Consider the following 72,089-nt stretch of genomic DNA (forward strand, 5'->3'; position numbering starts at 1 on the left):
GCCTTGGCAGGAACTAATGGGGATCCATAATAAACCCCAGGAAGAGTAGCTGCTGCCTTGGCAGGAACTAATGGGGATCCATAATAAACCCCAGGAAGAGTAGCTGCTGCCTTGGCAGGAACTAATGGGGATCCATAATAAACCCCAGGAAGAGACTCTGCTGCCTTGGCAGCGGGAAGTAATGAGGATCCATAATAAACCCCAGGAAGAGTAGCCTGCCTGGCGGAGGAAGTAATGAGGATCCATAATAAACCCCGGGAAGAGTGAATGCTGCCTTGGCAGGAAGAATGTGAAATCCATAAAAACCCAGGAAACAGGAAGAAATGCTGCCTTGGCAGGAACTAATGGGGATCCAGTAATAAACCTCAGAAAGAGGTAGCTGCCTTGGTTGGGGAAAAATTGTGGGATCCATAATAAACCCCAGGAAGAGTAGCTGCTGCTCTTGGCAGGAACTAATGAGGATCCATAATAAACCCCAGGAAGAGTAGCTGCTGCTTATTAAGGAACTAATGGGGATCCATAATAAACCCCAGGAAGAGTAAAGCGCCTTGGCAGGAACTAATGAGGATCCATAATAAACCCCAGGAAGAGTAGCTGCTGCTTTTGGCAGGAACTAATGGGGATCCATAATAAAACCCCAGGAAGAGTAGCTGCTGCCTTGGCAGGAACTAATGGGGATCCATAATAAAACCCCAGGAAGAGTAGCTGCTGCCTTGGCAGGAACTAATGGGGATCCATAATAAACCCCAGGAAGAGTAGCTGCTGCCTTGGCAGGAAGTAATGGGGATCCATAATAAACCCCAGGAAGAGTAGCTGCTGCCTTGGCAGGAAGTAATGAGGATCCATAATAAACCCCAGGAAGAGTAGCTGCTGCCTTGGCAGGAAGTAATGAGGATCCATAATAAACCCCAGGAAGAGTAGCTGCTGCCTTGGCAGGAACTAATGGGGATCCATAATAAACCTCAGGAGGAGTAGCTGCTGCCTTGGCAGGAACTAATGGGGATCCATAATAAACCCCAGGAAGAGTAGCTGCTGCCTTGGCAGGAACTAATGAGGATCCATAATAAACCCCAGGAAGAGTAGCTGCTGCCTTGGCAGGAACTAATGGGGATCAATAATAAACCCCAGGAAGAGTAGCTGCTGCCTTGGCAGGAACTAATGGGGATCCATAATAAACCCCAGGAAGAGTAGCTGCTGCCTTGGCAGGAACTAATGGGGATCCACAATAAACCCCAGGAAGAGTAGCTGCTGCCTTGGCAGGAACTAATGGGGATCCATAATAAACCCCAGGAAGAGTAGCTGCTGCCTTGGCAGGAACTAATGGGGATCCATAATAAACCCCAGGAAGAGTAGCTGCTGCCTTGGCAGGAACTAATGAGGATCCATAATAAACCCCAGGAAGAGTAGCTGCTGCCTTGGCAGGAACTAATGGGGATCCATAATAAACCCCAGGAGAGAGTAGCTGCTGCCTTGGCAGGAACTAATGGGGATCCATAATAAACCCCAGGAAGAGTAGCTGCTGCCTTGGCAGGAACTAATGGGGATCCATAATAAACCCCAGGAAGAGTAGCTGCTGCCTTGGCAGGAAGTAATGGGGATCCATAATAAACCCCAGGAAGAGTAGCTGCTGCCTTGGCAGGAACTAATGGGGATCCATAATAAACCCCAGGAAGAGTAGCTGCTGCCTTGGCAGGAACTAATGGGGATCCATAATAAACCCCAGGAAGAGTAGCTGCTGCCTTGGCAGGAACTAATGGGGATCCATAATAAACCCCAGGAAGAGTAGCTGCTGCCTTGGCAGGAAGTAATGAGGGATCCATAATAAACCCCAGGAAGAGTAGCTGCTGCCTTGGCAGGAACTAATGGGGATCCATAATAAACCCCCAGGAAGAGTAGCTGCTGCCTTGGCAGGGAACTAATGGGGATCCATAATAAACCCCAGGAAGAGTAGCTGCTGCCTTGGCAGGAACTAATGGGGATCCATAATAAAACCCCAGGAGGAGTAGCTGCTGCCTTGGCAGGAAGTAATGGGGATCCATAATAAACCCCAGGAAGAGTAGCTGCTGCCTTGGCAGGAACTAATGGGGATCCATAATAAACCCCAGGAAGAGTAGCTGCTGCCTTGGCAGGAACTAATGAGGATCCATAATAAACCCCAGGAAGAGTAGCTGCTGCCTTGGCAGGAACTAATGGGGATCCATAATAAACCCCAGGAAGAGTAGCTGCTGCCTTGGCAGGAACTAATGGGGATCAATAATAAACCCCAGGAAGAGTAGCTGCTGCCTTGGCAGGAACTAATGAGGATCCATAATAAACCCCAGGAAGAGTAGCTGCTGCCTTGGCAGGAACTAATGGGGATCCATAATAAACCCCAGGAAGAGTAGCTGCTGCCTTGGCAGGAAGTAATGGAGGATCCATAATAAACCCCAGGAAGAGTAGCTGCTGCCTTGGCAGGAACTAATGAGGATCCATAATAAACCCCAGGAAGAGTAGCTGCTGCCTTGGCAGGAACTAATGGGGATCCATAATAAACCCCAGGAAGAGTAGTTGCTGCCTTGGCAGGAACTAATGGGGATCCATAATAAACCCCAGGAAGAGTAGCGCTGCCTTGGCAGGAACTAATGGGGATCCATAATAAACCCCAGGAAGAGTAGCTGCTGCCTTGGCAGGAACTAATGGAGGATCCATAATAAACCCCAGGAAGAGTAGCGCTGCCTTGGCAGGAACTAATGGGGATCCATAATAAACCCCAGGAAGAGTAGCTGCTGCCTTGACAGGAACTAATGGGGATCCATAATAAACCCCAGGAAGAGTAGCTGCTGCCTTGACAGGAACTAATGGGGATCCATAATAAACCTCAGAAAGAGTAGCTGCTGCCTTGGCAGGAACTAATGGGGATCCATAATAAACCCCAGGAAGAGTAGCTGCTGCCTTGGCAGGAACTAATGGGGATCCACAATAAATAATGACAAGGAATGGCATGATAACTCAAACATACTGGTACCCAGGCTAACTATGAAATGCATATTTGAGCTCTCAAGTAAGTACTCGTCAGTAACAATATAAAATAAAGAATGTTCAATAAAGGCAATAAGTAGGCAAAAAAAGAGCACAAACATTACTATGTTAATATAATAGGTAAGAAAGTGTGAGAAAAAACACTTTGTATGTATTTTCTTTTTGATGTGTACTGTGCTCTATGACTGATGAATTGCAAAAGTTTGAAAATATAAGAGTCTTACTAGCCTGGGTAGCAGTCTGTTTCTGCTGTCAAATGGAGAACAAGGAGTGGGGATGTTAGCAGAAGCAGACTAGCACCCTGGCTAGAAACTTACAGGAAACAGGTTGAAACCTCCTGGTGGGTTACAGTTGGCGCATTTCCTGTTTTGAGGCAGATGCAAATCTACACGTGACATTGTCTCCACACTCTCCGCAGTTCAAAGGTGAGTTGGAGGAGACGTTTCTGGTCACGACTCCCTCCATCTGACACCAGATCCCTGTCTCCTCACGGTCCACTACAACTAATGACATGGTATCATGCCCACAGACACACTGCCATGGTATCATGCCCACAGTGCCCACAGACACACTGCCATGGTATCATGCCCACAGTGCCCACAGACACACTGCCAGATGTCATATGAGCAGTGAAAGTCAACCTACAGGTGAGTATAAAACATACAGTTGAGCATGAAAGCCTTGTAGGATTATAACATGAAATGTTTTTACCTCTGAGCTTTAACAGGCAGATAATTCTAGATGTGATTGATAAGTAAAATGTGTGTCATTCCACTAAATGTGTTTTATTTTGTATCTTTATTTTACCAGTCTATTGAGTCTATTTTACCAGTCTGCATAGTCTATTTTACCAGTCTGTATAGTCTATTTAACCAGTCTATTGAGTCTATTTTACCAGTCTGTATAGTCTATTTTACCAGTCTGTATAGTCTATTTTACCAGTCTGTATAGTCTATTTTACCAGTCTGTTGAGTCTATTTAACCAGTCTATATCCCTTATTGAGGTCACTTGTTAAATCCACTTCAATCAGTGTAGATGAAGGGGAGGAGACGGGTTAAAGAAGGATTTTAAAGTCTCGAGACAATTGAGACATGGATTGTGTATGTGTGCCATTCAGAGGGTGAATGGGCAATAATTTCTTTTTAAATGCCTTTGAATGGGGTATTGTAGTAGGTGCCAGGAACACCAGTTTGTGTCAAGAACTGCAACGCTGCTGAGTTTTTCACGCTCAACAGTTTCCCGTGTGTATCAAGAATGGTCCACCACCCAAAGGACATCCAGCCATCTTGACACAACTGTTGGAAGCATTGGAGTCAACATGGGCCAGCATCCCTGAGGAGCGCATTCAACACCTCGAATTGAGCCTGTTCTGGGGGCAAAAGGGGAGGGGGGGGGCGCAACTCAATATTAGGAAGGTGTACCTAATGTTTGTTATACGCAGTGTTTAAATGCAGTGCCTTCATAAAACATTTTTTAAATGTTTTATAGCTGTTCACCATTTCGTGGCCCCCTTTCACCCTGCCTCAGTAGTCTGATGTCACTATGGTTTTATGAGTGTCTGCTAAAGTAACTAAATATAAATGTACAAATGGACAATTCCAAAGCATGCTGAGTATTATTCTAACGAAGAAAGATTTTGTCAAGAAGGGACATTTCAAAATGTACTTTTCGTAGCAGGTTAGGAGAATTAACACAGCAGGTTAGGAGAATTAACACAGACAGCAGGTTAGGAGAATAAACACAGCAGGTTAGGAGAATTAACACAGCAGGTTAGGAGAATTAACACAGCAGGTTAGGAGAATAAACACAGCAGGTTAGGAGAATTAACACAGCAGGTTAGGAGAATAAACACAGCAGGTTAGGAGAATTAACACAGCAGGTTAGGAGAATTAACACAGCAGGTTAGGAGAATTAACACAGCAGGTTAGGAGAATATATCCCATGTTAAGCAGTATCCCATCTAGATATGACCCTGAAACAAGGCCAATAATAATACCCAGTGTGCTTTGCAGTTCATTTTGGTACATTCATTTTCACATATACATTTACAATGTGGTAATTTAGCAGACATTCTTATCCAGAGTGACTTACAGTCAGTGCGTTCATCTTAAGGTAGATAAACAACAACATGTCATAGTCATAGCAAGTAAAAACGTTTCTGTAAACGTTACTGAGAATGTTGATGCTGTTCGGGCCGCCTACTTGCACATGGATTTCTGTATTTTAATTAAATGTCAAAATACATGTATTTTATTCGTTTATTTTGATACACTGATCTTTATTTGTAACTGTATTTTGTCATTTTTGCCCATCTCTGAGCTGTTTTTAACACAGATGAGGAAAAGCAACAAATTAAAAACAGTAAATCGACAGTAAATATACAGTACCAGTCAAAAGTTTGGACACACCTACTCATTCAAGGGTTTTCCTTTATTTTTACTATTTCCTACATTGTAGAATAATAGTGAAGACATCAAAACTATGAAATAACCCACATGGAATCATGTAGTAACCAAAAAAAAAGTGTTCAACAAATCAAAATATATTTTATATTTGAGATTCTTCAAAGTAGCCACTCTTTGCCTTGATGACAGCTTTGCACACTCTTGGCATTCTCTCAACCAGCTTCATGAGGTAGTCACATGGAATGCATTTCAATTAACAGGTGTGCCTTGTTAAAAGTTAATTTGGGGAATTTCTTTCCTTCTTAATGAGTTTGAGCCAATCAGCTGTGTTGTGACAAGATAGGGTTTTTACACAGAAGATAGCCCTATTTGGTAAAAGACCCAAGTCCATATTATGGCAAAAACAGCTCAAATTATCAAAGATAAATGACAGTGCATCATTACTTCAAGACATGTAGGTTAGTCAATCCAGAAAATGTCAAGAACTTTGAAAGTTTCTTCAAGTGCAGTCACAAAAGCCATCAAGAGCTATGATGAAACTGGCTCTCATGAGGACTGCCACAGGAAAGACCCAGAGTTACCTCTGCTGCAGAGGATAAGCTCTTTAGAGTTAACTGCACCTCAGATTGCAGCCCAGATAAATGCTTCAGAGAGTTCAATTAACAGATACATCTCAACATCAGGCTTTCACGGTGAAATTGCTGCAAAGAAACCACTACTAAAGGACACCAATAATAAGAAGAGACTTGCTTGGGCCAAGAAACACGAGCAATGGATATTAGACCGGTGGAAATCTGATGAGTCCAAACGTGATATTTTTGGTTCCAACCGCCTTGTCTTTGAGACACAGAGTAGGTGAACGGATGATCTCCGCATGTGTGATTCCCACTGTGAAGCATGGAGGAGGAGGTGTGATGGTGCTTTTCTGGTGACACTGTCTGTGATTTATTTTGAATTCAAGGCACACTTAACCAGCATGGCTACCACAGTGATACGCCATCCCATCTGGTTTTGGCTTAGTGGGACTATAATTTGTTTTTCAATAGGACAATGACCCAACACCTCCAGGCTGTGTAAGGGCTATTTGACCCAGAAGGAGAGTGATGGAGTGCTACATCAGATGACCTGGCCTCCACAATCACCCGACCTCAACCCCAAATAAGATGGTTTGGGATGAGTTGGACCACAGATTGAAGGAAAAGCAGCCTTCAAGTGCTCAGCGTATGTGGGAACTCCTTCAAGACTTTTGGAAAAGCATTCCAGGTGAAGCTGGTTGAGAGAATGCCAAGAGTCTGCAAAGCTGTAATCAAGGCAAAGAATCTCAAAGAATTTGAAGAATCTAAAATATATTTTGACTTGTTGTTAAAGGAATTTTATATCTTGATGATAATAATCAATAATCAATTCGCCTTGACTAATGCCCAAGGTTTGTAAGACAATGGGTTAAAATAATTAGGCAAGGACTCAGCTTTCTGCAAAAGGTTTCTGTAGCTTTATTCAGAGAACGTTCTGGCGTCAGGATAACAAAACAATCATTATATAGTTCTTGCTTACTTACGCACATGCATTTACACACAATCTGTTGGTGACCTGCAACCCCCATTGACTTCTCACACTGTTATCACTGCCTAGCTCAGCCTGTTCCTTTCCTTCAAGGTTAGGAACTCTTTGAAGTTTTACTCCCTTTACCATCTGCTTCTCTATCTCTCTATACTAATTGCACACACACATTTCTTTCCCTCTCCAGTGGTTCCTGGACTTTCCGGAACTAATCAGACCAATCGATCCCTACATTGATCATTACATTGATTATTCATTAAACCATGCTGTATGACTAATAATTCATCATGGTTTATTGATTCATTTACCTTTATTAGATAATTCTCTTATCACTTGTTTAACACTTTTTTGGTTACTAAATGATTCCATATGTGTTATTTGATAGTTTTGATGTCTTCACCACAAATAGTAAAAGAAAAAGAAGAAAAACCCTTGAATGAGTAGGTGTGTCCAAACTTTTGACTGGTAATATATATATATATATATATACTGAACAAAAATATAAATGCAACATGTAAAGTGTTGGTCCCATGTATCATGAGCTGTAATAAAAGATCCCAGAAATGTTCCATACGCACAAAAAAAATGTCTCTCAAATTTTGTGCACAAACTTGTTTACATCCCTGTTAGTGAGCATTTCTCCTTTGCCAAGATAATCCATCCACCTAACAGGTGTGGCATATCAAGAATTTGATTAAACAGAATGATCATTACACAGGTGCACCTTGTGCTGGGGACAATAAAAGGCCACTATAAAATGTGCCGTTTTGTCAAATAACACAATTTCACAGATGTCTCAAGTTTTGAGTGAGCGTGCAATTGGCATGCTGACTGCAGGAATGTCCACCAAAGCTGTTGCCATGAAATGTAATGTTAATGTATCGACCATAAGCTGCCTCCAACGTCGTTTTAGAGAATTTGGCATTACGTCCAACCGGCCTCACAGCCGCAGACCACATGTAACCACGCCAGTCCAGGACCTCCACATCTGGCTTCTTCACCTGTGGGATCGTCTGAGACCAGCCACCCGGACAGCTGATGAAACGGAGGAGTATTTCTGTCTGTAATAAAGCCCTTTTGTGGTGAAAGAATTATTCTGATTGGCTGGGCCAGGTTCCCAAATTGGTGGACGTATGTCCTCCCAGACCCACACATGGCTGTGCCCCTGCCCAGTCATGTGAAATCCATAGATTAGGGCCTAATTAATTAATTTAAATTGTCAAATCAAATCAAATTTTATTGGTCACATGGTTAGCAGATGTTAATGTGAGTGTAGCAAAATGCTTGTGCTTCTAGTTCCGACCATGCAGTAATATCTAACAAGTAATCTAACAATTTCACAACAACTACCTTATACATACAAGTGTAAAGCAGTGAATAAGAATATGTACATATAAATATATGGATGAGCGATGGCCGAACGGCATAGGCAAGGTGCAGTAGATGGTATTTAGTACAGTATATACATATGAGATGAGTAATGTAGGGTATGTAAACATTATATAAAGTGGCATTGTTTAAGTGACTAGTGATACATTTATTACATCTATTTATTCATTATTAAAGTGGCTAGAGATTGAGTCTGTATGCAGTATCTCCACTACTGTTCCGTCGATGTGGATAGGGGGTGCCCCCTCTGCTGTTTCCTGAAGTCCATGATCATCTCTTTGTTTTGTTGACGTTGAGTGAGAGGTTATTTTCCTGACACCACACTCCGAGGGCCCTCACCTCCTCCCTGTAGGCCGTCTCGTCGTTGTTGGTAATCAAGCCTACCACTGTAGTGTCACCTGCAAACTTGATGATTGAGTTGGAGGCGTGCATGACCACAGTCATGGGTGAACAGGGAGTACAGGAGAGGGCTGAGAACACACCCTTGTGGGGCCCCAGTGTTGAGGATCAGCGGGGTGGAGATGTTGTTTCCTACCCTCATCACCTGGGGGCGGCCTGTCAGATAGTCGTTTAGCTCAGTTACCTTAGTTTTCTTGGGAACAGGAACAATGGTGGCCCTCTTGAAGCATGTGGGAACAGCAGACTGGGATAAGGCTTGATTGAATATGTCTGTAAACACACCAGCCAGCTGTTCTGCGCATGCTCTGAGGACGCGGCTGGGGATGCCGTCTGGGCCTGCAGCCTTGCCAGGGTTAACACGTTTAAATGTTTTACTCACGTTGGTCGCGGTGAAGGAGAGCCCGCAGGTTTTGGTAGCGGGCCGTGTCACTGGCACTGTATTGTCCTCAAAGCAAGCAAAGAAGTTGTTCAGTTTGTCTGGGAGCAAGACATCAGTGTCCGCGACGGGGCTTGTTTTCTTTTTGTAGTCCGTGATTGACTGTAGACCCTGTCACATATGTCTCGTGTCTGAGCCGTTGAATTGCGACTCTACTTACATTTACATTTTTACATTTTAGTGATATAGCAGACGCTCTTATCCAGAGCGACTTACAGTAGTGAATGCATACATTTCATAAAAATTTTTTCCTGTGCTGGCCCCCCGTGGGAATCGAACCCACAACCCTGGCGTTGCAAACACCATTCTCTACCAACTGAGCTACAGGGAAGGCTACTTTGTCTCTATACTGACGCTTAGCTTGTTTGATTGCCTTGCGGAGGGAATAGCTACACTGTTTGTTTCCGGTCGCCTTTCCCTGATTAAAAGCAGTGGTTTGCACTTTCAGTTTTGCGCGAATGCTGCCATCAATCCACGGTTTCTGGTTGAGGAAGGATTTAATGGTCACCGAATCAGCGTATACATCAATGTTATTGTCCGATGCTATCCGGAACATATCCCAGTCCACGTGATCGAAGGAATCTTGAAGCGTGGAATCAGATTGGTCGGACCAGCGTTGAACAGACCTGATCATGGGCGTTTCCTCTTTTAGTTTCTGTCTATAGGCTGGGAGCAACAAAATGGAGTCGTGGTCAGATTTCCCGAAAGGAGGGCGAGGGAGGGCTCTCTATGCGTCGCGGAAATTAGAGTAGCAATGATCCAGGGTGTTGCCAGCCCTGGTCGCGCATTTTATATGCTGATAAAATTTAGGGAACCTTGTTTTCAGATTAGCCTTGTTAAAATCCCCAGCTACAATAAATGCAGCCGCAGGATATGTGGTTTCCAGTTTACATAGAGTCAAATGAAGTTCTTTCAGGGCCGTCGATGTGTCTGCTTGGGGGGGATATACACGGCTGTGATTATAATCACAACTAATTCTCTTGGTAGATAATGCGGTCGGCATTTGATAGTGAGTCAGGTGAACAAAAGGACTTGAGTTCCTGTATGTTGTTATGATCACACCACGTCTCGTTAATCATAAGGCATACACCCCCACCCTTCTTCTTACCAGAGAGATGTTTGTTTCTGTCTGCGCGATGCGAAAAGAAACCAGGTGGCTGTACCGACTCAGATAGCGTGTCTCGAGTGAGCCATGTTTCCCGTGAAACAAAGGATGTTACAATCTCTGATGTCTCTCTGGAAGGCAACCCTTGCTCGAATTGTCTACCTTGTTGTCAAGAGACTGGACATTGGCGAGTAGTATGCTCGGGAGTGGTGCGCGACGTGCCTGTCTACGGAGCCTGACCAGAAGACCGCTCCGTCTGCCCCTTCTGCAGCGCCGTTGTTTTGGGTCGCCGGCTGGGAACCGATCCATTGTCCTGGGTGGTGGACAAAACAGAGGATCCGCTTCAGGAAAGTCGTATTCCTGGTCGTAATGTTGACGTTGCTCTTATATCCAATAGTTCCTCCCGGCTGTATGTAATAAGACTTAAGATTTCCTGGGGTAACAGTGTAAGAAATAATACATTAAAAAAAAGAAATACTGCATAGTTTACCAAGAACGCGAAGCGAGGCGGCCATCTGTCGGCGCCAAACATATGAACTGTAACTCAATAAAATGGTTAATTAGTGCGTTAATATTTTTGTTCAGTTGCTGACCAGCAGATGTTACTGATGTGCATTGTGTTAAAAGCTCAGAGTAATGAACCGTTTTTCAGAACAATTTGGTGAAAGCTTCAGAAGCCTTGGTTTCCCAACACTACTGCTACTGTCTTTTCCACTGAACCAAATATATTCACAGCCACCAATATTAGCCACTAGGTGATAAACAGTGGCTCAGTTGGTAGAGCATGGTGTTTGCAACGCCAGGGTTGTGGGTTCGATTCCCACGGGGGGCCAGTACAAAAAAAATATATATAATAAATTGCATGAAATGTATGCATTCACTACTTACTGTAAGTCGCTCTGGATAGGAGTGTCTGCTGAATGACAAAAATGTAAAATGCAAAAACAGTACAGTAAATCTGTGGCTGTAGTTTGTACATTTGGAGGGAAAAATTACACATTAAACGCTCTTCGACTTCAAACCATGCGGGTTTATGTTTCTGCGTGACTTCTTTCTCACTCAAATGTCTTCTGAGGACCGAGGTAAATCAACTTCCGGGTTGGCGAACAAAAGCGGCAGTGGGGTGGAGGTAATTGTTGTGGTGGAAAGCCCTTTGAATTAAATTGATATAAGCGACATAGAGTTATTTTATGCTGGACGGGGCATAAATTAGCGCCAGGCTACGTTGACGCGACACGAGCGGTGTGGTCAGCACGTAAGCCTAAAAGGCTCTGCATGGTCAATCCAAAATCAGCAGTGGCCATACAGCATTTCCTGTGATGCGGCCTCAGAAGAAGTCAGAGCAAACATACTTTTTGGCTTTGCAGAGCTGTTGTGAAGGAAGTGAGTTTGTGTTTATACAGGAACTTCCGCCCCCCTCCGCATTGTTACAACATTTAAAGAGGTACATGGAAATGCGGTACGAAGCTTGATTTGGTCTCTGCATGCCTCCGGAGCCTACAACCACATTATCGGATGAATCTGGCTTTAACCTTAATCCTTTTCCTAACCTCATTCTAATTCATCTAACCTGCCATGTAAACAAACCATTGGTATTGCCACACCGGATCCAAAATGGAACGCAAATCAACTTTCGGCCAGCGCAAAACACGGATACACGGACGCCCGGTTGAAATGAATCGAACCCCCTCATTGGTGACCCATTGAAATGAATCGAACCCCCCTCATTGGTGACCCATTGAAATTCAAGCTAAAACACTATTTCCAGAGGTGCGTCTGCTAAAACTAATGCAATGTTCACGTGGTAGTCGGTACTAGGAAATGTCCTACATGCTAACTGGTTGTAGCTCTACACATGCTAACTGGTTGTAGCTCTACACATGCTAACTGGTTGTAGCTCTACACATGCTAACTGGTTGTAGCTCTACACATGCTAACTGGTTGTAGCTCTACACATGCCACGTTCCAACCAGTTAGCAAGTCGAAAATGTTAGTTTCATAATTCTGCATGTGGCATGACGTAGCAGCCGTGAGGCTAAAACGTTGAATAAAATCAACATCATCACTCGCAGTTGGACTCGCTGTGTACTTCCTTGTTGTGATTAAGGAATACCTGGGATAGGATAAAGTAATCCTTCTAACCCCCCCTTAAAGATTTAGATGCACTATTGTAAAGTGGTTGTTCCACTGGATATTATAAGGTGAATGCACCAATTTGTAAGTCGCTCTGGATAAGAGCGTCTGCTAAATGACTTAAATGTAAATGTAAATGATTAAATATGGTAATTAAAATGTGTCATAAAAATATGTTTAACTTTTTTTTTTTTAATCCCACGTCACCCTATTCTTGCTGCAATACCCAAATTATTTTATTTCACCTTTATTTTGACACTGAGTCAATGCACATCAAAATACAATATACACTAAACATTATACACAACAATAAATGAAAAGAAAAACAAAATCATAAAAAAAACCCCAGACATTCTTCAGTAAAAAAAAAAAGGTAGTCTGAAATACCCTAGTGGGACACTTAAAAAATAAAACACATTAGCTAATTCAGCTGCTAGAAAACATGTTAAAAGTTGTTACCGGTCCATTAATCATATTTTTTTTTAAAAGCAAAGAGAGAAAGAATTGGTTCGAGAGACCGTACACCTCTACCTTTTATAGACTTTATCTACGCCCGACAAAAGGTGGAGAAACCATAGACCTATATAATAACTGTCTTTGGGACCAGTAGACCTACTCTGACTTGGGGCTAAGGAAACACCACAGGTATTATTTTTTTCTCAGCTGGAATGGACATAATAAAACGGATAACCGTGAACATGGATTAACAGCTGTAGTTAAACACCTTGTCACAAAGCTACTTGATGACACAGAGGTGGTTGATTCTGTTCGCCCCAAGACTTTAGTGTCACACTCCTTGATGGAAACAAAATAACACTACAGCCACACTGCTATGGAGTCAGTCTCAGGTGGAAATTCATCATGAGAGGCTTTATGAATACCGGGTCCTACTGTCTTACTCTGATAGCCATGGAAGAAAAAAAAAAGAAAGTTGCTTCAAAATGATGTAATAATTTTAGGCAGACATTTTTTGTGAACCATGAGCATTGTCCTTTAACAATAACTAAATTGCTCAAATATCCTGTTTCATTCTTATCAGCAAGGACTCCTGATGCTTACCAATTCACATACTGCTCTCTTAAAAATAACAAACATACAACGAATGTACAAAAGTTTAGGAACACTCGTTCTTTCCACAACAGACGGACCAGGTGAACGCTATGATCCCTTGATGTCATTTTTTTTTGGGGGGGGAGACGTGACCAAATGCACATAGAAATGTGAGTTATAGCTCTGTCATTCTCATTGAAAGCAAGTCTAAGAAGCGGTAGATCTGTTCTATTTCTATGCTTTCCATTAAGTTTCGTACAGCTGTAAAATTTAATATTTTTGGTTATGGAAAATACATTTCCACAGTGGTTTAGATGGTTAAATGATTCTCTACACTATACTTTGTCACAAACTGAAATTAGGTGAATCATAAGACTTTTTGCAACCAGGAAATTGCAACCAGGAAATGCAACCAGGAAATGCAACCAGGAAATGGCAGAACGATTTCTGCATGGTGCATCTGCAAAATCCACTTCAATCAGTGTAGATGAAGGGGTGGAGCCCGATTCAAGAAGGATTTTTAAGCCTCGAGACAATTGAGACATGGATTGTGTATGCGTGCCATTCAAGAGGGTGAATGGGCAAGACAAAATATTTAAGTGCCTTTGAATGGGGTATGGTAGTAGGTTTGTGTCAAGAACTGCAACGCTGCTGGGTTTTTCATACTCAACAGTTTCCCGTGTGTATAAAGAATGGCCCACCACCCATAGGACATCTTGACAACTGTGAGAAGCATTGTAGTCAACATGGGCCAGCATCCCTGTGGAACACTTTCGACACCTTGTAGAGTCCATGCTCTGATGAATTGAGGCTGTTCTGAGGGGGGAAAACTCAATATTAGGAAGGTGTTCTTAATTTTTTGTACACTCAGTGTAGGTTATAGACAATGTTCTAGTACAAGTTCAGTCATTCCTTTCAACCATGATATGTTTTGCCCTTACCGGTATCAATTAGAATGGACCTTTCATCCTTGGGACTGACACATTTTATACTGTTACGTGTTCTCTCTCTCTCTCTCTCTCTCTCTAGTGAATATTCTTCATGTGTGATTTAAGGGAACTGATCTGACTAAAGCATTTGTTACAATCATTGCAGCGAAATGGTTTCTCTCCCGTGTGAACTCGTGTGTGGCGTGTCAGATCACCAGACGTTATAAAGCCTTTTTCACACACAGGGCACTTATAAGGTCTCTCACCTGTGTGACTTTTCATATGTTGTGTCAGACCTCCCTTCCAAGTGAATTGTTTGCTACAAATGTTACACAGATATGGTTTCACTCCGGTGTGAATTCGCTGGTGGCATTTTAGAAGACTTGATGTTGTACAGCATATCCCACATACAGGACACTTAAAAGGTTTCTCCCCTGTGTGAGACATCATATGACGAGACAGGCTTCTGCTATAAACAAACCGTTTGCTGCAGATGTGGCACTGATGTGATTTCTCCCCTGTGTGATTCTTCATGTGTTCTATTAGGGTTCCCTTCCAGGTGAAGGTTTTGCTACAAACCGTGCACAGAAAAGGTTTCTCTCCTGTGTGAATTCTCTGATGGATTTTTTAGCGAAGAGGCCCACCTGAAGCCTTTTCCACATACAGGACATTTATGCAGCTCTCTCTCTCTGTGAGTCTTCATATGCACCCTCAGGTAACTCATAGTTCTGAAGCTTTTGCCACAGTCGCTGCAGAGATACGACGTTTCCTCAGATTGCTTCTCTTTTGCAGTCTTTCCACAGTGATTCTGCTGGTGGCGTTTTAGAACACTTGAAGATGTAAAACTTTTCCCGCATACAGGACACTTAAATGATTTCTCCCCTGTGTGAGTCCTCATGTGTTCCGTCAGGTGTCCACTCAGAGTGAAGCACTGATGCTGTTTCTCTCCGGTGTGGATTCGCTGGTGGAGTTTGAAATAAGCCGATGACGTGAAACACTTTCCACATACAGGACATTTATGCAGCTCTCTCTCTCTGTGAGTCTTCATATGCACCCTCAGGTAACTGATGGTTCGGAAGCTTTTGCCACAGTCGCTGCAGAGATACGACTCTTTCTCTGATTGATTCTCTTCTGGTTTCCCTCCACAGCGATCCAACTGGTGGCGTTTAAGAACACTTGATGATGTGAGGCCTTTTTCATATACAAGGCGCTTAGATGATTTCTCCCCTGTGTGCATACTCAAGTGTTCTGTCAAGCTTCCCTTCCACATGACGCTTTTGCCACAAACTTCATGATGACAAGGGTCATCTTCGATTTCACCGTGTTTTTTTAGAGCAGAGAATGATATAAAGCTTTTTTCACATACAGAGCACTTATAAAGTTTCTCCCCTGTGTGAGTCATCATATGCCTGACCAGATGTCCCTTGTGATAGAAGCATTTGTCACATTCTTTGCACTTATGTGATTTCTCCCCTGTGTGATATATCTGGTGTATTTTTAAAAGACTTGCACTAGCGAAGCTTTTAATGCACACAGGACAGTTAAACGATTTCTCTCCTGTGCGAGTGCTCTGATGTACTTTATAATTGGGTAAGGTGTTAAAGTCTGTACTGGACACAGAAGACTGATTGGGTTTCTCACCATGAAGCATCTGGTGTTCCTTTAGACTGCATGGTTTCCTAAAGCCTTTACTGCACACAGGACAGCTGTATGTCTTGGCACCTGGGTGAGTAGTCCTCATATGCTTGTTGAAGTAGTACTTGCATCTGACTGATCTGCCACCTTTTTGGCACTTAAGTGATTTCTTCCCTGTGTGAATTATCTGATGATATTTTAAAGAAGCTGTGCTATGAAAGGATTTACAGCACGCAAGAAATTTCTGTTGTCTCTCTTTCGCACCTTTATGGTGTAGTTTAAGACTGATTAATGAGATAAAGCTTTTATGACAGAAATAACACTTGTATGGTCTCCTGCTTGTGTGAGACTTTAAAGATGCTTTCAGCTCACTGGTTGTCTTGGCCTTAGTGCAGACTTGAGAGCTTTGTTTTTTCTTTGACCCCGACGGTAGTTCTTCACTCTCGTCTTCATCAATACTTACAATGATTTCACTCAGAGCTGAAGAACAGTGTGGATTTACTGCAGAGAGGGGATGAAAGTGACTGGTTAGTTGTGATACTCTGTAATCCTCGTCATCCAATGCTGATTGGGTCTGTTCAGATGTGTTGCCGGGTAGAGAGTCCGTCTTGCAGTCCTGGTCACAGTCACTTTCCACACAGGGAGGAATAAATATCAATTGTACAACCTCTGTGGTAGCAGACCTAAGTCTTTGAAGCTGCTCTTCCTCCTGACTGGTCCTGAGTTCCTCCTGTTCCTCTGTAATCTGTGTGGGCTCTGGGTCCTCCTGCCCTGGACTGGGGTTCCACTCCTGTTCACAATGCTGCTGCTGCTGCTTAGGGGACACCTCCTCTTCAGGGAGAGTTAGCTGCTGGGGCTCTGGAGAGAGAGGAGAAGAAATAATTCATTCATCTCTAGGTTGAATATATCCAGGTTAGGACAAGAAGAGGATTCTGATATCGCATAATTCTTTGCATAAATGAGAATAAGACAAAAAGCCCCTACAAATTTGTTGCAGGATTTTCTTTTTTAAATCTTTTGTTTTTTACTTTCAAACTTTTAGAAAAAGCTGTTGCACAGCAACTCACTGCCTTCCTGAAGACAAACAATGTATACGAAACGCTTCAGTCTGGTTTTGGACCCCATCATAGCACTGAGACTGCACTCGTGAAGGTGGTAAATTACCTTTTAATGGCGTCAGACCGAGGTTCTGCATCTGTCCTCGTGCTCCTAGACCTTAGTGCTGCTTTTGATACCATTGATCACCACATTCTTTTGGAGAGATTGGAAACCCAAATTGGTCTACACGGACAACTTCTGGACTGGTTTAGATCTTATCTATTGGAAAGATATCATTTTGTCTCTGTGGATGGTTTGTCTTCTGACAAATCAACCGTAAATTTCGGTGTTCCTCAAGGTTCCGTTTTAGGACCACTATTGTTTTCACTATATATTTTACCTCTTGGGGATGTCATTCGGAAACATAATGTTAACTTTCACTGCTATGCGGACGACACACAGCTGTACATTTTGATGAAACATGGTGAAGCCCCAAAATTGCCCTCCCTGGAAGCCTGTGTTTCAGACATAAGGAAGTGGATGGCGGCAAATTTTTTTACTTTTAAAACTCGGACAAAACAGAGATGCTAGTTCGAGGTTCCAAGAAACAAAGAGGTCTTCTGTTAAATCTGACAATTAATCTTGATGGTCGTACAGTCATCTCAAATAAAACTGTGAAGGACCTCAGGCGTTACTCTGGACCCTGATCTCTTTTGACGAACATATCAAGAATATTTCAAGGACAGCTTTTTTTAAATCTTTGTAACATTGCAAAAATCAGGAACTTTCTGTCCAAAAATGCAGAAAAATTCATCCATGCTTCTGTCACTTCTAGGTTAGACTACTGCAATGCTCTACTTTCCAGCTACCCAGATAAAGCACTAAATAGACTTCAGTTAGTGCAAAACACGGCTGCTAGAATCTTGAGTAGAACCAAAAATGTGATCATATTACTCCAGTGCTAGCCTCTCTACACTGGCTTCCTGTTAAGGCAAGGGCTGATTTCAAGGTTTTACTGCTAACCTACAAAGCATTACATGGGCTTGCTCCTACCTATCTTTCCAATTTGGTCCTGCCGTATATACCTACACGTACACTACGGTCACAAGATGCAGGCCTCCTAATTGTCCCTAGAATTTCTAAGCAAACAGCTGGAGGCAGGGCTTTCTCCTATAGAGCTCCATTTTTATGGAATGGTCTGCCTACCCATGTGAGAGACGCAGACTCGGTCTCAACCTTTAAGTCTTTACTGAAGACTCATCTCTTCAGTAGGTCCTATGATTGAGTGTAGTCTGGCCCAGGAGTGTGAAGGTGAACGGAAAGGCACTGGAGCGATGAACTGCCTTTGCTGTCTCTGCCTGGCCGGTTCCACTCTCTCCACTGGGATTCTCTGCCTTTATTACACGGGCTGAGTCACTGGCTTACTGGTGCTCTTCTATGCCGTCCCTAGGAGGGGTGCGTCACTTGAGTGGGTTGAGTCACTGACGTGGTCTTCCTGTCCGGGTTAGCGGCCCCCTTGGGTTCGTGCCGTCGGGGAGATCTTTGTGGGCTATACTCAGCCTTGTCTCAGGATGGTAAGTTGGTGGTTGAAGATATCCCTCTAGTGGTGTGAGGGCTGTGCCTTGGCAAAGTGGGTGTGATTATGTCCTGCCTGTTTGGCCCTGTCCGGGGGTATAGTCGGACGGGGCCACAGTGTCTCCCGACCCCTCCTGTCTCAGCCTCCAGTATTAATGCGGCAATAGTTTGTGTCGGGGGGCTAGGGTCAGTCTTATATCTGGAGTATTTCTCCTGTCTTATCTGGTGTCTTGTGTGAATTTAAGTATGCTCCCTCTAATTTTCTCTCTCTCTCTCTGAGGACCTGAGCCCTAGGGCCATGCCTCATAGACTACCTGGCCTGATGACTCCTTGATGTCCCCAGTCCACCTGGTCGTGCTGCTGCTCCAGTTTCAACTGTTCTGCCTGCGGCTGAACTGTTGCACCCTCTACAACCACTGTGATTATTATTATTTGAACATCTTGGTCATGTTCTGTTATAATCTCCACCATCATCCCGGCACAGCCAGAAGAGGACTGGCCACCCCTCAGAGCCTGGTTCCTCTCTAGGTTATGGCCTTTCTAGAGAGTTTTTCCTAGCCACCGTGCTTCTACACCTGCATTGCTTGCTGTTTGGGGTTTTAGGCTGGGTTTCTTCTGTACAGCACTTTGTGACATCAGCTGATGTAAAAGGTCTTTATAAATACATTTGATTGATTGATTGATGATATTATAGGGTATAATTTATTCTAGAAACATATTTTTAACTACAATTTATTAGCACGCCATTTTCACATAATAGATAATGATATGTATGCTGCTGGAGATATTTAAAATAGAGGTGGAACATGTCCTTTAACTACTTCAGGCTAATCAAAGGGATACTAACGTTAACCAACTAGCGTTAGCGCAATGGCTTAAAGTCTACAGGTAAAGTAGCATTTTTAGACTTCCAGTCACCTGTAGAATTCTAGTCATTCCGCTAATGCTAGTTAGCATTGGCTCGCAAAACTACCACCAAATTCCTTCATACTACATGCAGTGACATAAAAATGGTATCCACGAGTTCATCTGACTCTGGGTAAGTAGAACAAAAAAGGCTTAAAATGCCAGAATCTCACAGTATCCCTTTAACACTAACCTCGTCCCCAGGCTCGAATTGCTTTCGCATGGAGCCTGGTAACACTGTGCCACAAAAGTGGAACTTGAAAGAGGTGTGTGGTTAAAATGAGGCGGGAGCGCCCGCTACACTAGTATTATATGGGACTTTTTTTTTTAAATGACAGAAACCACTAATCAAAATAAAATGTATCACATTGACCATATTTTTTGGGGCAGCACCGAGCCCTCGATTTCTGGGAAGCCCACGAGTTCAGGCATAAAAAACTTAAATGTGAAAACTAAATTCACTTCCTTGTTTAAATCTGGTGCTTTGAAGCCCACAATGTAAGGGGGAGGTTTTCATTGTTATGCTAGATGTGATAGACAGAGAGATCCACCAATTAAAATCAACGTCTGTTTTCACCGCTCGTGCCATAGACTCTCAGTCAAGTCCCATTCCTTAGGCGCTGTGAAAGCAAACATCTTGACAGAGCGAGTCAAGTTGGTGAGCCAGACTACTTTTAAAAAACACAACATTTAATGGAATAGTATTTTATACTAGAAGTGCACAGAAAGTGACTTTTTGGAACTGAAAACCAAAATATTCAGGAGATCGAGGTGCTCCAAGTTGACCCATTTTGCACCCCCCCCACCCTAGCAAGACGATTCCATATCTTCATCACTGAAAAAAGATAAACAGCTGAATTTGATATAATTTAAAAGTTTCCAAAAAAACAGGGCTGTCAAACTGTTTTAGGATAGATTTGAAAAAACGTATTTTTTTAAATAAAAATTGACATTTTTTCATGCTTTTTTACGTCAGTTATCATTTTTTTTTAAAAACGTTAAAAATAATAATCATCACGTTTATTCAGTATATGTTGTAGCTTAGAACCTATTTGACATCGTCTGAGGTGTTTGTATTGTTCCTGCCATTGGTTGTGACACAGCATGCTCTTGAATACAGGGTGGGTGCCATGTTTTGGCTGACATTTGGTACCACAAAGATGGTTAGATGGTCCACACATCAAAGAATGTTGACTTGAGTGGGAATATCCATTGTTACAAATGAAACTGTCAATCTTCTGTAGGAAACCTATTGAAACCATAGAAATATAGATAATAGAACAGGACATTCCCCATTCAAGTTGACATTCGACGGTGGGTGGACCGGCCATCAAACTGATAGTAATTGGAGGTTAAAATGGCAATGGTGTAAGCAGCTAAATTGCAGAGTTTGAAGGGATAGGTCCATTCTATGAATTCCATTTCTATGATTGAAATGACACCCTGTATTCAAGAGTATGCTGTGTCTCAACCAATGACTGGCACAACGAACACCTCAGATGATGTAAAATATAATAAGAAGGGAAAAAAATGGAGTTATTAAGACTGGGTCAGTTGGAGGAAATAAAAGTAAAGGGCTTGTTGTCGGCAATACTTTTCATATATAAAAGAAAAGTCAGCAAAAAGTTAATCAGGATGCTAAAGTGGGGAAAAATGTGTTGGGTTGAAAGGTGTATTAGAGTTAATTTCCTGCAATTCTATACATTTTGCCATGGGGCGTATATTTTTGTTGTTGTTTAACAGCTAATTTCCTGCAATTATTCGCAGTTTTTAATATGATATCTGAGTGAGAAAGACCAACAAAAATCAATGGTGCCCCCCCCGTCGGTAATTCACCAGCTATCTACAAGTTTAGATAGCTGGTTACACTAACTTACCAATATGAAAATCGTTAGCGGACATGGATAAATTGAGTGACTGTCAGTAACTGACATAAGAGAAACTGATGATGCACAACCAACATTTTCAAAATTGCACCTATTTTTTTCTACTATTTTAACTCCCCCAACTGAGTTTGTTATTTATTGGGAGGGGGCTATTTTACCTGCTAACATTTGGGGTGGGTGGGGGGGACATGTCCCACCTGACTCATACACCCCTGGAATTATTGTTTGGGCTGCCTGAAATGCATCGGATATAGGAAAGCATCAGGAAAACATCGGGGATGAAGAAAAAATGTAATTTGGGACAGGGCCATCTTTACCTACTAACTCCACTTTAGGGACAGGGCCATCTTTACCTACTAACTCCACTTTAGTTGACATGGCCATCTTTACCTACTAACTCCACTTTAGTTGACTGAGGAACGCTCAACTTCGTTCTCTCACACACCGAACCCAAACCGGCGTGCATAAATGTATTTTGTCCCCCTCTACACCAAACACGATCACGACACGCAGGTTAAAATATCAAAACAAACTCTGAATCAATTATATTAATTTGGGGACAGGTCAAAAAGCATTAAACATTTATGGCAATTTAGCTAGCTTGTTTGCACTTGCTAGCTAATTTGTCCTATTTAGCTAGCTTGCTGTTGCTAGCTAATTTTGTACTAGGATATAAACATTGAGTTGTTATTTTACCTGAAATGCACAAGGTCCTCTACTCCGCCAATTAATCCACACATAAAACGGTCAACAGAATCGTCTCTAGTCATGTCTCTTCCTTCCAGGCCTTTTCTTCCCTTTTATTTTATATTGCGATTGGCAACTTTTATAAATTAGGTGCATTACCGCCACCGACCTCGTTCGTCTTTCAGTCACCCACGTTGGGAACCTGCTTCTATTAACCAATGAGGAGATGGCATGTGGGTACCTGCTTCTATAAACCAATGAGGAGATGGGAGAGGCAGGACTTGCAGACGCTGGTTGGCGCTTGTGAGCAGTGTGGGTGCAATAATTGAATAATATAGATTTCTACATTTATTTTTTCCAACGCTCGCGGTGTAGTCAGCCTGTTATAATCGAGGCGTAATTGAGTTTTGATAACTGGTCGCCTGGATTTTCTAGCAACAACATTGAGTCACCATCAGTCGATTCTTGTAAAAATGTCCATTCTGAAAATGCTTACCTTTACTCAGGGGCAGGATTGGAGATTAACACCCGCCAAATGTGGGTATATTTTGTCATTGGCGGGTAAGAATGTCCATTTCACCAGGCACGTTGGCTTGTTATTACACATTGCATTTGGGAACAGTAAATTTAAAAAGAATAATAATCAAAGCCCACGTAGAAGTTGGTCGAATTGACAAGGCAAGTGTGACTCTGTCCTCGTGTTTCTTTGCCAGTTACATCACTTTTGTTCACATTGGGTTGTTTTTCAATGTTAGTTGCAGGAAACTCAAACTATCTGCTGCTAGGAAGACATCGCAGTCTGAGATGCATTTTTCCTTCACAGACATCAAGTGTCCAAGTTACTATGGTAACGGCCCGTCCCTTAAAGGGGCAGCTGAACATTTTTGTCTCGCCTAATGATTGTGCTTGATTGAGCATGGATCACTCCCAAAAACGTTTATTCATGAACTTTGTAATTTCTTATTAAAAATACTCAAATATTTTTTTATTATTCTCCTAGATTTATTTGTGTGCTTCCACATTTCTACTTAGGAGCACATCATGTACTCCTTGTAAAAAATTGCACCGTAAAAACTATAATAAATAATCCGTTTCACTAGACTTGGGCGGTATCCAGATCTTCATATCGTCATTCCAGGATATTACCGGCATAGCACGGGGACTCTAAAATCACAGGAAAAGAACATTTGGCATCCATTACCAGAATGCTAACAAAATTAGCACAAACTAATAGCGAAATCACAGATGCTGTTAGCAGAATGCTAACAAGCGAAAACGAATATAAACTAATTGCAAATCAGGCTCAAAATTATACAAGCATAGCTAGTAGCTACTGAATGGCATTTTCAGTGAGTGTGGACATTTACAAGCAACGCTGAATGAGAGAAATTGTGCAAATGAACAAAGTTGTGATGCATGTTTGTCTGAAGGATGGTAGGCTTCAATACCCTAACGGTATACCTAGAACCAGACTACAAGATCCTATGTCGAAATACCAAGACAGCCCCGATGGAGAAATTGTACAATGATTCCTCTGCAAGTGCAAGTCACAAAGCGCGAGCTCTCAAACACCATAACGTGGCGTTAACAACAGATTGTTGGACGTCTATAAACACTCATGTCAAACATCACTGCATCGAGCCATTACATTGATAAGAAGTGGGACATGAAGTACGTACTGACATGGAGGAGAGGCACATAACAGAGAACCTAAAACAGCATCGTTGAGTGGGTGGGGGACAGTAATTAAGTGGGCGCCATCTGGTAGGATTTCCACTAGTTACCACAGCCACAGTCAAAATAGCTATTTCATGAAAATAAAAATGATATTTTTGGCCTTAATTTAGGCATAATGTTATCAGTGTGATTCGGTTTAAAATCAGATTTTAAAGAAGATACATTTTAGAAATAGGCTTTTTGACTTTGTAACTACTGACAACCGGTAGGTCGTTAACCAGGACTGCGGTAGATTGACCTGCATTGCCCCCTAGTGGTCATACGTTAACCAGGACTGCGGTAGATTGAACTGCATTGCCCCCTAGTGGTCATACGCAGAACCACATCTGAATTGTAAATTCTCCTCATTTCGTGTTTTATACATTTTTTACCTTAAAAAAAAAAGGCAGTTAAAACATGAAGACAAATTATAAAATTGTCTCATCCCTAGTCTAAACTTTTCAGAATTGGGCCACTTCCTCATCAGAATGGGGAACTTTACCAACGTTTTCATTAGGAAACCGCTGGGGTATTCTGGGTATTCTGGGGTACGCCAAATAAAAATGTGATTTTTTTTTTAATCAAATGTTTATTTTTTACATTTTTTATTCACATTTTTAAACAGTCCATTTATATTTTCCAACAGGGCTGTACATTTGGGTGATTTTTTTTTCCCCTCGCCTGAGTAGCCTCGTTTCACTGCCAAAAATGTAACCATCTGGTGTTCAGCGAAATAACAACACAATGCCAAACACAGGTAGCCCAGTCAAATAATGAACATCCAATCACATTAACCGTTACTCTCTCACGGGAATTCCACTAATGTAGCTGCTGCTCATTCCGTTTGCTCGAAAATGGATAAGTGGTTAAAAAAAAGTAAGGCCCGCATCTATAGAGACACATACCAGCTCTACTGGTAGTACTGCTACTAGTACTACACCTGCTACTACCAGCAGTACTACACCTGCTACTACCAGCAGTACTACACCTGCTACTACCAGCAGTACTACACCTGCTACTACCAGCAGTACTACACCTGCTACTACCAGCAGCACTACACCTGCTACTACCAGCAGCACTACACCTGCTACTACCAGCAGCACTACACCTGCTACTACCAGCAGCACTACACCTGCTACTACCAGCAGTACTACACCTGCTACTACCAGCAGCACTACACCTGCTACTACCAGCAGTACTACACCTGCTACTACCAGCAGTACTACACCTGCTACTACCAGCAGCACTACACCTACTACTACCAGCAGTACTACACCTGCTACTACCAGCAGCACTACACCTGCTACTACCAGCAGCACTACACCTGCTACTACCAGCAGTACTACACCTGCTACTACCAGCAGCACTACACCTGCCACTACCAGCAGCACTACACCTGCTACTACCAGCAGCACTACACCTGCTACTACCAGCAGTACTACCAGCAGTACTACACCTGCTACTACCAGCAGTACTACACCTGCTACTACCAGCAGCACTGCACCTGCTACTACCAGCAGCACTACACCCGCTGCTACCAGCAGCACTACACCCGCTGCTACCAGCAGCACTACACCCGCTGCTACCAGCAGCACTACACCCGCTGCTACCAGCAGCACTACACCTGCTGCTACCAGCAGTACTACACCTGCTACTACCAGCAGTACTACACCTACTACTACCAGCAGTACTACACCTGCTACTACCAGCAGTACTACACCTGCCAACAACACAAGTTGTTCTGCTTCCACGAGCACATCCAACTGTAGCATCAGTAATTCTACATTTGTTGTTAGCCCAGCTAGCATGGACACTGACAGTTGTGAATCTGATGCAGCTGAAGAGCTACTGCCCCCCTTACCCAGGGAAGCACCGAACAACAGACAGGGACGTTGGACCATCGAAGAGGCGCAAATATGATGAGAACTACATTGACTTGGGGTTCAAATATATTGGGAGTAGTGCCTTTCCTCAGCCACAGTGTGTTATATGTGATAAAGTACTATCTCACAACTCAAAGAAACCTTCACTCTTGCGCAGACATTCAGAAACAAAACATGCCAGTTTGGAAAATAAGCCACGGAGGTTTTTTGAGTGAGAATTAAGACATGTATAAAAGCAACAGATACCATGAATAAGAAGAGACTAGAAGCGTCTTATATGGTGAGCTACCGAGTGGCGAGGACAGGCAAGCCCCATATTATTGTGGAGGACTTAATTCTTCCTGCTGCCACAGATATGACTGGGACAAGGCTGGGAGAAAAGGTCAACAACAACAAACAAACTGTACACAGACAATGTCTTTATCAAACAACACTGTTTCACGACGCATCAGTGACATGGCAGGAGAAGTTTTGAAACAATTACTGCTTTGCATACAAGCCAGTGAATTCTATGCGTTACAGCTGGATGAGTCAACAGATGTGGCGGGCCTGGCACAGCTCCTGGGATATGTCTGTTACGTTTATGGGGGGGGTCAATTAAGGAAGATATCCTCTTCTGCAAACCAGGACAACATGAGGATATTTTTAAAGTACTGGACAGCTTTGTGACATCAAATGGACTTTGGTGGTCAAGATGTGTTGGTATCTGTACTGATGGCGCAAAAGCCATGACAGGGAGACATAGTGGAGTGGTAACAAAGCGTGCAAGCAGTTTCTCCCGACGCCACTTGGGGTCCACTGCAGCATCCACCGAGAGGCTCCTGCTGCCAAGGGAATGCCTGACAGCTTGAAAGACTTTTTGGACACTGAAAATGGTTAACTTTGTTAAAGCAAGGCCCCTGAACTCTCGTGTATTTTCTGTACTATGAACTGATATGGGCAGCGACAATGTAACGCTTTTACAACATACAAGGGGTAAAATTTTGACACGTTTTTTTTTTTTAATTGAGAGATGCGTTACTGACCATAATTTTTCACTTGTCATCGTGCAAGCGGTCAGATGAGTTTCCCACATGACTGGCCTATCTGGGTGATGTTTTTTCTCACCTGAATGATCTGAATCTAGGATTGCGGCTATGATTAAAAAGTTGGAGCTCTTTTCTGTCTGCATTAACAAGGACAACACACAGGTCTTTCTATCATTGTATGATTTTTTTGTGAGCAAATGAACAAGCTTACGGACAATGTCAAATGTGATATAGCGAAGCACCTGACTGAGCTCGGTCCACAATTACGGAGGTACTTTCCCGAAACGGATGACAAACAACTGGATTCGTTATCCGTTTCATGCCCTGGCTCTAGTCCACTTACCGATATCTGAACAAGAGAGCCTCATCGAAATTGCAGCAAGCGGTTCTGTGAAAATTGAATTTAATCAGAAGCCACTGACAGATTTCTGGATTGGGCTGCGCTCAGAGTATCCGGCCTTGGCAAATCGCGCTGTTAAGACGCTGATGCTCTTTGCAACCAGGTACCTATGTGAGAGTGAATTCTCGGCCCTCATTAGCATGAAAACTAAATACAGGCACTGACTGTGTGGAAAATGATTTAAGACTGAGACTCTCTCCAATACAACCCAACATTGCAGAGTTATGTGCATCCTTTCAAGCACACCCTTCTCATTAACCTGTGGTGAGTTATTCACAATTTTCAATTAACAAATAAGGTTTTATATGTAAGATGGTTAAATAAAGAGCAAAATTATTGATTATTATTATTATTATTATTATTATTATATGTGCCCTGGTCCTATAAGAGCTCTTTGTCACTTCCCACGAGCCGGGTTGTGACAACAAAAAAAAATCACACTCATTCTTATGTTTAATAACTGTATCGTATAGTGTGTCTGTGGCAGACTTACAATGATGGCAAAAAAAACACATCTGAGAGCGCTCTGACCCTGGTGCTAGAGGGGGTACGCTGTTGGTGGTTGAATGTTTGAAGGGGACCGGGACTATAAAAAGTTTGGGAACCACTGCGCTAGAAAGATCCATCCTTGTCTCACAAATACCACTCTAGTGCCGATTCAGCGGATTGAGACACGTCCAACGGGTTCTGTTCACGTACACCAGCGGTCACCGCGATCGGCTGGTCGACCACCAAACATTTCTGTAACGATAAAGCCTTGCGTTCTGATTTTGTTATTTGTTTTTCGCGCTGTTGGCAGTAGATACACTTGATTCAGCAGCCCGGATTCAGCAGCAGCAGCCGTATTCAGCACTGTCAACACTTTGTTCAACACCTTTATAAGCCATAAAATGCACCTTTTCCCTACTTCCACTCACACTACAACCAGCACTGCAGCTGTAATGAATGACTACAGCAAACTGTTCCCATAAACTGCCGTTATTATTATTAGTAGCATGTCTTTTTTTAATATCAAGGAATCAGTTTTGCTTTCTCTCTGGTCATAGGAGTAACAACATGAATTGGTGTGTAAAGGCAGAAATAACGCAGTGCGACTTCATCAGCTGAAAGACTGACCGTCCCTCCACTCAGAATAGGGGACAATGAGGCAGTCTCACCGCTGCTCACTCCCTCAGACTGATCATCAGATGCAGGCCATCAGTCCAGTAAAAAAAGAAGCAAATGATTATGCTCATTTAGCTGTGCATCACAAGTAATAAAACAAATGATCCATTAGTTTATATATATATATAATTTCAAAATGGTCTGAGAAGAACAACATTAGCAGGGTAATTCAATTATAGCCAATATGCAGTGATAATATTTTGGACCTATAACCTACTGCACAAACCTCATTGCTACATAACAGTTTTTAATTGGTTAATGTTGCACAGGTTTACGTTTTTATTTTTATTCATGTTTTAATAGAAAGAAAGAAAAAAAGTCGAAGTGTTCTCGACTCAGAAAAGGTTTGTGACCACTGACGTGCACGGTTCTGTACGGCAATTAATAAAGCGCGATGTAACTTATTTGGGTGAAATCTTATATTATCATCATAGGCTCTTTATCATTATCGACATGTAACGACAAAATATTGGCTAAATATCCCACATTCTAATACTTGATACCTGGACCTCGTTCATTTGCCAAAAGTTATCGAACAGTGCAGATAAAAATGTAAGGAATAGAGCCGAGCTGATTCCTTATTCTTCATCTCACAGAGGCATGGGTCCCGTGTGGCTCAGTTGGTAGAGCATGGTGTTTGCAACGCCAGGGTTGTGGGTTCGCTTCCCACGGGGGACCAGTACGGAAGAATTTTTTTTAATGAAATCTATGCATTCACTACTGTAAGTCGCTCTGGATAAGAGCGTCTGCTAAAATGACTAAAATGTTTGTTCCAAAACGTTAGGTGATAAAGACCGAGACCCTAGTGGGAACATGATGGCAGTGGAACAGATTAGGCTGGCCAATAAATAGTGTGATTCAGTAATCAAATGTTGAATAACCTTACGTTAAATCAGTAACGTGATTTTTTTTTTTTTAAATCGCAACAAACCTGCACCAAAATGACCCAGAAGAAGATCCCGTAGACGATCGTTTTCTCCCTGAAACTCTGCGATCGTCTTTTCCACCACAACAAATATCTCAAATGCCGCTGTTGTTAGCCGCTCCTGGTACTCTGCTAACGTCTTTTCCGACGAACCAAATATATCAACAGCCGCAGATATTAGCCGCTCGGTGATAAACACATTCAACAGCTGTAGTTTGGACATTTTGATAAAACACAATGAATAATAATACTACAATTTAGACGCCCTTCGGCTTCAAACCATCACGTTTCTGCGATACTTATTTCTCACTCAAATGTCTTCTTCCGAGGACCAAGGTAAATTCACTTCCGGGTTGGCGAATCTTCGGGCGAAATCGGGGAGGGAGGAGCAGGAGTGCCTCTTCGCAACTAAAAAAGTAATAATCTGTGCCTCTTGGTCATTTTGGCAAAAAGGCAGCAGGTCCGGCTCCAGGCATAAACGGTCGCCTGCCGCTAGGGGGGCCCTGCTGCCTTGTAACGGGACTTTGCCCAGTAGCCCCACGACTCAGCACAATCGAAATTTAGTCGGGGTCTCAATGTATTGTTGTTAGAGTAGTAGAATACACAAGGTGTACATTCGAAATGTGGTTGTGCATCAGTTTTTTTCTTGTTTTGTCATCATTGACAATCACTCAATTAGCCATGTCAGTGAATTTTTTTTAAATTGGTAGTTAGTCTAGCCAGTTATCTAAACTAGTAGTAAACATGGCCGAATACTGACTGGACATGCAGGGCACGTGCCCAAGGGCCCCTGACCTCCAAGGGGGCCCTGACCTCCAGGGGGGCTGACCTCCAGGGGGCCTGACCTCCAGGGGGCCTGACCTCCAGGGGGCCCTGACCTCCAGGGGGCCTGACCTCCAGGGGGCCCTGACCTCCAGGGGGCCTGACCTCCAGGGGGCCCACATTGATTTTGTTAGTCATTCTCACTCAGATATCATTAACATCGCATAAGTCATGGCAAAATGTATAGAATTGCAGTAAATTTGCTTTAAAACCACAAAGATCTCTCTTCACCCAATGGCAAAATGGGTAGAATTGCAGAAAATATTTTTTAAACTGCAAAAAAAAAATTCTGCCCCATGGCAGAATGGGTAGAATTGCATGAAATGTGTTATTAAAATGCTAAATGGCTCTAGAAATAGCACACATAAAACAGATCTACCGCTTCTTAGAATGGCTGTTAAATAAGAATGACAGCTCTACAACTCACGTGTGAATTTCAGGTAGCCCAAAAAGTAACATTGCACCTTTAAAAATCGCCAATATCGTGTCATTGTTGAAAGCTTAGCCATAGAATACCATATAATAGGGCAGCTATGATTTTGGATTGTAACTTGGCTGATAAGAGGCATCAGATTGCACCCACACAACTAGAAAAACGGTTTAAAAAAGATGTGTAGATACAGGGCCATCATAGAATTCACACATTAACCCAATATGGCTGCCAAACTGCTTAATGGGGTCTTATTAGATAATTTGACATGATCATACCTGTATGAAATATAATTTTGTAGTATGGCTAAAAATATCTTTAAAATGTTCATAGTGATGTAGAAAACACAATCAAGTGATCTAGGTGTGCCAGATGTATACATACAGTGCCTTTGGAAAGTATTCAAACCCCTAAACTTTTTCCACATTTTGTTACGTTACAGCCTTATTCTAAAATTGATGAAAAAACACACAATACCCAATAATGACCAAGCGTAAACATGTTTTTTAGACATTTTTGCAAATGGATAAAAAAAAACAAAAAAAACAGCAATACCTTATTTACTTAAGTATTCAGACTCTTTGCTATGAGACTTCAAATTGAGCTCAGGTGCATCCTGTTTCCATTGATCATCCTTGAGATGTTTCTACAACTTGATTGGAGTCCACCTGTGGGTAAATTCAATTGATTGGACAAAACAAGCTGGTTAACAATCGCACAACAGGTGCAATAATCAAGAGCCTAACAAACAAGAGTCGGGTCTCAGCCTCTATAGGAAAATACAACCACTTTAGTGTATGTGGCAGTTCAGAGAGGTGTGTGAGAGAGCTTGGTGGAAACATAGCGTACAAACAAGTGATAACGGCAGTTGTGTTTAGTCCTTTCTGCTGATAGGAATTGCTCGCTGCTAGCCTCTGTTCTCTTCATATCTACACACAGCTGTGCCTTTGAAAGATACGGAAAATGATAGGATGGAGCCCCCCCCCAAAAAAAACTGGTCACTCTTTTATCTTTGGCCGCGTAACCAAGTTACTCAAAAAAAACCATGAGGGAGAAACACTAGCTTCTTCTTACGAGAGAAAAACAGACTGTGGAAATGGACAGGTTTAAGGCATATACAAATGATGTGCATAACAGAGTTTGGAAATGTTTGCCACTAGAAAAGTCAGAGCTAGATGAAGGACCATCATTTTAATCAGCTCACATCCACGACTATTCACATGTACATATCCATTTTACAAGTTTAAAAAAAGGTGAAATATTGCAATTATTGATCATAACATCTTCAGAAAGTCAATGATTCTGACAGCTTTTTGGGCACAATCTTACCACAATTCTGTGAATCATTTAACATCTCCATACTATCTGGTACACCTGACTCATGAGGTTGTGTATTCTATACTGAACAAAAATATAAATGCAACATGTAAAGTGTTTGTCCCATGTTTCATGAGCTGATATAAAAAAGATCATAGAAATGTTAAATACGCACAAAAAAGCTTCTTTCTCTCCAATTTTGTGAACAAATTTATTTACATCTCTATTAGTGAGCATTTCTCCTTTGCCAAGATAATCCATCCACCTGACAGGTGTGGCATAGCAAGAAGCTGATTAAACAGCATGATCATTACACAGGTGCACCTTGTGCTGGGGCCAATAAAAGGCCACTGTAAAATGTGCAGTTTTGTCAGACAAGACAATGCCACAGATGTGTCAAGTTTTGAGGGAGCGTGCAATTAGCATGCCGACTGCAGGAATGTCCACCAGAGCTGTTGCCAGAGAATTTAATGTTAATTTCTCTACCATAAGCCGCCCCAACATCATTTTAGAGAAGATGGCAGTACGTCCAACTGGCCTCACAGCCGCAGACCACGTGTAACCACGCCAGCCCAGGACCTCCACATCCGGCTTCTTCACCTGCGGGATCGTCTGAGACCAGCCACCTGGACAGCTGATGAAACGGAGGAGTATCTCTGTCTGTAATAAAGCCCTTTTGTGGGGAAAACCTCATTCTGATTGGCTGGGCCTGGCTCCCCAGTGTGTGGGCATATGCCCTCCCAGGCCCACCCAAGGCAGCGCCCCTGCCCAGTCATGTGAAATCCATAGATTAGGGCCTAATGAATTGATTTCAATTGACTAATTTTCTTATATGAACTGTAACTCAGTAAAATCTTTGAAGTTGATGCATGTTGCGTTTATATTTTTGTTCAGTATACATAACTATGAACATTTGAAGACATTTTGGGGAATACTATAATTATATTTCATACAGGTAAATTGTCCAATAAGAACCTATTGAGTTGCACAAGTGACTTGTATGGTGCCTGGGAGGAGACTGTTTAAGCAACTCCGTTCATTCTTCCTCATCAGCCAATCAAATTAAAATAGCTCTCCCCACCTCCTTGCTTGTTCTGCCCACTATGGTTCATTCATTGGAAATGACAGGATGTGGTCTATCTTCGGTTAGTTATACAAATCTTTGGTAGTGACCATCAGAGCTAGCTAACGTTAGCACATCACAAAGGAAAGCAACAAAAAAAAACTACACAAAATGGCAATAAAATGTCTTTATTATACTGGCTAATATATAAAACACTAAAATGGCAAGACTATTTCCAAATTATACTGGCTGACATACAGCGCCTTCATAAAGTATTCACTCCCCTTGACTTTTTCACATTTTGTTGTGTTACAGCCTGAATTTAGAATTTATTAAATTTAGATTGTGTCACTGGGCTACACACAATAATTCTACTTCAACATTATGGGTTATGTTTTTACAAATGAATAAAAAACGAAAAGGTGAAATGTCTTGAGTCAATAAGTATTCAACCCCTTTTGTTAAAAACCTATTCGGGATTGGTGTCCCGTCCACGGGATGATTGAGCTAACGTAGGCTAATGAGATTAGCATGAGGTTGTAAGTAACAAGAACATTTCCCAGGACATAGACATATCTGATATGGGCAGAAAGATTAAATTCTTGTTCATCTAACTGCACTGTCCAATTTACAGTAGCTGTTACAGTGAAAGAATACCATGCTATTGTTTGAGGAGAGTGCACAATTTTGAACATGAAAAGTTATTAATAAACAAATTAGGCACATTTGGGCAGTCTTGATACAAAACTTTGAACAGAAATGCAATGGTTCATTGGATCAGTCTAAAACTTTGCACATACACTGATGCCATCTAGTGGCCAAAATCTAAATTGCACCTGGGCTGGAATAATACATCATGGCCTTTCTCTTGCATTTCAAAGATGACGGTATAAAAAATACAAAAGAACAGTTGTTTTTTTTCTTTGATTTATCTTTACCAGATCTATTGTGTTATATTCTACTACATTCCTTTCACATTTCCACAAACTTCAAAGTGCTTCCTTTCAAATGGTACCAAGAATATGCATATTCTTGCTTCAGGGCCTGAGCTACAGGCAGTTAGATTTGGGTATGACATTTTAGACGAAAAATTGAAAAAAAGGGGCATATCCTTAAATTTAAGGCAAGCCTAAATAAGTTCAGGAGAACACATGTGCTTAGCAAGTCAAATAATAAGTTGCGTGGACTCACTGTGTGCAAAAATAGTGTTAAACATGAATGTTTAATGATTACCTCATCTCTGTACCCCCACACATATAATTATCTGTAAGGTCCCTCAGTCGAGCAGTGAATTTCAAACACAGATTCAACCACAAAGACCAGGGAGGTTTTCCAAAGCCTCCGCAAAGAAGGGCACCTATTGGTAGATGGGTATAAATAAAACAAGCACACATTGAATATCCCTTTGAGCATGGTGAAGTTATTAATTACACTTTGGATGGTGTATCAATACACCCAGTCACTACAAAGATACAGGCGTCCTTCCTCAGTTGCCGGAGAGGAAAGAAACCGCTCAGGAATTTCACCATGAGACCAATGGTGACTTTAAAACAGTTGCAGAGTTTAATGGCTGTGATACGAGAAAACTGAGGATGGATCAACAACATTGTAGTTACTCCACAATACTAACCTAAATGACAGAGTGAAAAGAAAGAAGACTGTACAGAATACAAATATTCCAAAACATGCATCCTGTTTGCAACAAGGCACTAAAGTAATACTCTGGCAATGCAATTAACTTTTTGTCTTGAATACAAAGTGTTATGTTTGGGTCAAATCCAATACAACACATTACTGAGTCCCACTCTTCATTTTTTAAGCATAGTGGTGGCTGCATTATGTTATGGGTATGCTTGAAGTCATTAAGGACTGGGAGTTTTTCAGGATAAAAAAAATGTATGGAATGGCGCTAAGCACAGGCAAAATCCTAGAGGAAAACCTGGTTCAGTCTGCTTTCCACCAGACACTGGGAGATGAATTCACATTTCAGCAGGACAATAACCTAAAACACAAGGACAAATCTACACTGGCGTTGCTTACCAAGAAGATAGACATTTCCTGAGTGGCTGAGTTACGAGTTTTGACTTAAATCTACTTGAAGTAGATGTTTGTCTGGCAATGATCAACAACCAACTTGAAGAATTTTGAAAATAATAATGGGCAAATGTTGCACAATCCAGGTGTGGAAAGCTCTTAGAGACTTACCCCAAAAGACTCACAGCTCTAATCGCTGTGAAAGGTGCTTCTACAAAGTATTGACTCAAGGGTGTGAATACTTATGTAAATTAGATATTTCTGTATTTCATTTTTCAAAAGTTTTCTAGAATCTATTTGATCCATTTTGAATTCAGGCTGTAACACAACAAAATGTGGAATAAGTCAAGGGGTATGAATACTTTTTATATTTTATTTACAATGACGGCCTACCCTGGCTAAACCCTAACCTGGACGACGCTGGGCCAATTGTGTACCACCCTATGGGACTCCGATCACGGCAAGTTGTGATACAGCCTGGAATCAAACCAGGGTCTGTAGTGACGCCTCTAGCACTGAGATGCAGTGCCTTAAACTGCTGCGTTACATGGGAGTACTTTCTAAAGGCACCTCTAAATGAGATTAACTACTTTGCTGGTTAGTTATCTTTTCAAAAGAGCTACCTTAGCTTGCTTGCTAGCTAGCTGTAGATTGGCTGGCTATTTAGCTAATGCTTTTATCTAACTACATAATGCAGCACGTACAGCTACTACTTTTACTAACTGCTTAGCTAGCTATTTTCTCTGGAACAATGAGCTAAAATAGCAAGCTATACATCTTAGCTGGCTAGCTGCATCTTTGCTGGCTGTTTAGCTAGTTAGCTAATGTTTTTAATCGTCTAACTAGCTAATGTTACATGTTATAGCAAGTACAGCTACTATTTTTACTAACTGCTTAGCTATTTTCTCTGGGGCAAGTGAGCTAATATAGCAAGCTGTATCTTAGCTGGCTGATAGATATATAAATATATTTTCATCTTATTAACACAATCGCAGGCTGGTGTATAATTAAAAGGTTCCTCCTATGCCTGCCAATGTAAATAGGAGCCTCTCGGGCTGGTGTATAATAAAAGGAAAGAAGTTCCATAAATGAACTTTTAACAAAGCACACCTGTTCATTGAAATGCATTCAGGTGACTACCTCATGAAGCTGGTTGAGAGAATGCCAAGAGTGTGCAAAGCTGTCATCAAGGCAAAGAGTGGCTACTTTAAAGAATCTCAAATATAAAATATATTTTGATTTGTTTGACACTTTTTTTGGTTACTACATGATTCCATATGTGTTGTTTCATAGTTTTGATGTCTTCTACTATTATTGTACAATGTATAAAATAGTAAAAATAAGGAAAAATCCTTGAATGAGTAGGTGTGAAACTTTTAACTGGTACTGTATATCTTTAAAACTAGTAAGTGACTTCCTACTTGTCCAATATTTATGTTTACCACTTTGTTGTCCTAGGCATACAGAACCCTGCCAGCACCCACATCAACCCCCCAGAAACCAGCCAGATAGCCACCTTGCAAACCCAACCTGTAATCCATCCCCAAAAACAACTCTGGCTCCTTCATGTCTGCCTCTCTTGCCCCTCTCAGGACATCCTGCCTTACCCCTCAGAAGTCGCCAGCCTATCACAGTATAGTCTCTTGCCCAGGAAAACCTTTTACGTAATGTGGAAATGTGTTCTTCCATTAGCTTGGGCAAGAAAGAAGATGTAGGTTATATGATTTTTTTAAAGCAAATTAATCTATGATCTTATGGGGCATAAGTGACACCGTACAGCATTCTAAACAGCACCGTACAGCATTCTAAACAACACCGTACAGCATTCTAAACAACACCGTACAGCATTCTAAACAACACCGTACAGCATTCTAAACAACACCGTACAGCATTCTAAACAGCACCGTACAGCATTCTAAACAACACCGTACAGCATTCTAAACAGCACCGTACAGCATTCTAAACAGCACCGTACAGCATTCTAAACAGCACCGTACAGCATTCTAAACAACACCGTACAGCATTCTAAACAGCACCGTACAGCATTCTAAACAACACCGTACAGCATTCTAAACAGCACCGTACAGCATTCTAAACAGCACCGTACAGCATTCTAAACAACACCGTACAGCATTCTAAACAACACCGTACAGCATTCTAAACAACACCGTACAGCATTCTAAACAACACCGTACAGCATTCTAAACAGCACCGTACAGCATTCTAAACAGCACCGTACAGCATTCTAAACAGCACCGTACAGCATTCTAAACAGCACCGTACAGCATTCTAAACAGCACCGTACAGCATTCTAAACAACACCGTACAGCATTCTAAACAACACCGTACAGCATTCTAAACAACACCGTACAGCATTCTAAACAACACCGTACAGCATTCTAAACAACACCGTACAGCATTCTAAACAACACCGTACAGCATTCTAAACAACACCGAATCTGTTCTGAATGTTTTTAGAATGTAAAACTGCCTTAATTTTTCTGGACCCCAGGAAGAGTAGCTGCTGCCTTGGCAGGAACTAATGGGGATCCATAATAAACCCCAGGAAGAGTAGCTGCTGCCTTGGCAGGAACTAATGAGGATCCATAATAAACCCCAGGAAGAGTAGCTGCTGCCTTGGCAGGAACTAATGAGGATCCATAATAAACCCCAGGAAGAGTAGCTGCTGCCTTGGCAGGAACTAATGAGGATCCATAATAAACCCCAGGAAGAGTAGCTGCTGCCTTGGCAGGAACTAATGGGGATCCATAATAAACCCCAGGAAGAGTAGCTGCTGCTTTGACAGGAACTAATGGGGATCCATAATAAACCTCAGAAAGAGTAGCTGCTGCCTTGGCAGGAACTAATGGGGATCCATAATAAACCCCAGGAAGAGTAGCTGCTGCCTTGGCAGGAACTAATGGGGATCCATAATAAACCCCAGGAAGAGTAGCTGCTGCCTTGGCAGGAACTAATGGGGATCCATAATAAACCCCAGGAAGAGTAGCTGCTGCCTTGGCAGGAACTAATGGGGATCCATAATAAACCCCAGGAAGAGTAGCTGCTGCCTTGGCAGGAACTAATGGGGATCCATAATAAACCCCAGGATGAGTAGCTGCTGCCTTGGCAGGAACTAATGAGGATCCATAATAAACCCCAGGAAGAGTAGCTGCTGCCTTGGCAGGAACTAATGAGGATCCATAATAAACCCCAGGAAGAGTAGCTGCTGCCTTGGCAGGAACTAATGGGGATCCATAATAAACCCCAGGAAGAGTAGCTGCTGCCTTGGCAGGAACTAATGGGGATCCATAATAAACCCCAGGAAGAGTAGCTGCTGCTTTGACAGGAACTAATGGGGATCCATAATAAACCTCAGAAAGAGTAGCTGCTGCCTTGGCAGGAACTAATGGGGATCCATAATAAACCCCAGGAAGAGTAGCTGCTGCCTTGGCAGGAACTAATGGGGATCCATAATAAACCCCAGGAAGAGTAGCTGCTGCCTTGGCAGGAACTAATGGGGATCCATAATAAACCCCAGGATGAGTAGCTGCTGCCTTGACAGGAACTAATGAGGATCCATAATAAACCCCAGGAAGAGTAGCTGCTGCCTTGGCAGGAACTAATGAGGATCCATAATAAACCCCAGGAAGAGTAGCTGCTGCCTTGGCAGGAACTAATGGGGATCCATAATAAACCCCAGGAAGAGTAGCTGCTGCCTTGGCAGGAACTAATGGGGATCCATAATAAACCCCAGGAAGAGTAGCTGCTGCCTTGGCAGGAACTAACGGGGATCCATAATAAACCCCAGGAAGAGTAGCTGCTGCCTTGGCAGGAACTAACGGGGATCCATAATAAACCCCAGGAAGAGTAGCTGCTGCCTTGGCAGGAACTAACGGGGATCCATAATAAACCCCAGGAAGAGTAGCTGCTGCCTTGGCAGGAACTAACGGGGATCCATAATAAACCCCAGGAAGAGTAGCTGCTGCTTTGACAGGAACTAACGAGGATCCATAATAAACCCCAGGAAGAGTAGCTGCTGCCTTGGCAGGAACTAATGGGGATCCATAATAAACCCCAGGATGAGTAGCTGCTGTCTTGGCAGGAACTAATGGGGATCCATAACAAACCCCAGGAAGAGTAGCTGCTGCCTTGGCAGGAACTAATGAGGATCCATAATAAACCCCAGGAAGAGTAGCTGCTGCCTTGGCAGGAACTAATGGGGATCCATAATACACCCCAGGAAGAGTAGCTGCTGCCTTGGCAGGAACTAATGGGGATCCATAATAAACCCCAGGAAGAGTAGCTGCTGCCTTGGCAGGAACTAATGGGGATCCATAATAAACCCCAGGAAGAGTAGCTGCTGCCTTGGCAGGAACTAATGGGGATCCATAATAAACCCCAGGAAGAGTAGCTGCTGCCTTGGCAGGAACTAATGGGGATCCATAATAAACCCCAGGAAGAGTAGCTGCTGCCTTGGCAGGAACTAATGAGGATCTATAATAAACCCCAGGAAGAGTAGCTGCTGCCTTGGCAGGAACTAATGGGGATCCATAATAAACCCCAGGAAGAGTAGCTGCTGCCTTGGCAGGAACTAATGAGGATCCATAATAAACCCCAGGAAGAGTAGCTGCTGCCTTGGCAGGAACTAATGGGGATCCATAATAAACCCCAGGAAGAGTAGCTGCTGCCTTGGCAGGAACTAATGAGGATCCATAATAAACCCCAGGAAGAGTAGCTGCTGCCTTGGCAGGAACTAATGGGGATCCATAATAAACCCCAGGAAGAGTAGCTGCTGCCTTGGCAGGAACTAATGGGGATCCATAATAAACCCCAGGAAGAGTAGCTGCTGCCTTGGCAGGGGGGGGATCCATGATAAACCCCAGGAAGAGTAGCTGCTGCCTTGACAGGAACTAATGGGGATCTATAATAAACCCCAGGAAGAGTAGCTGCTGCCTTGGCAGGAACTAATGGGGATCCATAATAAACCCCAGGAAGAGTAGCTGCTGCCTTGGCAGGAACTAATGGGGATCCATAATAAACCCCAGGAAGAGTAGCTGCTGCCTTGGCAGGAACTAATGGGGATCCATAATAAACCCCAGGAAGAGTAGCTGCTGCCTTGGCAGGAACTAATGGGGATCTATAATAAACCCCAGGAAGAGTAGCTGCTGCCTTGGCAGGAACTAATGGGGATCCATAATAAACCCCAGGAAGAGTAGCTGCTGCCTTGGCAGGAACTAATGGGGATCTATAATAAATACAGAACACAATACGGATCTTTCCAGGGGATCCAGCGGTGCGGGATGGGGGCGGAACGGTGCGGCTACTTTTGGTTCCGCAACCTCGGACAACGAAACAGCAACAGAGCTAACATTTACATTGGCTACACACTGCCTGGGAGTAAGTCTCAGGTGGAAATTCATCATGAGTGGCTTCATGAATACCGGACCTAACGCCTTACTCTGAGTGCCATGTTAAACATAATTAAAATACAATTGCTTCAACATGATAATTAAATAATTTTGAATCAGACATTTTATGATCAATGAGCATTGTCCTTTAACAATACCTAAAGCTTCCTTTGTGTGAAGATAGAATGAAAAAGGATATTTGAACAACTGTCTTTTTATCATTAATTAGTAAGGACACCTGCTGCCTACAAATTCAGACAGCTCACTACAAAAAAAAAACAAAAAAACATGGGTTTACAAAAGTATAAATATGTGTTTCTATGTTTCATTTGATAATTAATTAGTAAGGACACCTGCTGCCTACAAATTCAGACAGCTCACTACATAAAAAAAACAAAAAAACATGGGTTTACAAAAGTATAAATATGTGTTTCTATGTTTCATTTGATAATTAATCAGTAAGGACTCCTGCTGCCTACAAATTCAGACAGCTCTCTACATAAAAAAAAAAAAAAACATGGGTTTACAAAAGTATAAATATGTGTTTCTATGTTTCATTTGATAATTAATCAGTAAGGACTCCTGCTGCCTACAAATTCAGACAGCTCACTACACATAATGAGCAATATGTGATATAGACAATGTTCTACAAGTTCAGTCATTCAATCATTCCTTTCAACCATGACATGATGTTCTCTTACCGGTGTCAGTTAGAATGGACCTTTCCATTTTCATACCGACATGTTTTACACAATGGACGATTATGTTCTCTCTCTCTTGTGGATATTCTTCATGTGTGATTTAAGGGAACTACTCTGATTAAAACGTTTGTCACAATCGTTGCAGCGATATGGTTTCTCTCCCGTGTGAATTCTCTTGTGGCGTGTCATATCACGTAGTGTTGCGAAGCGCTTTTCACATACAGAACACATAAAAGATTTCTCCCCGGTGTGAATCTTCATATGTATTGTCAGGTTTCCCCTCTGAAGGAAGCTTTTGCCACAAACTTCACACTTAAAGGGTTTCTCCCCTGTGTGAGTCTTCATATGTCCTGTCAGGTTTCCCTTCTGAATGAAGCGTTTGCCACAAACTTCACACTGATGTGGTTTCTCGCCAGTGTGAATTTGCTGATGGAGTTTTAGAGAAGGGGCTGACGTGAAGCCTCCTTCACATACAGGGCACTTGAATGGTTTCTCCCCTGTGTGAGTCCTCATATGTTGTGTCAGGTTTCCCTTTTGGGTGAAGGTTTTGCTGCACACGTGGCACATATGCAGTTCTGTGTGAGACCTTGTGTGTTTTTTTAATGTTGACCTTTGAGTGAAGCATTTGTCACATTCCTTGCACTGATATGGTTTCCCTCCATTGTGAATTTTCTGGTGGACTTTTAGATCAGATGCTGTTATAAAGCAATTATCACATGTAGGACACTGATTGGCTTTCTCCCCTGTGTGAGTCATCATATGTCCTGTCAGGTCTCCCTTCACAAGGAAGCTTTTGCCACAAACTTGTGATTTCTCTCCCATGTGGATTTGCTGATGATGTTTTAGAGAAGTGGCTGACGTGAAGCCTTCTTCACATACAGAGCACTTGTATGATTTCTCCCCTGTGTGAGTCCTCATATGCACTCTCAGGTAACTCATGGTACGGAAGCTTTTGCCACAGTCACTGCAGAGAAATGTTTCCGCTGGTAGTTTTGTTTCTGTCTTCTCTCCACAGTGATTCTGCTGGTGACGTTTTAGAAGACTTGACGATGTAAAGCCTTCCTCACACGCAGGGCACGTAAATGATTTCACTCTTGTATGGATTCGCTGGTGGAGTTTAAGATTAGTTGGAGATGCGAAACGTTTTTCACATACAGAACACTCGTATGGTTTCTCTCCAGTGTGAGTCTTCATATGACGTGACAGGCCTCCACTCTGAGTGAAGGTTTTGCTGCAGATGTGGCACTTATATGGTTTCTCTCCAGTGTGGATTTGCTGGTGGCATTTTAGCTTATTTGAATAGGTGAAGCATTTTTCACATACAGGGCACTTGAAAGGTTTCTCCCCTGTGTGAGTCCTCATATGCACGCTCAGGCCTTTCTTCTGAGTGAAGCTTTTGCTGCAAACTTTACAATGATGAGGCTTCTCCCCTGTGTGAGTTACCACATGTACTCTCAGGCACGCCTTCCTAATGAAGCTTTTGCTGCAAAGGTTACACTTATGGGGTTTCTCCCCTGTATGGATTCTCTGGTGGAGTTTGAGACAAGTCGATGATATGAAGCCTTTTTCACATACAGAGCATTTAAACGATTTCTCCCCTGTGTGAGTTACCATATGTACTCTCAGGTACGCTTTCCTTAAGAAGGTTTTGCCGCAAACATTGCACAGATACGGCTTTTCTCCAGTGTGATTTACCATATGCTTAATGAGGTATTCCTTCCTAATGAAGCCTTTTCTGCAAACATGACACTGATACGGTTTCTCTCCGGTGTGAATTCGCTGGTGGATTACTAGATAACTCAGTGTTGTGAAGCTTTTTCTACAAACAAAACACTGATGTAGTTCTCTCTCTGTTGGAGTCACTGGTTCTCTCTCTGGGTGAGTCACTGGTTCTCTCTCTGGGTGAGTCACTGGTTCTATCTCTGGGTGAGTCACTGGTTCTCTCTCTGGGTGAGTCACTGGTTCCCTCTCTGGGTGAGTCACTGGTTCCCTCTCTGGGTGAGTCACTGGTTCCCTCTCTGGGTGAGTCACTGGTTCCCTCTCTGGGTGAGTCACTGGTTCTCTCTCTGGGTGAGTCACTGGTTCTCTCTCTGGGTGAGTCACTGGTTCTCTCTCTGGGTGAGTCACTGGTTCTCTCTCTGGGTGAGTCACTGGTTCTCTCTCTGGGTGAGTAGTCCTTATATGCTTGCTGAAGTCTTCCTTGACTCGGAAGGAATTGCCACATTCTGTACACTGATATGGGATACCTGTGTGAATTCGCTGATGCTCTTTTAAAGAAGCTATGCCAAAAAATGATTCATTGCACACAGGACATTGCTGTGGCCCCTCTTTCTCCCTTGTGTGAACTTTCTGGTGAAGTTGTAGACCGTTTAATGACTTAAAGCTTTGACGACAAAAAGGACAGCTGTGTGATTTCTTCCCTTTGTGAATTCTCCAATGTACTTTTAAAGGGCCTGGTGTCTTAAAGCATTTACTGCACACATGACACTTGTATGGTCTCCTGCTTGTGTGAGACTTTAAAGATGCTTTCAGCTCACTGGTTGTCTTGGCCTTAGTGCAGACTTGAGAGCTTTGTTTTTTCTTTGACCTTGACGGTAGTTCTTCACTCTCGTCTTCATCAATACTTACAATGATTTCGCTCAGAGCTGAAGAACAGTGTGGATTTACTGCAGAGAGGGGATGAAAGTGACTGGTTAGTTGTGATACTCTGTAATCCTCGTCATCCAATGCTGATTGGGTCTGTTCAGTTGTGTTGCCGGGTAGAGAGTCCGTCTTGCAGTCCTGGTCACAGTCACTTTCCACACAGGGAGGAATAAATATCAATTGTACAACCTCTGTGGTAGCAGACCTAAGTCTTTGAAGCTGCTCTTCCTCCTGACTGGTCCTGAGTTCCTCCTGTTCCTCTGTAATCTGTGTGGGCTCTGGGTCCTCCTGCCCTGGACTGGGGTTCCACTCCTGTTCACAATGCTGCTGCTTAGGGGACACCTCCTCTTCAGGGAGAGTTAGCTGCTGGGACTCTGGAGAGAGGGGAGAAGAAACAAGTAGCTAGCACTTAAGAAACAATAAATAATACTTCACATTGAAGTCTATTCAAAATTCTCTATGCTGTGCTGAACTAATGCAACATAATTGCAGCAGGTGATTTAGCAGCCCCATATTGCTACTTCATATTTACAATATTACATAAGTGGAAGTTCCTAACCACCTGCATTCAGGTCTAGGTTGAATATATCCAGGTTAGGACAAGAAGAGGATTCTAATATCCCATAATTCTTTGCATAAATGAGGAAGAATTCTAAAACGAGACCGGCGCAAGTTCCATGAATCTCTTTATTTATCGAAAGCTTCTGCGTTGGAATACGAGGTTGTCCTATCCAGTTATCTTCAACCTAACTTCAGGTTTATAATTAAGCGGCCATCTTGGGAGATGGTGAGTGTATTGAGCAAGGTTGGGAGGAACAGGAGATTTAAAACTTTATTTATACAGAGATTTAAACATTGTACCTACCAGCTGGTTACGGCTAGAAGGGATGTAGCTACCAGCTGGTTACGGCTAGAAGGGATGTAGCTACCAGCTGGTTACGGCTAGAAGGGATGTAGCTACCAGCTGGTTACGGCTAGAAGGGATGTAGCTACCAGTTGGTTACGGCTAGAAGGGATGTAGCTACCAGCTGGTTACGGCTAGATGGGATGTAGCTACCAGCTGGTTACGGCTAGAAGGGATGTAGCTACCAGCTGGTTACGGCTAGAAGGGATGTAGCTATAGTGACATCACACTCTCGCTGTGAACTCAGACTTCCAACCCTACAACTCTGTGCTTCGCTGTGGGATGAGTTAAGACACTCTTTTGAAGCGGTAGGGTATCAGATGTTTTTGGAAGATGGGCAGGGACTCGGCTGTCCTCGCTTCAGGTGCCCAGAAAGAGAGGAGCTTGACTGGGCTGAGAGGGAACTGCCCTCCTGTAGGGATGTAGGGTTAGAGGGGCAGTTCCTCTTGCTGCTCCGTAGGCAAGTACCGTGGTCATTTCAGTGGAGCCCCGTGGTCATTTCAGTGGAGCCCCGTGGTCATTTCAGTGGAGCCCCGTGGTCATTTCAGTGGAGCCCCGTGGTCATTTCAGTGGAGCCCCGTGGTCATTTCAGTGGAGCCCCGTGGTCATTTCAGTGGAGCCCCGTGGTCATTTCAGTGGAGCCCCGTGGTCATTTCAGTGGAGCCCCGTGGTCATTTCAGTGGAGCCCCGTGGTCATTTCAGTGGAGCCCCGTGGTCATTTCAGTGGAGCGCCGTGGTCATTTTCAAATAAAACGTACAACTATGACATTAACATCTACATTTTTTTGTTTAAAAACCCCAAATATTACTCAGATCAGAATAATTTAGTTCTGAACACTCTCTCACAAGTCCCAACTTCAGCAGACCAATTTCAAACTCTCGCGGGAGTTTGACATCACGTCGACTGACATAATCTGCATCCCTTCTAGCCACGATCATGTAAACTGGGCTACTGAGACATTATGGTTAGATGGGATACATGATCTGGAAACAGCTGAACTGGTGTCTTACCATATGGTGTTACCTTGTCAGATAAATATTACACATCTACATAAATTATGTTTTAAAGACTTATTTTAAGTAATTATTGTAAATGATCCATCATTGTGAATTACACGTTATAACACTTTGTCTTCAAGTTAGTACTTGCTAGTATGATTTATGAATACATTATTTTGCAGTTAGCTAAGATTAAAAAACGGCCACACCAGAGAAAATCCACCTTTTTTCAGCTGAAAGACGACGCCAAGAGCTAACCAGTGATGTTGCACAACGATTTAAGTCAGTAAGTCATCGTTTTAGTCAAAGTGTGATATATTCGGGCTTGAACAAGGAAATCCGAAGTTAAACCTCAGATTTTTTTCTCCCATGTCTATGCTATGAGTTTCATGATAAAATGACGTACATTTATATCTGGCTATATGTGTTTTGCATGGGTTTAGTTCATTTGGAACAACCTACAAAACATGTACAGCGAACTGACCACACAGACATCATCTACAGTGCCTTCAGAAAGTGTTCATACCCCTTGACTTATTTCACGTTTTGATGTTACAGCCTGAATTCAATTTATATTTTTCTCTCATCCATCTACACACAATACCCCCCCATAGTGACAAAGTGCAAACATATTTTTAGAAATGTTTACTGATTTATTGAAAATGAAATACAGAAATATCTCATTAACATATTCACACCCCTGACTAAATACTTCGTAGAAGCACCTTCGGTAGTGATTACAGCTGTGAGTCTTTCTGGGTAAATCTCAAAGAGCTTTCCACGCCTGGATTGTGCATAATTTACCCATTATTACTTTCTAAATTCTTCAAGCTCGGTCAAATTGGTTGTTGATCATTGCTTAGACAACTATTTTCAGGTCTTGCCATAGATTTAAGTAGATTTAAGTCTAAACTAGCTCTGCACTGTGGAACATTCACTGCCTTCTCCAGTGTAGAGTCGGTCTTGTGTTTTAGGTTATTGTCCTGCTGAAAGGTGAATTCATCTCCCAGTGTCTGGTGGAAAGCAGACTGGACCAGGTTTTCCTCTAGGATTTTGCCTGTGCTTAGTTCTATTCCGATTCTTTTTATCCTAAAGAACTCCATAGTACTTGCCAATGACAAGTATACCCATAACATGATGCAGCCACCACTAGGCTTGAAAATAATGGAGAGTGGTACTCAGTAATGTTTTGTATGGGATTTGTCACAAACATAACACTTTGTATATTGGATAAAAAGTAAATTGCTTCGCCACATTTTTTTTGCAGTATTACTTTAGTGCCTTGTTTTATTCTGTACAGACTTCCTTCTTTTCACCCTGTCAATTAGGTTAGTATTGTGGAGTAACTACAATGTTGTTGATCCATCCTCAGTTTTCTCCTATCACAGCCATTAAAACTCTGTAACTGTTTTAAAGTCAGCTGGGCTACTGAGCGGTTTCCTTCCTCTCTGGCAACTGAGTTAGGAAGGACGCCTGTATCTTTGTAGTGACTGGGTGTAATAATACACCATCCAAAGCGTAATTAATAACTTCACCATGCTCCAAGGGATATTCAATGTCTGCTTTTTAATTATTTTTTTTTACCCATCTACCAATAGGAGCCCTTTGCGAGGCATTGGAAAATCTCCCTAGTCTTTGTAAGAATTAATTTATTTTTAATAAAGATTGTCATTTTTAAACCATTTCAAGAGCAAAAAAACAAGAGTATACACCTTTTTAGATAATTGACATTAAATAAAATTAAAAAAAAATGTTTTTCAAGAAATTATAAAATAGTTTGACAACCCAATTTGTAAGCAATTAAATCATATAAATCTCAACCAATGATATTTTGCAGTGATGAAGACATGGTGGGGTATGCAAAACGAGTCAACTTTGAGCACCTTTTATCTCTTGAATGTTTTTGCATTCAGGTCCAGTCACTTTCGGACCACTTCTACAACGGGAACATATGTATGGAAAATTTTGTTCAAATCAAAAAATGATTGAATTCAAATATTCATACAAATTAGGCCAATTTTGCCTGATAGGTATTCGTTTAAAAAGGGGGATATTTATTAGGGTGACATCTTACATTATCATTAGCATCATGATAAGCTCTTTGATATCATTATGGACTTGTAACAACAAATCTTGGCTATTATAAACTGGGTGGTTCGCGCCCTGAATGCTGATTGGCTGACAGCTGTGGTATATCAGACCATATACCACGGGTATGACAGTACAGTTATTTTTGCTGCTCTAATTAGTTTTGTAAACAGTTTCTAATAGCAATAAGGCACCTCGGGGGTTTGTGATATCGTGAGTTAATTAAGCAACAAGGGTGTGGTATATATGGTCAATATACCACGGCTAAGGGCTGAGTCCAGGCACTCTGCGTTGCGCATAAGAACAGTCTTGGTATATTGGTCATATACCACACCCCTGTTGCTTAATTAACTCACATGGCAACACAATTTGATACGACAACTGGGCAACGTTCATTTACCAAACTTTATCGAACAATGCAGATAAAAATGTAAGAAATAGAGCCGAGCTGATTCCTTATTCTTCATCTCACAGAGGCATGGGTCCCGTGTAGCTCAGTTGGTAGAGCTTGGTGTTTGCAACGCCACGGTTGTGGGTTCGATTCCCACGGGGGACCAGTACGGGTGGAAAAAAAGTGTATGCATTCACTACTGTAAGTCGCTCTGGATAAGAGCGTCTGCTAAATGACTAAAATGTTTGTTCCAAAACGTTAGGTGATAAAGACCGAGACCCTAGTGGAACAGATTAGGCTGGCCAATAAATAGTGTGATTCAGAAAACACATTTTTTTTAAATCACTACAAACCTGCTCCTAAATGATCCAGAAGAAGCCCTCGTAGACGATCGTTTTCTCCCTGAAACTCTGCGATCGTCTTTTCCACCACGACAAATATCTCAAATGCCGCTGTTGTTAGCCGCTCCTGGTACTCTGCTAACGTCTTTTCCGACGAACCAAATATATCAACAGCCGCAGATATTAGCCGCTCGGTGATAAACACATTCAACAGCTGTAGTTTGGACATTTTTGGGACTGATTAAAACTTCAGACCCTTTTTTTTATTCCCATATAAAAAAAACATAGATTAAAAAAAAAAAACACAACTCTTGTTCAAAACATGCAACCAAAGACAGTAAAGTACGGTCTGAAAATGGATCTTACTGAGACGGCTGTGAAGCCAGCAAGAATAACTAAGTACTTCTGGGTCACGGATTTTTGGAAACCATCAGAATAAGAGTCCTATTCTGTATACTTTGCAAATGATTAATTAGGGGGGAAATTATGGAACATGTGCACAATTATCGATATATTTTTAAACCAGTTATCATACAAATAATAATTTAAAGTATTTCTATGAGATATGCGATTTATGTGTGGGCGGGGGTCATATATGTATAAAAAACTATTGGATTTAAACTTATTAGCCACTCTTTAAGGTCTGAAAAATGAGCAGTGACACTTTTCTTGGTGTAAACTCTGTGGATTTGTAAACTAAAAGTTCTCCTGAGTAAAATGGACCCCCTTTAACTTTGACACAACGTAGAACATATATATATGGTGCAATATATATGTCCAATACAGTGGAGGCTGCTGAGAGGAGAATGGCTCATAACAATGGCTGGAAAGGAGCCAATGGAATGGCATTAAACCATCTGTTTGATGTAGTTGATGCCATTCCACCTATTCCGCTCCAGCCATTACCACGAGCCCGTCCTCCACAATTAAAGGGCCAATATGTGATCCAACATGAAAAACATCCTGAACATTGTGCAATATGAATGGTCTATATAACAATGGGATTTAAATGTGTTTGCTGAAGTTGATTAATCCAATTATAATAACATTCATATTGTTATTACTATTAATAGTAGCATGATAAATGTTTTTTTTTCTATTACTGTTGTTACCATTTAACTTGCCTAGTTAAATAAAGGTTAAATAAAATAAAATAAAAAAATAAAAAATTAAAATATATATATATACGGAAGGTGATCTGACTGTAAGTAAGCATTTCACTACAACATTTTTTACATTTACATTTTAGTCATTTAGCAGACGCTCTTATCCAGAGCGACTTACAGTAGTGAATGCATACATTTCATAAATTTTTTTTTCTATGCTGGCCCCCCGTATATATATATATATATATATAATAACTATCTAGTATCATTACTTTTAATATTATTTGTGGTATTAAGGCTATTAACTATTTAATTTTTTGATATTGTTAAACAAAAGTATAAGTCTGCTAACATTTGCTAATGAAATGTTACGAATTTCATCCATTATATATATATATATATATATATATATATATATATATATATATAAAAACATTTTTTTTTTTTTTTTTTACAAAATTCATTTAGGGACTGTTATTTTGAAGAGAAATCGCCGAGGTCACGGCCTTATTCCTGCTCATAGAGAATGCTAGAGGCCTCTAGTGGCCAAACGGCTGTGTTACGGTGGGCAGCGCTGCAGTCAGCCACGGTGGACGTGTCATAATACCCACAAAACCGAGCGGTAAAAACCAGAAAAACATACATTTTTGTGAATATAATTTTAGAACTACTTCATAGAAGGTCTGTGTTTCGTGTAGGCTTATCCTGGCGTGACGTTTTGATAAACGTGTAATTTTCTTGCACACAAGGTTGAGTTTTATCAATATATTAACCTCATTTTACTCTCAAATTGAAAACGCTAATTAGCAACATAGAACATCTCAGCAAGACTACAACTTCTTGCAGGAAGATCCTGCATGTCATCTCTAACGAAATCCGAGACCTGTGTCCAATCCATGAATTTATTTAGTCCCCTTTCTCCCTGTTAGCGAGCCACTGACTACACTTTAGTTTGCTAAATAGTGAAATTGTAGAGAAAAAAGGGGGTAAAAAAAAGGCTAGATAATTGTTTGTACAGTCGAATTGTGTCTATTTCAGTAATTTTTCAAGGAGGAGCATCAAAGCATTAAAAGGTGATAAGACCACTAGAAGTCTGGCCAGATGGAGAAGACCACTAGAAGTCTGGCCATGGGGAGAAGACCACTAGAAGTCTGGCCAGTTGGAGAAGACCACTAGAAGTCTGGCCAAGGGGAGAAGACCACTAGAAGTCTGGCCAGATGGAGAAGACCACTAGAAGTCTGGCCAAGGGGAGAAGACCACTAGAAGTCTGGCCATGGGGAGAAGACCACTAGAAGTCTGGCCAAGGGGAGAAGACCACTAGAAGTCTGGCCAGATGGAGAAGACCACTAGAAGTCTGGCCAAGGGGAGAAGACCACTAGAAGTCTGGCCACGTAGAGAAGACCACTAGAAGTCTGGCCAGGTGGAGAAGACCACCAGAAGTCTGGCCAAGGGGAGAAGACCACTAGAAGTCTGGCCAATGGGAGAAGACCACTAGAAGTCTGGCCAAGGGGAGAAGACCACTAGAAGTCTGGCCAAGGGGAGAAGACCAATAGAAGTCTGGCCATGTGGAGAAGACCACTAGGAGTCTGGCCATGTGGAGAAGACCACTAGAAGTCTGGCCATGTGGAGAAGACCACTAGAAGTCTGGCCAAGGGGAGAAGACCACTAGAAGTCTGGCCATGTGGAGTAGACCACTAGGAGTCTGGCCATGTGGAGAAGACCACTAGAAGTCTGGCCATGGGGAGAAGACCACTAGGAGTCTGGCCATGTGGAGAAGACCACTAGAAGTCTGGCCATGTGGAGAAGACCACTAGAAGTCTGGCCATGGGGAGAAGACCACTAGAAGTCTGGCCATGTGGAGTAGACCACTAGGAGTCTGGCCATGTGGAGAAGACCACTAGAAGTCTGGCCATGTGGAGAAGACCACTAGAAGTCTGGCCATGGGGAGAAGACCACTAGGAGTCTGGCCACGTGAGAGAAGACCACTAGAAGTCTGGCCATGTGGAGAAGACCACTAGAAGTCTGGCCATGTGGAGAAGACCACTAGAAGTCTGGCCATGGGGAGAAGACCACTAGGAGTCTGGCCACGTAGAGAAGACCACTAGAAGTCTGGCCATGTGGAGAAGACCACTAGAAGTCTGGCCATGTGGAGTAGACCACTAGAAGTCTGGCCATTTGCAGAAGACCACTAGAAGTCTGGCCATGTGGAGAAGACCACTAGAAGTCTGGCCATGTGGAGTAGACCACTAGAAGTCTGGCCATGTGGAGTAGACCACTAGAAGTCTGGCCATTTGCAGAAGACCACTAGAAGTCTGGCCATGGGGAGTAGACCACTAGAAGTCTGGCCATGTGGAGTAGACCACTAGAAGTCTGGCCATTTGCAGAAGACCACTAGAAGTCTGGCCATGTGGAGAAGACCACTAGAAGTCTGGCCATGTGGAGTAGAACACTAGAAGTCTGGCCATGTGGAGAAGACCACTAGAAGTCTGGCCATGGGGAGTAGACCACTAGAAGTCTGGCCAGATGGAGAAGACCACTAGAAGTCTGGCCAAGGGGAGAAGACCACTAGAAGTCTGGCCACGTAGAGAAGACCACTAGAAGTCTGGCCAGATGGAGAAGACCACTAGAAGTCTGGCCATGGGGAGAAGACCACTAGAAGTCTGGCCAGATGGAGAAGACCACTAGAAGTCTGGCCAAGGGGAGAAGACCACTAGAAGTCTGGCCACGTAGAGAAGACCACTAGAAGTCTGGCCAGGTGGAGAAGACCACTAGAAGTCTGGCCAAGGGGAGAAGACCACTAGAAGTCTGGCCAAGGGGAGAAGACCACTAGAAGTCTGGCCATGTGGAGTAGACCACTAGAAGTCTGGCCATGTGGAGAAGACCACTAGGAGTCTGGCCATGGGGAGAAGACCACTAGAAGTCTGGCCAAGGGGAGAAGACCACTAGAAGTCTGGCCAAGGGGAGAAGACCACTAGGAGTCTGGCCATGTGGAGAAGACCACTAGGAGTCTGGCCATGGGGAGTAGACCACTAGAAGTCTTGAACCCGATCCGAACATCTCTGGAGAGACCTGAAAATAGCTGCGCAGCGACGCTCCCCATCCAACCTGACAGAGCTTGAGAGGATCTGCAGAGAAGAATGGGAGAAATTCCTCAAATACAGGTGTGCCAAGCTTGTAGCGTCATACCCAAGAAGACTTGAGGCTGTAATCGCTGCCAAAGGTGCTTCAACAAAGTACTGAGTAAAGGGTCTGAATACTTATGTAAATTAGATGTTCCTATTTTTTATTTGTTATACATTTGCAAAGATTTTGAACAGCTGCTGTGATTGCTCTCTGTCCAATAGTATAGACAGTGAGACAGACCTGAGACAGACCTGCCCAGCAGCCCGGCTTTGTTTACACAAGACAACACGTTGCGCATCCTAAATTCACTCTGAGGATTTTGAGGAAGTTAAATAGGTTTCCCAATCTAGTTTCTCATAGGGGACAAACATCGTTAACCTCTTTTAACCAAATGGTGGAATCCGTCAGGAAACACACCTCCCAAGTCTGAAATCTCGTTTTTTTTCTAATGAACATAAAAACACACGTACCAATTGGCCTGTTCAGTCGCTCTTTAAAGCTGTTCCTTCACAGAAACCTCAACTTGGAAATGACTGTCAAACATCAAGCTGCTGGGTGTCCACTAGTTACGACAGCAAAACATTTTAATTTTTTTATTTATTTTTATTTATTTCACCTTTATTTAACCAGGTAGGCAAGTTGAGAACAAGTTCTCATTTACAATTGCGACCTGGCCAAGATAAAGCAAAGCAGTTCGACAACATACAAAAACACAGAGTTACACATGGAGTAAAACAACATACAATCAATGATGCAGTATAAAAAAAATAAAAATAAATAAATAAATAAGACTATATACAATGTGAGCAAATGATGTGAGATAAGGGAGGTAAAGGCAAAAAAAATGCCATGGTGGCAAAGTAAATAAAGTATAGCAAGAAAAACACTGGAATGGTAGATTTGTAGTTTGAAGGAAGTTCAAAGATTAAAATATAAATAATATGGTGCAAAGGAGCAAAATAAATAAATACAGTAGGGGAAGAGGTAGTAGTTTGGGCTAAATTATAGATGGGCTATGTACAGGTGCAGTGATCTGTGAGCTGCTCTGACAGCTGGTGCTTAAAGCTAGTGAGGGAGATAAGTGTTTCCAGTTTCAGAGATTTTTGTAGTTCGTTCCAGTCATTGGCAGCAGAGAACTGGAAGGAGAGACGACCAAAGGAGGAGTTGGCTTTAGGGGTGACCAGAGAGATATACCTGCTGGAGCGCGTGCTACAGGTGGGTGCTGCTATGGTGACCAGTGAGTGGAGATAAGGGGGGACTTTACCTAGCAGGGTCTTGTAGATGACCTGGAGCCAATGTGTTTGGCGACGATTATGAAGCGAAGGCCAGCCAACGAGAGCGTACAGGTCGCAGTGGTGGGTAGTATATGGGGCTTTGGTGACAAAACGGATGGCACTGTGATAGACTGCATCCAGTTTGTTGAGTAGAGTGTTGGAGGCTATTTTGTAAATGACATCGCCGAAGTTGAGGATTGGTAGGATGGTCAGTTTTACGAGGGTATGTTTGGCAGCATGAGTGAAGGATGCTTTGTTGCGAAATAGGAAGCCAATTCGAGATTTCACTTTGGATTGGAGATGCTTAATGTGAGTCTGGAAGGAGAGTTTACAGTCTAACCAGACACCTAGGTATTTGTAGTTGTCCACAAATTCTAAGTTGGAACCGTCCAGAGAAGTGATGCTGGATAGGCGGGCGGGTGCAGGCAGCGATCGGTTGAAGAGCATGCATTTAGTTTTACTTGTGTTTAGGAGCAGTTGGAGACCACAGAAGGAGAGTTGAATGGCATTAAAGCTCGTCTGGAGGGTTGTTAACACAGTGTCCAAAGAAGGGCCAGAAGTGTACAGAATGGTGTCGTCTGCGTAGAGGTGGATCAGAGATTCACCAGCAGCAAATTGATTATAATTGTTCAAATGAATGAAAACAATTAGCTTTTTTTTAACTTTATCTAAGGCTAGGGGGTTAGCAGTGTGGTTAAAGTAACGTTTAAAATCAGATTTTTTTTAAAGACGTGAAATAGTAGATATAGGCGGTGGTTTGACTTTGGCCGTGGTAACTAGTGGCGACGCTGTTGCTCGGCAACTGTGATGCGAACCACTTCTTGGTCATCGGATAAGATTGTGGGGTTTCCCACTAGATAGCACAGCCACAAAGTCAATTGGTTATATTGTAAACATGTATGAAGAACTAAAATGTTCTTGATTTTAGGTTAGGCATAGAGTTAGCTGTGTGGGTTAAGAGTGAAATTCACATTTTATGAAGAGAAATTATAGAAATCAGGCAGGCTTTTCGACTCTTGTCTACCTGGTTGGTACCCCCACACTACAACCTGGCTGGTACCCCCACACTACAACCTGGCTGGTACCCCCACACTACAACCTGGCTGGTACTGCAACCTGGCTGGTACCCCCACACTACAACCTGGTTGGTACCCCCACACTACAACCTGGCTGTTACTACAACCTGGCTGGTACCCCCACACTACAACCTGGCTGGTACTACAACCTGGCTGGTACCCCCACACTACAACCTGGCTGGTACCCCCACACTACAACCTGGCTGGTACCCCCACACTACAACCTGGTTGGTACCCCCACACTACAACCTGGCTGGTACCCCCACACTACAACCTGGCTGGTACCCCCACACTACAACCTGGCTGGTACCCCACACTACAACCTGGCTGGTACTGCAACCTGGCTGGTTCCCCCACACTACAACCTGGCTGGTACTACAACCTGGCTGGTACCCCCACACTACAACCTGGTTGGTACCCCCATCACTACAACCTGGCTGGTACCCCCATCACTACAACCTGGCTGGTACCCCCACACTACAACCTGTTTGGTACCCCCACACTACAACCTGGCTGGTACCCCCATCACTACAACCTGGTTGGTACCCCCACACTACAACCTGGTTGGTACCCCCACACTACAACCTGGCTGGTACTACAACCTGGCTGGTACCCCCACACTACAACCTGGTTGGTACCCCCACACTACAACCTGGTTGGTACCCCCACACTACAACCTGGCTGGTACCCCCACACTACAACCTGGCTGGTACCCCCACACTACAACCTGGCTGGTACCCCCACACTACAACCTGGCTGGTACCCCACACTACAACCTGGCTGGTACCCCCACACTACAACCTGGCTGGTACCCCCACACTACAACCTGGTTGGTTCCCCCACACTACAACCTGGCTGGTACCCCCACACTACAACCTGGCTGGTACCCCCACACTACAACCTGGCTGGTTCCCCCACACTACAACCTGGCTGGTAGCCCCACACTACAACCTGGCTGGTACTACAACCTGGCTGGTACCCCCACACTACAACCTGGCTGGTACCCCCACACTAAAACCTGGCTGGTACTACAACCTGGTTGGTACCCCCACACTACAACCTGGCTGGTACTGCAACCTGGCTGGTACCCCCACACTACAACCTGGTTGGTACCCCCACACTACAACCTGGCTGGTACTACAACCTGGCTGGTACCCCCACACTACAACCTGGCTGGTACTACAACCTGGCTGGTACCCCCACACTACAACCTGGTTGGTACCCCCACACTACAACCTGGCTGGTACCCCCACACTACAACCTGGCTGGTACCCCCACACTACAACCTGTCTGGTACCCCCACACTACAACCTGGCTGGTACCCCCACACTACAACCTGGTTGGTACCCCCACACTACAACCTGGCTGGTACCCCCACACTACAACCTGGCTGGTACCCCCACACTACAACCTGGCTGGTTCCCCCACACTACAACCTGGCTGGTACCCCCATCACTACAACCTGGTTGGTACCCCCACACTACAACCTGGTTGGTACCCCCACACTACAACCTGGCTGGTACTACAACCTGGCTGGTACCCCCACACTACAACCTGGCTGGTACCCCCACACTACAACCTGGTTGGTACCCCCACACTACAACCTGGCTGGTACCCACACAATACAACCTGGCTGGTACCCCCACACTACAACCTGGCTGGTACTCCCACACTACAACCTGGCTGGTACCCCCACACTACAACCTGGCTGGTACCCCACACTACAACCTGGCTGGTACCCCCACACTACAACCTGGCTGGTACCCCCACACTACAACCTGGTTGGTTCCCCCACACTACAACCTGGCTGGTACCCCCACACTACAACCTGGCTGGTACCCCCACACTACAACCTGGCTGGTTCCCCACACTACAACCTGGCTGGTAGCCCCACACTACAACCTGGCTGGTACTACAACCTGGCTGGTACCCCACACTACAACCTGGCTGGTACCCCCCACACTAAAACCTGGCTGGTACCACAACCTGGTTGGTACCCCCACACTACAACCTGGCTGGTACTGCAACCTGGCTGGTACCCCCACACTACAACCTGGTTGGTACCCCCACACTACAACCTGGCTGGTACTACAACCTGGCTGGTACCCCCCACACTACAACCTGGCTGGTACTACAACCTGGCTGGTACCCCCACACTACAACCTGGTTGGTACCCCCACACTACAACCTGGCTGGTACCCCCACACTACAACCTGGCTGGTACCCCCACACTACAACCTGTCTGGTACCCCCACACTACAACCTGGCTGGTACCCCCACACTACAACCTGGTTGGTACCCCCACACTACAACCTGGCTGGTACCCCCACACTACAACCTGGCTGGTACCCCCACACTACAACCTGGTTGGTTCCCCCCACACTACAACCTGGCTGGTACCCCCACACTACAACCTGGCTGGTACCCCCACACTACAACCTGGCTGGTTCCCCCACACTACAACCTGGCTGGTACCCCCACACTACAACCTGGCTGGTACTACAACCTGGCTGGTACCCCCACACTACAACCTGGCTGGTACCCCCACACTACAACCTGGCTGGTACTACAACCTGGTTGGTACCCCCACACTACAACCTGGCTGGTACTGCAACCTAGCTGGTACCCCCACACTACAACCTGGCTGGTACTACAACCTGGCTGGTACCCGCACACTACAACCTGTTTGTTACCCCCACACTACAACCTGGTTGGTACTACAACCTGCCTGGTACCCCCACACTACAACCTGGCTGGTACCCCCACACTACAACCTGGCTGGTACCCCCACACTACAACCTGGTTGGTACTACAACCTGGCTGGTACCCCCACACTACAACCTGGCTGGTACCCCCACACTACAACCTGGTTGGTACCCCCACACTACAACCTGGCTGGTACCCCCACACTACAACCTGGCTGGTTCCCCCACACTACAACCTGGCTGGTACCCCCACACTACAACCTGGCTGGTACTGCAACCTGGCTGGTTCCCCCACACTACAACCTGGCTGGTTCCCCCACACTACAACCTGGCTGGTACCCCCACACTACAACCTGGCTGGTTCCCCCACAGTACAACCTGGCTGGTACCCCCACACTACAACCTGGCTGGTACTGCAACCTGGCTGGTTCCCCCACACTACAACCTGGCTGGTACTACAACCTGGCTGGTACCCCCACACTACAACCTGGCTGGTACCCCCATCACTACAACCTGGTTGGTACCCCCACACTACAACCTGGCTGGTACTACAACCTGGCTGGTACCCCCACACTACAACCTGGCTGGTACCCCCACACTACAACCTGGCTGCTACCCCCACACTACAACCTGGTTGGTACCCCCACACTACAACCTGGCTGGTACTACAACCTGGCTGGTACCCCCACACTACAACCTGGCTGGTACCCCCACACTACAACCTGGCTGGTACCCCCACACTACAACGTGGCTGGTACCCCCACACTACAACCTGGCTGGTACCCCCATCACTACAACTTGGCTGGTACCCCCACACTACAACCTGGTTGGTACCCCCACACTACAACCTGGCTGGTACTACAACCTGGCTGGTACCCCCACACTACAACCTGGTTGGTACCCCCATCACTACAACCTGGCTGGTACCCCCATCACTACAACCTGGCTGGTACCCCCACACTACAACCTGTTTGGTACCCCCACACTACAACCTGGCTGGTACCCCCATCACTACAACCTGGTTGGTACCCCCACACTACAACCTGGTTGGTACCCCCACACTACAACCTGGCTGGTACTACAACCTGGCTGGTACCCCCACACTACAACCTGGTTGGTACCCCCACACTACAACCTGGCTGGTACCCCCACACTACAACCTGGCTGGTACCCCCACACTACAACCTGGCTGGTACTCCCACACTACAACCTGGCTGGTACCCCCACACTACAACCTGGCTGTACCCCCACACTACAACCTGGCTGGTACCCCCACACTACAACCTGGCTGGTACCCCCACACTACAACCTGGTTGGTTCCCCCACACTACAACCTGGCTGGTACCCCCACACTACAACCTGGCTGGTACCCCCACACTACAACCTGGCTGGTTCCCCCACACTACAACCTGGCTGGTAGCCCCACACTACAACCTGGCTGGTACTACAACCTGGCTGGTACCCCCACACTACAACCTGGCTGGTACCCCCACACTAAAACCTGGCTGGTACTACAACCTGGTTGGTACGCCCACACTACAACCTGGCTGGTACTGCAACCTGGCTAGTACCCCCACACTACAACCTGGTTGGTACCCCCACACTACAACCTGGCTGGTACTACAACCTGGCTGGTACCCCCACACTACAACCTGGCTGGTACTACAACCTGGCTGGTACCCCCACACTACAACCTGGTTGGTACCCCCACACTACAACCTGGCTGGTACCCCCACACTACAACCTGGCTGGTACCCCCACACTACAACCTGGCTGGTACTACAACCTGGCTGGTACCCCCACACTACAACCTGGCTGGTACCCCCACACTACAACCTGGTTGGTACCCCCACACTACAACCTGGCTGGTACCCACACAATACAACCTGGCTGGTACCCCCACACTACAACCTGGCTGGTACTCCCACACTACAACCTGGCTGGTACCCCCACACTACAACCTGGCTGTACCCCCACACTACAACCTGGCTGGTACCCCCACACTACAACCTGGCTGGTACCCCACACTACAACCTGGTTGGTTCCCCCACACTACAACCTGGCTGGTACCCCCACACTACAACCTGGCTGGTACCCCCACACTACAACCTGGCTGGTTCCCCCACACTACAACCTGGCTGGTAGACCCACACTACAACCTGGCTGGTACTACAACCTGGCTGGTACCCCCAGACTACAACCTGGCTGGTACCCCCACACTAAAACCTGGCTGGTACTACAACCTGGTTGGTATCCCCACACTACAACCTGGCTGGTACTGCAACCTGGCTGGTACCCCCACACTACAACCTGGTTGGTACCCACACTACAACCTGGCTGGTACTACAACCTGGCTGGTACCCCCACACTACAACCTGGCTGGTACTACAACCTGGCTGGTACCCCCACACTACAACCTGGTTGGTACCCCCACACTACAACCTGGCTGGTACCCCCACACTACAACCTGGCTGGTACCCCCACACTACAACCTGTCTGGTTCCCCCACACTACAACCTGGCTGGTACCCCCACACTACAACCTGGTTGGTACCCCCACACTACAACCTGGCTGGTACCCCCACACTACAACCTGGCTGGTACTCCCACACTACAACCTGGCTGGTACCCCCACACTACAACCTGGCTGGTTCCCCCACACTACAACCTGGCTGGTACCCCCACACTACAACCTGGCTGGTACTACAACCTGGCTGGTACCCCCACACTACAACCTGGCTGGTACCCCCACACTACAACCTGGCTGGTACTACAACCTGGTTGGTACCCCCACACTACAACCTGGCTGGTACTGCAACCTAGCTGGTACCCCCACACTACAACCTGGCTGGTACTACAACCTGGCTGGTACCCCCACACTACAACCTGTTTGTTACCCCCACACTACAACCTGGTTGGTACTACAACCCGCCCTGGTACCCCACACTACAACCTGGCTGGTACCCCCACACTACAACCTGGCTGGTACCCCCACACTACAACCTGGTTGGTACTACAACCTGGCTGGTACCCCCACACTACAACCTGGCTGGTACCCCCACACTACAACCTGGTTGGTTCCCCCACACTACAACCTGGCTGGTACCCCACACTACAACCTGGCTGGTTCCCCACACTACAACCTGGCTGGTACCCCCACACTACAACCTGGCTGGTACTGCAACCTGGCTAGTTCCCCCACACTACAACCTGGCTGGTTCCCCCACACTACAACCTGGCTGGTACCCCCACACTACAACCTGGCTGGTTCCCCCACACTACAACCTGGCTGGTACCCCCACACTACAACCTGGCTGGTACTGCAACCTGGCTGGTTCCCCCACACTACAACCTGGCTGGTACTACAACCTGGCTGGTACCCCCACACTACAACCTGGCTGGTACCCCCATCACTACAACCTGGTTGGTACCCCCCACACTACAACCTGGCTGGTACTACAACCTGGCTGGTACCCCACACTACAACCTGGCTGGTACCCCCACACTACAACCTGGCTGCTACCCCCACACTACAACCTGGTTGGTACCCCCACACTACAACCTGGCTGGTACTACAACCTGGCTGGTACCCCCACACTACAACCTGGCTGGTACCCCCACACTACAACCTGGCTGGTACCCCCACACTACAACGTGGCTGGTACCCCCACACTACAACCTGGCTGGTACCCCATCACTACAACTTGGCTGGTACCCCCACACTACAACCTGGTTGGTACCCCCACACTACAACCTGGCTGGTACTACAACCTGGCTGGTACCCCCACACTACAACCTGGCTGGTACCCCCACACTACAACCTGGTTGGTACTACAACCTGGCTGGTACCCCCACACTACAACCTGGCTGGTACCCCCACACTACAACCTGGTTGGTACCCCCACACTACAACCTGGCTGGTACCCCCACACTACAACCTGGCTGGTACCCCCACACTACAACCTGGCTGGTTCCCCCACACTACAACCTGGCTGGTACCCCCACACTACAACCTGGCTGGTACTGCAACCTGGCTGGTTCCCCCACACTACAACCTGGCTGGTACTACAACCTGGCTGGTACCCCCACACTACAACCTGGCTGGTACCCCCACACTACAACCTGGCTGGTACCCCCATCACTACAACCTGGTTGGTACCCCCACACTACAACCTGGCTGGTACCCCTACACTACAACCTGGCTGGTACTACAACCTGGCTGGTACCCCCACACTACAACCTGGTTGGTACCCCACTCACTACAGACCTGGCTGGTACCCCCACACTACAACCTGGTTGGTACCCCCATCACTACAACCTGGTTGGTACCCCCATCACTACAACCTGGCTGGTACCCCCACACTACAACCTGTTTGGTACCCCCACACTACAACCTGGCTGGTACCCCCCATCACTACAACCTGATTGGTACCCCCACACTACAACCTGGTTGGTACCCCACACTACAACCTGGCTGGTACTACAACCTGGCTGGTACCCCCACACTACAACCTGGCTGGTACCCCCACACTACAACCTGGTTGGTACCCCCACACTACAACCTGGCTGGTACCCCCACACTACAACCTGGCTGGTACCCCCCACACTACAACCTGGCTGGTACTCCCACACTACAACCTGGCTGGTACCCCCACACTACAACCTGGCTGTACCCCCCACACTACAACCTGGCTGTACCCCCCACACCACAACCTGGCTGGTACCCCACACTACAACCTGGCTGGTACCCCACACACTACAACCTGGCTGTACCCCCCACACTACAACCTGGCTGGTACCCCCCACACTACAACCTGGCTGGTACCCCCACACTACAACCTGGTTGGTTCCCCCCACACTACAACCTGGCTGGTACCCCCACACTACAACCTGGCTGGTACCCCCACACTACAACCTGGCTGGTTCCCCCACACTACAACCTGGCTGGTAGCCCCACACTACAACCTGGCTGGTACTACAACCTGGCTGGTACCCCCACACTACAACCTGGCTGGTACCCCCACACTAAAACCTGGCTGGTACTACAACCTGGTTGGTACCCCCACACTACAACCTGGCTGGTACTGCAACCTGGCTGGTACCCCACACTACAACCTGGTTGGTACCCCCACACTACAACCTGGCTGGTACTACAACCTGGCTGGTACCCCCCACTACACAACCTGGCTGGTACTACAACCTGGCTGGTACCCCCCACACTACAACCTGGTTGGTCCCCCACACTACAAACCTGGCTGGTACCCCACACTACAACCTGGCTGGTACCCCCACACTACAACCTGTCTGGTACCCCCACACTACAACCTGGCTGGTACCCCCACACTACAACCTGGTTGGTACCCCCACACTACAACCTGGCTGGTACCCCCACACTACAACCTGGCTGGTACCCCCACACTACAACCTGGTTGGTTCCCCCACACTACAACCTGGCTGGTACCCCCACACTACAACCTGGCTGGTACCCCACACTACAACCTGGCTGGTTCCCCACACTACAACCTGGCTGGTACCCCCACACTACAACCTGGCTGGTACTACAACCTGGCTGGTACCCCCACACTACAACCTGGCTGGTACCCCCACACTACAACCTGGCTGGTACTACAACCTGGTTGGTACCCCCACACTACAACCTGGCTGGTACTGCAACCTAGCTGGTACCCCCCACACTACAACCTGGCTGGTACTACAACCTGGCTGGTACCCGCACACTACAACCTGTTTGTTACCCCCACACTACAACCTGGTTGGTACTACAACCTGCCTGGTACCCCCACACTACAACCTGGCTGGTACCCCCACACTACAACCTGGCTGGTACCCCCACACTACAACCTGGTTGGTACTACACCCTGGCTGGTACCCCCACACTACAACCTGGCTGGTACCCCACACTACAACCTGGTTGGTACCCCACACTACAACCTGGCTGGTACCCCCACACTACAACCTGGCTGGTTCCCCCACACTACAACCTGGCTGGTACCCCACACTACAACCTGGCTGGTACTGCAACCTGGCTGGTTCCCCCCACACTACAACCTGGCTGGTTCCCCACACTACAACCTGGCTGGTACCCCACACTACAACCTGGCTGGTTCCCCCACAGTACAACCTGGCTGGTACCCCCACACTACAACCTGGCTGGTACTGCAACCTGGCTGGTTCCCCCACACTACAACCTGGCTGGTACTACAACCTGGCTGGTACCCCCACACTACAACCTGGCTGGTACCCCCATCACTACAACCTGGCTGGTACCCCCACACTACAACCTGGCTGGTACTACAACCTGGCTGGTACCCCCACACTACAACCTGGCTGGTACCCCACACTACAACCTGGCTGCTACCCCCACACTACAACCTGGTTGGTCCCCCACACTACAACCTGGCTGGTACTACAACCTGGCTGGTACCCCCACACTACAACCTGGCTGGTCCCCACACTACAACCTGGCTGGTACCCCACACTACAACGTGGCTGGTACCCCACACTACAACCTGGCTGGTACCCCCATCACTACAACTCTGGCTGGTACCCCCACACTACAACCTGGTTGGTGCCCCCACACTACAACCTGGCTGGTGCACTACAACCCGGCTGGTACCCCACACTACAACCTGGTTGGTACCCCCCATCACTACAACCTGGCTGGTACCCCCATCACTACAACCTGGCTGGTACCCCCCACACTACAACCTGTTTGGTACCCCCACACTACAACCTGGCTGGTACCCCCATCACTACAACCTGGTTGGTACCCCACACTACAACCTGGTTGGTACCCCCACACTACAACCTGGCTGGTACTACAACCTGGCTGGTACCCCCACACCACAACCTGGTTGGTACCCCACACTACAACCTGGCTGGTACCCCCACACTACAACCTGGCTGGTACCCCCACACTACAACCTGGCTGGTACTCCCACACTACAACCTGGCTGGTACCCCCACACTACAACCTGGCTGTCCCCCACACTACAACCTGGCTGGTACCCCCACACTACAACCTGGCTGGTACCCCCCACACTACAACCTGGTTGGTTCCCCCACACTACAACCTGGCTGGTACCCCCCACACTACAACCTGGCTGGTACCCCCACACTACAACCTGGCTGGTTCCCCCACACTACAACCTGGCTGGTAGCCCCACACTACAACCTGGCTGGTACTACAACCTGGCTGGTACCCCCACACTACAACCTGGCTGGTACCCCCCACACTAAAACCTGGCTGGTACTACAACCTGGTTGGGACGCCCACACTACAACCTGGCTGGTACTGCAACCTGGCTAGTACCCCCACACCTACAACCTGGTTGGTACCCCACACTACAACCTGGCTGGTACTACAACCTGGCTGGTACCCCCACACTACAACCTGGCTGGTACTACAACCTGGCTGGTACCCCCCACACTACAACCTGGTTGGTGCCCCACACTACAACCTGGCTGGTACCCCCACACTACAACCTGGCTGGTACCCCACACTACAACCTGGCTGGTCCACTACAACCTGGCTGGTACCCCACACTACAACTGGCTGGTACCCCCACACTACAACCTGGTTGGTACCCCCACACTACAACCTGGCTGACCACACAATACAACCTGGCTGGTACCCCCACACTACAACCTGGCTGGTACTCCCACACTACAACCTGGCTGGTACCCCACACACACAACCTGGCTGTACCCCCACACTACAACCTGGCTGGTACCCCACACTACAACCTGGCTGGTACCCCCACACTACAACCTGGTTGGTTCCCCCACACTACAACCTGGCTGGTAACCCCCACACTACAACCTGGCTGGTACCCCCACACTACAACCTGGTTGGTTCCCCCACACTACAACCTGGCTGGTAGACCCCACACTACAACCTGGCTGGTACTACAACCTGGCTGGTACCCCCAGACTACAACCTGGCTGGTACCCCGCACACTAAAACCTGGCTGGTACTACAACCTGGTTGGTATCCCCACACTACAACCTGGCTGGTACTGCAACCTGGCTGGTACCCCCACACTACAACCTGGCTGGTACCCACACTACAACCTGGCTGGTACTACAACCTGGTTGGTACCCCCACACCACAACCTGGCTGGTACTACAACCTGGCTGGTACCCCCACACTACAACCTGGCTGGTCCCCCACACTACAACCTGGCTGGTTTACCCCACACTACAACCTGGCTGGTACCCCCACACTACAACCTGTCTGGTACCCCCACACTACAACCTGGCTGGTGCCCCCCACACTACAACCTGAAGTTGGTACCCCCACCACTACAACCTGGCTGGTACCCCCACACTACAACCTGGCTGGTACCCCCACACTACAACCCGGCTGGTACCCCACACTACAACCTGGTTGGTTCCCCCACACTACAACCTGGCTGGTACCCCCACACTACAACCTGGCTGGTACTACAACCTGGCTGGTACCCCCACACTACAACCTGGCTGGTACCCCACACTACAACCTGGCTGGTACTACAACCTGGTTGGTACCCCCACACTACAACCTGGCTGGTACTGCAACCTAGCTGGTACCCCCACACTACAACCTGGCTGGTACTACAACCCGGCTGGTACCCCACACTACAACCTGTTTGTTACCCCCACACTACAACCTGGTTGGTACTACAACCTGCCTGGTACCCCACACTACAACCTGGCTGGTACCCCCACACTACAACCTGGCTGGTACCCCCACACTACAACCTGGTTGGTACTACAACCTGGCTGGTACCCCACACTACAACCTGGCTGGTACCCCCACACCGAACAACCTGGTTGGTACCCCCACACTACAACCTGGCTGGTACCCCCACACTACAACCTGGCTGGTTCCCCACACTACAACCTGGCTGGTACCCCCACACTAAACCTGGCTGGTACTGCAACCTGGCTAGTTCCCCCACACTACAACCTGGCTGGTTCCCCCACACTACAACCTGGCTGGTACCCCAGCACTACAACCTGGCTGGTTCCCCCACACTACAACCTGGCTGGTACCCCCACACAGCTACAACCTGGCTGGTACTGCAACCTGGCTGGTTCCCCACACCACAACCTGGCTTGGTACTACAACCTGGCTGGTACCCCCACACTACAACCTGGCTGGTACCCCATCACTACAACCTGGTTGGTACCCACACACTACAACCTGGCTGGTGACTACAACCTGGCTGGTACCCCCCACACTACAACCTGGCTGGTACCCCCACACTACAACCTGGCTGCTACCCCCACACTACAACCTGGTTGGTACCCCCACACTACAACCTGGCTGGCATTACAAACTGGCTGGTACCCCACACCACAACCCGGCTGGCACCCACACAACACCTGGCTGGTACCCCACACTACAACGTGGCTAGTTGCCCCCACACTACAACCTGGCTGGTACCCCCATCACTACAACTTGGCTGGTACCACCACACTACAACCTGGTTGGTACCCCCACACTACAACCTGGCTGGTACTACAACCTGGCTGGTACCCCCACACCACAACCTGGCTGGTTCCCCCACACTACAAACCTGGTTGGTACTACAACCTGGCTGGTACCCCACACTACAACCTGGCTGGTACCCCACACTACAACCTGGTTGGTCCCCAACACTACAACCTGGTGGTAACCCCACACTACAACTCTGGCTGGTACCCCACACTACAACCTGGCTGGTTCCCACACTACAACCTGGCTGGTACCCCCACACTACAACCTGGCTGGTACTGCAACCTGGCTGGTTCCCCCCACACTACAACCATGGCTGGTACTACAACCTGGCTGGTACCCCCGCACTACAACCCGGCTGGTACCCCCATCACTACAACCCGGCTGGGTACCCCATCACTACAACCTGGTTGGTACCCCCACACTACAACCTGGCTGGTACCCCACACCACAACCTGGGCTGGTACTACAACCTGGCTGGTACCCCCACACACAACCTGGTTGGTACCCCAATCACTACAACCTGGCTGGTACCCCCACACTACAACCTGGCTGGTACTACAACCTGGCTGGTACCCCACACTACAACCTGGTTGGTATCACTACAAACCTGGCTGGTACCCCCATCACCACAACCTGGCTGGTACCCCACACTACAACCCGTTTGGTACCACACTACAACCTGGCTGGTACCCCCATCACTACAACCTGATTGGTACCCCCACACTACAACCTGGTTGGTACCCCACACTACAACCTGGCTGGTACTACAACCTGGCTGGTACCCCCACTACAACCTGGCTGGTACCCCACACCACAACCTGGTTGGTACCCCACACTACAACCTGGCTGGTCCCCCCCACACTACAACCTGGCTGGTAACCCCACACTACAACCTGGCTGGTACTCCCACACTACAACCTGGCTGGTACCCCCACACTACAACCTGGCTGTACCCCCACACCACAACCTGGCTGTACCCCCCACACTACAACCTGGCTGGTACCCCCACACTACAACCTGGCTGGTACCCCCACACTACAACCTGGTTGGTTTCCCCTACACTACAACCTGGCTGGTACCCCACACTACAACCTGGCTGGTACCCCACACTACAACCTGGCTGGTCCCCCACACTACAACCTGGCTGGTAGCCCCACACTACAACCCGGCTGGTACTACAACCTGGCTGGTACCCCCACACTACAACCTGGCTGGTACCCCCACACTAAAACCTGGCTGGTACTACAACCTGGTTGGTACGCCCACACTACAACCTGGCTGGTACTGCAACCTGGCTAGTACCCCACACTACAACCTGGTTGGTACCCCCCACACTACAACCTGGCTGGTCCACTACAACCTGGCTGGTACCCCCACACTACAACCTGGCTGGTACCACAACCTGGCTGGTACCCCCACACTACAACCTGGCTGGTACCCCCACACTACAACCTGGCTGGTACCCCACACTACAACCTGGCTGGTACCCCACACTACAACCTGTCTGGTACCCCCACACTACAACCTGGCTGGTACCCCTCACACTACAACCTGGTTGGTACCCCCACACTACAACCTGGCTGGTACCCCACACTACAACCTGGCTGGTACCCCCACACTACAACCTGGTTGGTTTCCCCCACACTACAACCTGGCTGGTAACCCCATCACTACAACCTGGTTGGTACCCCCACACTACAACCTGGTAGGTACCCCCACACCACAACCTGGTTGGTACTACAACCTGGCTGGTACCCCCACACTACAACCTGGCTGGTACCCCCCACACTACAACCTGGTTGGTACCCCAACATCTCACAACCTGGCTGGTACCCACACAATACAACCTGGCTGGTACCCCCACACTACAACCTGGCTGGTACCCCACTCTACAACCTGGCTGGTACCCCACACTACAACCTGGCTGTACCCCACACTACAACCTGGCTGGTACCCCACACTACAACCTGGCTGGTACCCCCACACTACAACCTGGCTGGTTCCCCACACTACAACCTGGCTGGTACCCCCACACTACAACCTGGCTGGTACCCCCACACTACAACCTGGCTGGTTCCCCCACACTACAACTTGGCTGGTAGACCCACACTACAACCTGGCTGGTACCTACAACCTGGCTGGTACCCCCACACTACAACCTGGCTGGTACCCCACACTGAAACCTGGCTGGTACTACAACCTGGTTGGTATCCCCACACTACAACCTGGCTGGTACTGCAACCTGGCTGGTACCCCACACTACAACCTGGTTCGGTGCCCCACACTACAACCTGGCTGGTACACAACCTGGTTGGTACCCCCACACTACAACCTCGGCTGGTACTACAACCTGGCTGGTACCCCACACTACAACCTGGTTGGTACCCCCACACTACAACCTGGCTGGTACCCCCACACTACAACCTGGCTGGTACCCCACACTACAACCTGTCTGGTACCCCCACACTACAACCTGGCTGGTACCCCCACACTACAACCTGGCTGGTACCCCCACGACTACAACCTGGCTGGTACCCCCACACTACAACCTGGCTGGTACCCCACACTACAACCTGGTTGGTTCCCCCACACTACAACCTGGTTGGTACCCCCCCACACCACAACCTGGCTGGTTCCCCCACACTACAACCTGGCTGGTACCCCACACTACAACCTGGCTGGTACTACAACCTGGCTGGTACCCAACACTACAACCTGGCTGGTACTACAACCTGGTTGGTACCCCACACTACAACCTGGCTGGTAGCAACCAGCTGGTACCCCAAACACTACAAACCTGGCTGGTACACAACCTGGCTGGTACCCCCCCACTACAACCTGTTTGTTACCCCACACTACAACCTGGCTGGTACTACAACCTGCCTGGTACCCCCACACTACAACCTGGCTGGTACCCCACACTACAAACCTGGCTGGTACCCCACACTACAACCTGGTTGGTACTACAACCTAGGCTGGTACCCCCACACTACAACTCTGGCTGGTACCCCACACTACAACCTGGCTGGTACCCCACACTACAACCTGGCTGGTACCCCCACACTACAACCTGGCTGGTTCCCCACACTACAACCTGGCTGGTACCCCCACACTACAACCTGGCTGGTACTGAAGGTAGTTCCCCACACTACAACCTGGTTGGTTCACCCACACTACAACCTGGCTGGTACCCCACACTACAACCTGGCTGGTTCCCCACACTACAACCTGGCTGGTACCCCCACACTACAACCTGGCTGGTACTGCAACCTTGGCTGGTTCCCACACTACAACCTGGCTGGTACTACAACCTGGCTGGTACCCCCACACCTACAACCTGGCTGGTACCCCCATCACTACAACCTGGTTGGTACCCCCACACTACAACCTGGCTGGTACTACAACCTGGCTGGTACCCCCCACACCCAACCTGGCTGGTACCCCACACTGTACAACCCGGCTGCTACCCCCACACTACAACCTGGTTGGTACCCCCACACTACAACCTGGCTGGTACTACAACCTGGCTGGTACCCCCACACTACAACCCTGGTGGTACCCACACAACCTGGTTGGTACCCCACACTACAACGTGGCTGGTACCCCCACACTACAACCTGGCTGGTACCCCCATCCACTACAACTTGGCTGGTACCCCCACACTACAACCTGGTTGGTACCCCCACACTACAACCTGGCTGGTACTAATGCGTCCCCCACACTACAACCTGGTGGTACCCCCACACCACAACCTGGTTGGTACCACAACCTGGCTGGTACCCCACACTACAACCTGGCTGGTACCCCACACTACCCTTGGACCCCACATGACAACCTGGCTGGTACACACTACAACCGGGCTGGTACCCAACACTACAACCTGGTTGGTTCCCCACACTACAACCTGGCTGGTACCCCCCCACACTACAACCTGGCTGGTACTGCAACCTGGCTGGTCCCCACACTACAACCTGGCTGGTACTACAACCTGGCTGGATCCCCACACTACAACCCTGGCTGGTACCCCCCACACTACAACCTGCTGGTACCCCATCACTACAACCTGGCTGGTACCCACACTACAACCTGGCGTTGGTACCCCACACACAACCTGGCTGGTACTACAACCTGGCTGGTACCCCCACACTACAACCTGGCTGGTACCCCATCACTACAACCTGGTTGGTACCCCACACTACAACCTGGCTGGTACCAACCTGGCTGGTACCCCATCACTACAACCTGGTTGGTACCCCACACTACAACCTGGCTGGTACCCCATCACTACAACCTGGCTGGTACCCCACACTACAACCTGTCGGTGGTACCCCCACACTACAACCTGGTTGGTACCCCCATCACTACAACCTGGTTGGTACCCCACACTACAACCTGGTTGGTACCCCACACTACAACCTGGCTGGACTACAACCTGGCTGGTACCCCACACTACAACCTGGCTGGTACCCCCACACTACAACCTGGTTGGTACCCCACACTACAACCTGGCTGGTACCCCACACTACAACCGGCTGGTACCCCCACACTACAACCTGGCTGGTACTCCCACACTACAACCTGGCTGGTACCCCCACACTGACAACCTGGCTGTACCCCCACACTACAACCTGGCTGGTACCCCCACACTACAACCTGGCTGGTACCCCCACACTACAACCTGGTTGGTACCACTACACTGGTGGCCCACACTACAACCCTGGCTGGTACCCCACACTACAACCTGGCTGGTTCCCCCACACTACAACCTGGCTGGTAGCCCCACACTACAATCTGGCTGGTACTACAACCTGGTTGTACCCCCACTACTACAACCTGGCTGGTACCCCCACACTACAAACCTGGCTGGTACTACAACCTGGTTGGTACCCCCACAC

At 46.0% G+C, this 72,089-nt stretch overlaps 2 protein-coding genes across 2 annotated transcripts; both read right to left on the reverse strand.

Moving 5' to 3' along the window:
* Positions 1–14,996: 14,996 nt before the first annotated feature.
* Positions 14,997–29,613, reverse strand: LOC123742368 (zinc finger protein 708-like). The gene is made up of 2 exons (XM_045716274.1): positions 29,275–29,613; positions 14,997–16,918 (listed from the first exon to the last, which is right to left on the reverse strand). Exons 1-2 carry the CDS (start codon positions 29,489–29,491, stop codon positions 14,997–14,999), a joined length of 2,139 nt encoding a protein of 712 aa, XP_045572230.1. The 5' UTR covers positions 29,492–29,613.
* Positions 29,614–40,099: 10,486 nt separating this feature from the next.
* Positions 40,100–48,770, reverse strand: LOC106603991 (zinc finger protein 271-like). Its single transcript, XM_014198307.2, has 2 exons — positions 48,422–48,770; positions 40,100–44,060 (listed from the first exon to the last, which is right to left on the reverse strand). The coding sequence occupies exons 1-2, from the start codon at positions 48,636–48,638 to the stop codon at positions 41,104–41,106; spliced, it is 3,174 nt and encodes a 1,057-aa protein (XP_014053782.2). The 5' UTR covers positions 48,639–48,770; the 3' UTR covers positions 40,100–41,103.
* Positions 48,771–72,089: the final 23,319 nt, after the last annotated feature.

This window comes from Salmo salar, chromosome ssa04 (assembly GCF_905237065.1).
Source record: "Salmo salar chromosome ssa04, Ssal_v3.1, whole genome shotgun sequence".
In the NCBI taxonomy this organism is placed as follows: Eukaryota; Metazoa; Chordata; class Actinopteri; order Salmoniformes; family Salmonidae; genus Salmo; species Salmo salar.

Coding starts and splice junctions, on each gene's coding strand:
- LOC123742368 (XM_045716274.1), bottom strand. CDS start 29,491: ATGTCCAAACTACAGCTGTTGAATGTGTTTATCACCGAGCGGCTAATA. Junction 16,919..29,274: donor TCTGGGTCATTTTGGTGCAG/GTTTGTTGCGAT, acceptor CTCTCTCTCCAG/AGCCCCAGCAGCTAACTCTC.
- LOC106603991 (XM_014198307.2), bottom strand. CDS start 48,638: ATGTCCAAACTACAGCTGTTGAATGTGTTTATCACCGAGCGGCTAATA. Junction 44,061..48,421: donor TCTGGATCATTTAGGAGCAG/GTTTGTAGTGAT, acceptor CCCTCTCTCCAG/AGTCCCAGCAGCTAACTCTC.